Raw genomic sequence first — 72,089 nt, forward strand, 5'->3', positions numbered from 1 at the left:
ATGTCTGTACAAAGCATCATTGTGCTTACTTATAAGCATCAGCAGTGTAGGCTTGAAGTGTCTCTTCTAAGATGGCACAGATACACATATGGATCATTTTGAATACTTCTCATCAGCACACTATTTTTTCTTTCATATTTCATCCTTATCTTTTAGTGTCTGCTTTACTACACAAAATGACTTGCCACTTATGTTTGCTTGAGTGCCACAGAACTTTGGGATTGAACTGAGAGACTCTTGCATTGAGGCCAGAGACAGTTGCTTCTATTGCAGTGATGTTTCTCTCAAAACAAAGGATCCACCATGCTAGGCTAGGCTTTGCTTGAAAGCAGTTGCAACCTCGCAATTGCTAAAGGCAGAAATCAACATTTCATAATGGATTTCTGTCTCTTCTGTTCAGGAAATGTATTGCTTCTGCCTCTGAGTGGTTACCAGCAACATTAGAGCCAGGTATCATGTGGACAGGTGTCAAAAAGGTTTTGTTAATTAACCTCAGTCCTAAGATGTAGCTAACAGTAATCCATCAGCATCTGCTGTTTTGCCACAGCTCTTCAGATCTGAGCAGCAGTCCCCCCTAGGTCCGCTGTGAATTGTCAACATGGTGTTGTGAGCCCACAGCAACCTTTGCAATGTTGATCCTTGGCCTCCAACTAACCTGCTGATGCAACCTGCAAAATCCCCTCTACTCCTGCTGTTTCCCCCAGCTGTCACACAGCTCTAGCAGATCAGGCCTGACTTGATGGCTCTCCTGTTATCATAAAGATCTAACAGACATATGTCTCAAACTACTTGAATAAAATGAAAATACTGCTCATTTCACTACCACCAGTGAACTGCTCAGTTGGGTCTCATATTGAATCCCCTCTGGGTTTTCAACCTTAGCTGCTGAAATTACAATTCCCAAGGGATCTCTGGAGTAGCTAGTTGTTTTTATCATACCTAGAACTTGGTTTCTTAAAACATTCCATGTTCAAATCGTGGGGCATGCAGCTGTTGTGGACACTGGAGCTTTTTCCTGGCAAAGCAAGTCAGGGTGTTGTTTCCTCAATTGTCCTGAGTGGCCTACAAGACTGTGGAGATCATGTTTTGTTTTCTTTTTGACTATATCCTTGTACAAATGGCAACAAAACAAGAAATCATGGCCTTACAGTAAGGATGTTATCTGTAGGAGGGCTATTTATCATGAATTCACAGGTATATGATGCTTAGCATGGACATGTTTGACCAAACTCAGGTATTACCTAATCTCCTTGGCAAAAGGCAAATTCCTTTTATTTCATTCTCTATCAGATAGCAGCTACATTTCAATAAAAGACTGAAAAACTACCCCAACCTGGAGGTTACAATAGAGAAGATGCTGCTCAAACAAATTTTTACAAGCCAACATGGACCTCACAAAAGACAATAGATTTGTCTGCCCCATCACTAACAGTTCTTTATTCTGCTTCCACAGGGATAGATTCACACTTAAGCTGTTTGTTTATATAGAGATTTCATAGGGGAAGGTGCTGATTTTGAGTGCCACAAAAAAAAAAAAAAGCGAACGGGTCAGCCAAGTTTGCATTTCAGAAATATGAAGAGGGCCCCAGTTGTTTTTGAAGAATTTTTCATCTTGTAGATGTCACAGACAGATTTGGAAATTGCCTGCCCTTCTCAGGAGCATGCTGTCCTTCTGCAAAAAAAACCCTGACTTCATTGTACAGGAGTAATGCTGTATCTGGCTCCTGTATCATTAAATTAATGCAATTGAGAGTAGAATCGAGATGCTGGTTTTGAAGGTCTATACTCAAGGAATTAGAGATCAAACAAAAATTAATGACCATGTTATTGGAGCATGCAGTATTTCTATACAAGGTGTTAATGCTGTCAATGGCAAAGAAAAACTCCAGAGGCCCAAGAGGTTCTTCTGAAAAGACAGACTTTGATTACACACAAATTTCTACTGTTTAAGTGTAGTTTTTACTGGCAGGGGTTGGATGCCAGTAAACTGATAAATAAAAGACTATAAGATAAATATGGCTATTCTCATTTTAGCAAAATCCTAGTTTCACTGTGGATTTGGTCAAATGTAGCTTCATGCATGTACCTCCTAGTCTCTGTTGTATGAGTTGGGGCTGAGTATATAACAAAATTACCTTACTGCATAGCCATGTAGTGGGCTGCTAAAGGCATATTGTACTAGACAGTTTTCATGCTTTTTGCATATTGCATACACGTGTCACAGTGGGCAAATGACTTTGGAGGGGGACTGTAGAAGGGCATCAATATTGGGATGACAGCTATTGATTACTTTCACTAGTTTCTCATAGTTTACTCTTATCTACTCTTCATGCCACACCTTCCTCTACACTTCATGTGAACTGCAGAACTCATGCAGTGGTAGTTATAACTGTTGCCATCTCCGGAAGGTCAGTAGCAGTTAAACAGTAATGCTTGATACAGAAGGAGAAAGATTATATTTAAAAGTAATTGACTGACATCCAAGCCATTCTCCTCCTTGTATAAACCCCCTCTGCACTGTGAGCAAATTGCTACCATTACAATGCATGGGAATTTTGATCAGTTTTGATGGGGTCAAATTTCACTCCAATGAAGATTGAAATGGTTTAGGAAACACCATTGAAGGGATTCTGAATGTTCTTTAAAACTTCAGAACAGTAAGCAAATGAGACATTAACACAACTGGATGAACAAAGTCATAATGGAGGAAAATGTTTTGTTTTGCTGCTTTGTTCCTTTACTTATTTTCTGGGAATGGTTGGGTTATTTTAAATCTTCAAACTCAGGTTATTACACCAAGGAATCACTCAGTGATTTTTATCATATGGCCTATACTTGTATTGGTGGTAGACTATTGACTGATACAGTTATTGGCACCTACACCTGTAATATGTATTTAAAAAGTTAATTATTCACCTGATAAATCATGGAAGGAGATGTCTTTGTTAAGCAGGCAATTAAAATTTCCTAATTGTAAATATTCTAAAGATATTGAAGTGCTTAGTATCTAGTCTGTACTATATGTTATTAGAAAAGCCTTCTGGCTAAAGTCATTTTGTGAGATGGTAAACGGTGAATTTTTTTGTTATTGCTTCTGTGCAGTTTCTGGTATAAATGGCTTGACTCTGGAAAGGAAAACCTATAGCAGGTGAGAAAAATGTAACACAGTGAAAAAGGGGATAGACATACAATGGTAATTAAAAGGAGCTATTGGTTAGTATGTAAAGATAATACTGATCGTTAAAACGTGTTAGTGAAGTTATAAAAGTAATTCTTGTCATATAAGAGACTACAAAATAGCACAGCTTTTTCTTGTTAGTATTGGTTTGGGGTGGCTTTTTTTTTTTCCCCCGTGGCTCCATATAGAGAGAACAGTGTTTTGTTTTATTTTTTAAAGGACAAGTTTCTATATAAGCTAATGCTAAAGTAAAAAACTAATCATCATTTCAGGCTCTGTTACCTGCTTTGCAAACTAGAGCTTGGAAATGGTGCTTGTTCTGTTCTGCAGACTGTTTGTGTGGTTTGGTATAAAAAGGCAAATACTCCCTTGTGTCAAATAGGATTTTGACTCCTAAGAAATTAGCTCTGTCAAAGCAATGCTTGAGAGTCTAGTGCTTGTAGTTTGGGAACATGAGGATTAGATGACTAACACAACTAAAATAGTTAATGAATACAGAGAAATAGAAATGGGGAAGCTGGTCAGCACATGCAAAAAGTACTCAGGGACAAAACTTATGAGGGTTTTTTGACTGCATATAGAGACCTCCTGTTTCCTGACTCCAATGCAACAAAACTACCTTTTCTCCTGAATTAATGACACAAGACAATTCAAGGAAATGTAATTCCTTATTGCTATTAAGAAAGCTGGAAAGAATTGTGGCTGAATCATATAATACAAGGAAGTATACAATACAGTAAATATAATATATGCTGGAAAAGCATTGATTTTCATAAAGCTGATGAGATTTCTGAGTTTTGATGTATGTCTTTTGCACAAAGACATCTTATTCTATTGAATTTCATCCCTATGAAAGAAGTAAATCAAGGTCTTAGTTGATTTATCTCTTTTCATGGGCAGAAATTCAATGTGATATATGTGATATTTTAAAAGTGCACAGGGAAATAGACTACCAAATCTCATTCACTTTCTGTAGGAAACAGTTGCCTAATCATAACTTACACCTTTAAAGTATATCTTTGAGTGTGGAAAACATTTGGTGGTGCTCAGTGCCTGTGATGAGACTTCTTTGAAGCAAAGCAAGTGCTGTGAGAAATTGTGGAGGTAGGCATAAGAGATCTTCATAAGTTCTTCTCTTAATTGTACTGTAAATTTACCTCTGTGGTATTGCTCTCTACCCAGGAAGAGTTTCAGTAGTAAACAGTACAATCAAATTATTTTCTTTCCATATGTAAATGTACTAGAACCCTGCATGAGCTTCATTTAAAGACACTCTTCTTCAGCAGCTCTGATTGCCAACAAGCACGGCCAATTTACATTACTGAATACATTACAGTTGCCCACCTCATCAGGTGGTAATAGATACCAGGGTTCTCACTCATGCTGCTGTTCACCATCCTTCATAAAACAGATATTGTCAGGAATCGAGGTGGGTATCTTGGCAATCTTCCTTTTCCTCATACACCTCCTGGTGCTCCATGCTTGCCCTTGCTGTAACAGCATCCAAACTCATGTTCACTGTTGTTCTCACTCTCCAGTTGCTGCAGTGAGTGGCTTTATTTTCCACAGAAAGAGGCTTGCAAGGCACAAAACGTTAACTAGGGAAATGCTAAGCCTGTCTCATGTAAGAGAGATGTAACTTATACCCTAATCAATCTGCCATGGCTGATTAGACCTACAATAAGGTTGAGGTCCGACAAAAACAAGCTGACAGCTCCAACCCCCACATTAAATTTCCAATTTTAATTTTGGGTCTTTTCAGATTCTTTAAATCTCTCTTCTTGCTAGCATGAGCAAGCAAGTACTGTTGACTTTAAGCATCAAACAGAAACCTCTAGTTTGTACCTTTTTCTAAAAAGAAAGCCCAAGTAATAAATAGCATCAAAGACAGAGCTCAGAAAATCATAGGAAAGTGCTTGGAGTTCCTACTATTAAAGAGTCAAGAGCATAAATATGCCTGGTATTGGATAGACATGAACCCTATTAAAGACGAGGTTTTGATTCTCTTGCTCAGGATAGAGAGTGCTTTATTCTATGAATAATTTAATGGAAGTAAATGGCAGGTATGGTCAATGTAAGACTCAAAAAATAAGAAGAAAAAAAAAAAAGGAGCTACAGATATGTCTGTTTAAGATTCTTTTCTGTTCTGGGCTTGCTTTTTAGCATGCCCTATTCAAGAATGTGAACTATTAGCAGCCATATATAGTTTATCATTTAAATTTGTTCTATTATCTGAGGACTGGATATGTAACAAATATCATTTTTTAAAAAGTACTGTGGATCTGATCTAAATCTATGGTTTTTTGCCTTATGTACAGGTCATAACTGTTACTCTAGCAACACATATATGAATGAACATGATCTGTTAGGAAAGAATTGCTATATATTTTGTATATGGAGCACATATCTTACAGTTGTATATTTGAATTCTCAGAAGGGGTGAAAGATGTGGGTGATCTAGTCAACCACGACTTATGTGGGCTGAATAACGGTCAGATTTTACAGGTGAGAGAAGTTTCTAATGCCTTCCACTAGGATCTGTGCTGGGACCAGTGCTGCTCAACAAATTCATACAAACTCTGATACAGAATTTTTCACATTTTTTTTTTAAATAAAAAATTAAACATGGATTAGAAGAGCTACTGAAGAACAGACTGATATTAAATAAATGGGTGAGAAATCATCAGGCTAAGTTCAGTGTTGACATTTGCAAATGAAAATGTGAGTGAGGAGATTGAGGATGGAGGTAACTCCATCTATACAGCTGTACAAAATTAGGAAAGAAATATAAAAGCTATTGTAAAAAGTTTGATACAAAATATCTTAAGACCAGTTGAAAAGGCAACTAGAAAGATGGGAACGATTAGGAAGGGAATAGAGAACAAAACAGAATACATCATTATTCCATGATACATTCTATTATTCTGTTATTGTATAGCTCTCTTCCCACATTTTGAATACTGCATGACATTATTCAGGTTGGAAAAGGATGCTTTAGGTCACAAAAGAAATGACTGCAGTATAGGCCTACAAAATCATAAATGACAGGGAAAATATAAGAAATAATGAGTAAATATTCCATACTCACAGTTGAAGAAGCAGGGGAAACCAGACAAAATGACCAGGTAGAAGATTTAAAGCAAGAGTTTGCCGTGCTCTTCTGTGAGCACTGACCTGGAAGGTCATTAAATTTTAAGAAATGGAAACATACATCTCTCAGTACAGCAGTTTTACTTAAGACTGCTCTGCATTTCTTCTGTACAGAATTTGGACGCTAATTAGGGCAGACTTTTCCTTTGGACTAGGCACTCTATCATAACACTAAATTTTCCTTTGAACCTTTTGGAGGTTACCGTAGGACAAAGAAATAGTGGGAGATTACAACACGACTGATGGTGATATGTGCTGGGAATTGATATTCAGACACTTGCCATGTCCCAGAACTAAGTCTCATGGCATTTATTTCTCTGTCCACCCTTTATTTTTTCTTCTTTCTAGTTATAATGTGCTTACAGAACAATACCTTGAGGAAGGTATCTTGTAGCAATCCCCTGTGTGTTCTTCTTTGTCTCTTCTGTTATTTTTCTTTCCAGTGTGGTAAGTACTTCTATACTGTCAGGGAGCTGACCTCATCTAGAGATTCTTCAGTTTTTAGACAAAGAGACCAGACTCTTTATCTGAGGTGCAATAGACTTATATTCCCCATTAGGCCTGAATTCATCCAAATCTTGTGCCTAATAGAGGCAAAGAAAAGCTGTAGCTCATTTCCTTATTTATGGAGTTTTCTGTTTCAACACCTCTTTAGGAGCTGTTAGATGGGAAGGCAGTTTGGTGTCTTTCATCCTTGTCTCTGTGTCTGAGGCCAAAGGGAAAACCTATTCAGGCAGAACAGCCATCAGCAGAACAATGAGTTTAAGAGCACATTCCAAACCCCGAAAAGTTCAATGTAATTTTGTATTTCATTAGTACTTTTCATCAAAATGAGCTTAAGACTTTCTTTAGTTTGAAAGGAGCAGTACAGATTTACACCTACTGAGATTCTGCTCCTGTGGGTCTTATCTCTCCCCAAATATTCCCCCCTTTGTATGCTTAACTTGTCGGCAGGTAAGAATAGGCAGCATGGAAGAGATGCACACTGCAGCTATTCATATGGTAGCTCCTACAGATAATTAAAAGTCCCTACTTCTTTAATTTGGTACCTTTCAGCTACACTGGATTTACCTGAAGAAAGGTTTCAACTAGCAGGACTAAACAGATGAATTTGTGGTAGCTCACATACAATCTTGTTTGGCACCTGTGTCATAAGTACATTTATAGACCCCATAACTGTCAATGAACTGTTTTATTTCTCCTTTGTTCCTGTCCTATTTCTTGTTTCTTTGTTGCAAGTGCACAGAAGGCCCAAAGCAAAAAAACAACCTGACCAGTCTGAGCATGAACTACACTGTAAGGCCACAGTATAAGCTTGTAGAAATAGAAAAATCTTTTAGACTGTAAAGCGTTACTAGAATATCACAGGTCAAAAGATGATTCAGCTCAAGTCTTCTGCCATGTGGACCTCAATGCTAATAAACTCTTTCACCTTTTATGTGGCTGTTATACCTCTGTAACATCCAGTCTGCAGCAATACTGGAGCGAATAGTGTCCACACTTTCCCAGGTGAGCATGAACAAGTTTTCTTTGAGGGTCCTTGTACCATGAAGGCAATCTAATTCTCATTGTCAATAAGGTCTTGCAGCCTGGGAGCTGGGTTTTACCAGGGAGCTGTGAGAAGTGGAACCAATGACAGACTTCAGGGCTTAAAAGCTGAACTCTGCAATGAGTAACAATACATCTCCTGTAGGAGACCTAGTTGCTGTAGGAGAAGGGTTGAGTGAGATCTGGAAAGGCCGTTGCATAGAAGAAGGTCCTGGGTGGGGGCTAGTCAGCTCTGTTGAGGAGAGAGGTCCTCTTTCTCTCCCTGGCTACTCTGGAGGTAAGGCATTTCTGTCCATTTGAATGTCCTCAGTGTGAAAAGCCTGGAAAAGTTATTTCAGAGCATTAAATTCTCCCTGTCCTTCTTGAAAACACAAACACCAGACAAGGGGTCAGTGTCTACCTTTCTTATGTATTATCGCTCACTGATGAGGCTTTTTGCCTAGGAAGCAGGAGAGTCTGGCTCAATTTTTTGTTTGGCTTGAGATAGTTCTAACACACACTTCCTACATCCCCTTTGTCTGCTAACCACTATTCTTATTTTTCAGAGATTCACTCCACTCCTCCTTGCTCATTATGCTTCATTGACTATGACAATGCATGAAGCTTAGTAACTGTAGACTAGTGGGCAGTAGGCAAAGTTCGAGTTCTGGTCCAGTCCCCGCTCCCGTAACTGCTTAGTTATTTTATGCTGACTTTTTGTGAGATAAAATGTAGAAACTGTTCTGCACACAGGGCTCAGAACAGAGACAGTAATTGCAGCTGAATCATTTTCACAGATACTACTTTAAGAAAAGGAAAATGATCATCTGCCAAAGTTGCCATCATTAACCTTTTCTGCTTTTGGGGATCAAGAGGGGAAGAAAGAACAGCTGAATCACAGTGAAGATCAGTTTCTGAAGTGGTACTTCCACAGCCAAGTAAAATTACTTTTAGATATTGTTATGGGTTGGATTAAACCCCTCTGAAACTTATATGTTGCAATAAGTCACTGGACACCTTCATGAAACTGAAAATCAGAAGCAGTATTGCTGTACATAGCTAAGAAAAGCAGATTTACCTTGTGGTATATAATCTTAGGTAGCCATACTCAAAATACTGAAGAACTATATTACTGAGTTTCACATTTGCAAGTGGTGGCATGATGGAAACAAGCCATCGGTTACTATTTATCATCTACTGTGTGGTATTTTTCTCGAAACTGTGTGCTCCTGTCCCATGGTAGATGAAGTTTGATTTGGAAGTGTTTGTTGACCCCATGGAAGTTTACTAGAGATCACATTGAGGGATTTTTCAGTTACATTTGCAGGAAGAGTGCTAATCATGGATTGAGGTGAGGGGGTTATCTGCTCAAAGGTTGCTAAATTATGTTAATCTTTTCAGAACCTGATTTCCTCTCCACAAACAAATTCCTTTAGAAGTCTTGTCCAAAGCCTGAGCAGAAAGAAGGATTTTGTGTTTTATACCCAAAATTTTAAGTATCCAAAAATAGACACATTATGAAAATGAGTTCACTTTTGGCAAAAAGAAAAAAAAAAAAGTAAAGGTTCCAAACCTGCATTTCTTGTGACCATTGATTAAAATCTGTTACACGACCATGGGCCTGCCTGACTTTATGACTATATGTCTATATGATGTTTACAAGTTGTTCTACCTGGTAAATAGACTATCACTTTGTTCCCCTCAGCTCTTGCAGGTAAGAGTTCAAAAGCAACAGTTTTACTCCTGGTTTATATTGCAGGCCTTGGGTATTACTGAAATCTTTCTCTGCCTTCATTCTTTACTCTTGTGTTTGTATGTCCTAGTTTTTCTTCTTGGTGTGGCTATTTAGATTGCACCCTCTTGAAACAGCGATGCTGTCATTGTATGATTTTCATTGCCTGGAATAGTGTGATCAGCATAACTAGATCATTTAATTATTCATGGAATTAAATACTGTTGTACTCAGTTATATATAAAATATATTGTAAATATTGCTATGTATTTTTTTTACATAGGCATTAAAAGGTATGTAGGATAGGAGCCATATTTTGCAAGTTCTGGTTCCAACCAAAATACAGCTGATGGCTTAGTGATTGAATTTCCCTTCTGAACACATGTACTTATCCTCAGAAATCAGTTAGCATGAGAAAAGCTACACATGCATTTGACCTTAATTGTAAGAGGTAAGACTTCTCCATGTTGACATGTATAAGAACCTGAACCTGTCATTACTTTGAAACAAGAATTTTCTATTCTTTGAACTGTTCTTTTAACAAAAGCTCCAGCCCATTGTTCCTCATTAATATGAATTGCACATGAAAAAGGCAAGTCATAGCCCTAGTGACAGTATTTGCTTTCTAAGTCATCTGGCATGCCTTGCCAAATGTTATTTTTGGTAGAACTTTTTAACTACTTTGCTGTCACTGGTCTCTCACTTGTTCATCCAGGAGCTTACATTGCTGTGCTTAACATGTCATTACATAAAAAGCAGTCAACAAATCACTTGGGTTTTACATTAAATAGAGAAATGTCTCAGCTCTTTAGTTTTGTTTAGCTTGGTATTGACCTGTATAGCAATTTGCTACCTTAGCAAAGCATCCACAGCGTTCCTTAAGTGCAGTGCTGCCAGCTGAGGACTAAATGCAAGAAGAGCTCTTCTGTCATCACCTCTGCTGTACACACACTCCATCAGCCCCAGGGTCAGTACCTGGCAATCTAGGTCCCTGTTTTCCACATAACATTATATTTTAATTCTGTGCCTGAAACTTTTTGACATCTTGTTATTGCAGATTACAGTTTTTGTGGGTTACTGGTTTTACAGAGAAGATTTTCGTACATGTGATCATTACAAAAATGAGTTACATGTTCAGAACTCTAAATTCTGATTTTATTTTCATGCTAGATTGAAACCATGCCTACAGTTTCCATATTTAGTTCTCACTATAAATACCAGTTTTATCTTATACGCTGTAGTTGAGTGAAGAAAATGCATATTTTTGATATCTAGGGTTGAATGCAGAGAATGGGACACTGGGGTGGAACTTTGCATTTTGAGTTTATAGGGTAAAATTACCTCTCTTTCTGTTTAAATGTTTCTTCAGATCAGGAGCAGTGGGGACAGTTAAATGTTTTCTATAGGTTTCATTATGAGAAGACCGTTGTTAACAAATAGCTCCTAAAGGACTGAACTACTGTTACTCTCAGCCATGTGTCTGGTCAGGTTGATGGTACCATCCTAACTGCAGTTAGTTCAGGTTTTAGGGTTCTTGTCTTTAAATAAATAAACAAACAAATGCTGTTTGAATACTAAATGCTTTCTAATAAAATCTTAAATTATCAAAACATGATAACCAGGGGAAGGATTACTCACTGAATACAGTGTTTCCAGGATGCATGCTTACACTTCCAAGTCTATTTTTTTTTTCCACCTAGAGCCAGTGTAGCCATTATTACATAATAATTAGGTATCATTATTTCCACTTACAGAAGAGATTTTAAATAAGAGATTTAATTATTTAAGACAATTTGGCTTATCTTTTCAGAATGTCTGTGAACTGCAGGTATATTGGTAAAATCTAAACAAGGCTTTCAAAGAAAGAACTTACTGTATGAACATAAGTATGCAATTCATAAAGGAAATTATGCTTACCCTATAGCTAAACATTACAAATTATACCATCATAGTAATGTGAGTAGTTTGAGATCTATGGTTATAGGAAAAGTTGTTACTAGAGAGACAGAGAAGGTAATAAACATGATAATATAACATTATTGCAGAGACAGTCGTCTTGGTTTTTTAAATTAAACATTTTGGAGCCCAAGGACCTAAATGTCTGTGGTTCCTTCATTTTCTGTAATAACGTTGACGTTTTAATCTCTCTTTTTTTAATTGATGAGTGCTCTGAACACCAGGGTGTTTCTGTGTCTTTTGTATAGCCATAATGGGCACATGCAAAGATCTACTGCAGAGGATACTTGTAGTGGCAAGTGGTGCATTTCGGTTTAATTAGCATTTGGCTGTGTCTTTGAAACTACAGGCTCCTCTAGGCAAAGGCTTGTCAGTGGTCCGTAATGTACTACGTAAACACATGATAAAGTGTTACTTGAAGTCTGTATTTGAAGTAAGGACCTTGATGAGACGATTTGTGGGTGTGCTGGAGTACCTTGGTGAACGAGCCTGTGCCTCTGCTCCCATCCGTGGGGAAACAGAGCTGCAGCAAAACTCCCGTTGTGTCTCATTCTCAGGAAAAGCTGTTTCTGGGGAAGTATTAAATAGACCTCTGCAGCACTTGTTATGCTGATAATCAGTGAAGCGTTTCTGTAAATAAATATTCAAATTTGAGCATTTATATAGGGAAGAACTTTTTAAGGGGATTGACCTGGGTACAGTTCCCCTCCCATTGAAACCAGTTACAAAAATCATGCTTTCAATGAAAGTAAACACAAATCATTACTAAGGCTTTTGAAAATGTCACCTCACATTCTCCCTGTAATTTCCATAGGCATTATTGTCTGTTGTTTGTCTCAGAAGGTAAAATCATGCAACTGAGAGCTCTTCCTAAGGAGGGAGCGAGCTGATTGTTGTGTATGCATGCAGGACAAACCAGAGCTCCTTTCTCAGGCAAAGCTGTCACTGTGACCATAGTAAGAATTTTGGCTTGAGGAGTATGGATTTGTCTCAGATGATATGGTTGTGAGCTTTACTTTCCATTTTTTGCCCAGTCTGCAACTGAAACTTTCTCAGTTTGAAAAACAAGATGAGGAAATTAAAGCTGTCATTTAGATTTTTTAGGAAAAGAAACTGTGAAGTTGGCTAATGTAGGTTTCTGATATTACATGTCCTAAGGACAGGTCTTACTGTGAATTAAATCATTTAACCAGGAAACAGTAGGTGACAGCATTGGGGGGTGAAGAAAGTTTACTTCAGTTTCTAATCTTCTTCACCCTGCTGAGTGCCACTACTGTAATTTCACTGACTTCAGGAAATCTTCTAGGCTTATATCAATGTCATGATATGAGGAGAAGTAGATTCTTATGATATTGGATACTACCCATGAGAAATTTTACATGGCTGGAGTTTAACTGACTGTGATCTTAGAGACTGGGACTGTGAAGTCTGACAGAAGGATCCAGGCCACAGATCTGCAGCAGATATTCAAGTAGATGGACCACTGTGCAGAGGAAATGTCCTGGCAAACATGGAAATGCTGGAAATGCGGAATTGATTTGGGAGACCTGAACTATCTTTCTTTACTTCTGGAGCAAAAATGAAAAAAAGAAAATAAGAGCCATTATGATGGCAACAGGTTTCGTCCTGACCCCATGGGTATCAAGGGGAGTGCTACTGCTGGTTTTCTTTTTGAAGAAGCAAGTGGGTACTGAGGATTGTAACCATCCTAATTAAGGATATCTGTCCTCCATTGAGGTGTTGCCATACATTATTATTCACCAGCAAATCATGCAGCAGAAGGACCTAGGAAAGTCTTGCTTCAGCTCTTCTTTTTTTTTTTTTTGTTTTTAATGTAAACATTGCCATGGATCCCAACTTTGTTCTTGCAATCTCTGTGTGTCGCATTAATATTAGATTACTGTAGCATACTTGAAAAGAAGAGATGTCCTTCAGGTGTGTTGCAAAGACTGTATGTTTGCCTAGGCATTTGAAAGGCTGGGGAATGGGGAGGAGGGTGAGAGGTCACAATAATAGTTGTAGTACATCTTTCAAAATAATATTTTTTCAAAGCAATTTTCTTGACTTCAGAACACCCATCCTAATGTGCTTCACAACACAAGTGCCTCAATACCTCTGAAAACAGCATTGACTCAGATTAAGAAAAAGACTTAGGCTTCTAAGATCAGCAGTATGACCCAGAAAACTTCTGTTTAATGTCTAGCTCTCTGTAGGACTAAGGCTTCTAAGATGCAAAGTGCTCTGTTCTTTCGCATGTTCAGATCTGCATCTGTTTTGACAGAGATGGATCTTTCAGCACGTGTCTCCTGCTGAAGCCATTTGAGATCTTGAAACTTAAATGTTTTTCTGACTGTGTCCCTGAAGGGCCTGGTCTGCCATACCTCAAACACCCCACTGAACATTGCACAAATCACAGTAGTCACAATGGCTTTCACTTATTAAGCAAGGATATGAAGGTCAGAGCTGATGAAGAATATAGGATTTATAGCAAAAATGGGAATGTGGACAGGGACCGTGGAGATACAAAGATCTCTTGCGGGAGGAGAATCCTGAACTGTGGTCCACATCCCCATATTGTACTGAACAATGGCTAAAAATGCAAAAATAGTTCAGGGAACAAGGCTGTTACCCAGACAACTGTCTCCCAAATAAATACCATCCTCAGCGCAGTGCTCATGCTCTCTGTTGCTTTCTTCTAATCACACAGCTACAACAGAAGGGATGGAGAAAGTGTTGTCATAGGGTTCATTAGCAAGCAAATGCATTTAATGAACAGATTCTGACTCAAGTTGCTTCATTAATTCTGGGCTGTATGTTTACTGTTTTCTGGCTCTTTTAGCTCAGGAACCTCTGTGATGCGCTCTGGTCTGTTGCCTCTGACTGCTGCCCCACCACAAAGGTTTATGAATGTTCAGACAGAGCAGAATTGTCTTTACCTCTGACATTGTCAGAGTTTAGATCTCTACCCAACAGGCGCCCTCAAAAAGTTATCACTGTGAATTCACTGCTGGGTGAGTGATTTTCTGCATACTTGGTCTGCAGTATGTATGAACATCGCATCTTAGGAAGATGGGTAGATCCCTGCCCTAAGCAGGTCCCAGTTTGCAGAATGAGTGGCTGAATACACAAAATGTAAGAGATGGAAAGCCAGAAGGGACAGGAAAGGAGGCATGTCGGACAGAGGGCAATGGAAATGGGAGACTGTGGTAGGTACATGTTTGTGTTAAACTGATCTGTATGCTTCATTGATCCTGGATGGTATCAGAGATTGGGGGGGGGAGGGGGGGGGAGGATGATGAGCTCACAGGAGCTATGATAGCTAAATAATTAAAGAAAATAAGTTAATACTAAAAACTGAGTGAAGGTTCGACAGAGGGCAAGGAAATGGAGTTTACCTCATTTTCAGTTCATCAGTTTAGTCGCATGCTGGATAGTGATGGCTTTGTAGGCACTTCTGTAAATGAAATGGGCAGGTCTTTCTCACAGCTGGTTCCTAACTCTTTCTCCTCCCGGAGCACATTGGCACCTCTGCCCTCCTTCCCTGAGCAAGCTGCTGAATTATAATTTTCTGGTTAAAACAAGTGCTCAAGGAGTGCTGGGACCTTGCTTCTTCCTGAACAGTGCTGTCGCTCAGACACCTTTCACAATCAATTGAATCAGAAAACTTCAAGAAGGCAGACATGAGCTGAAACTTAAATGAATTTTTGCTTTAGGCCCAAAGGACCAAAACTGAAAGTCTTTTGGACATAACTCGTTGTTCTCTACGCATGGGATAAGGTTATTTCCCTGCAGATAAAGTCAAACCCTATGTACTCACTCTTCAAAGACAGTTGAAAGTTCGCTGTCACTTTAAAGGGGGTTGAATCCATCTTCTCCTTTGACAGAAGAAGTAATGTAGCAGACTCATTTTCATATCTCATTCAGAAAGCAGATGAGATGTGAATCAACTTGTTTGACAGATGAACACCCTAGAGATAATTTCAGTTTGTCACAGTATGTGTGGCTTCTTTACAATTACTGCTGAACTATAGGAGTGCAAAAGACTGGCCCATAAATGCCAGCCATTCTGTTTTCTTTAATTCCCAGAATATAAAACACTGTTTACTAATTTTAAACACAAAAAAAACAATTAGAAATTAAATCCTTTGCTGGGAAAATGGACCCTCTTTCTGATGTTGCTTTACGGTCACACAGGAAAAACAGGAAAAAGAAATCACAAAATGGAAGGGAGATGGGGACTGTGGATTTTGGGTGGGTTGTTTGTTTGTTTTTTGTTTTTCTTCATTTTTTTTCTTCAAACTCTGAATGGGATGAACTTGAAGGAGGGATCCCATATGCCTGCTGCCTCCCTGTTTCAAAAGGGTTCAGTGCACTGAGCAACTCTGTACCAACGCTCTCCTTAAACAACAGGCAGGGGGATGACTTGGGGTGTCAGGGGCACCAGACGTGTGAAATAGTGAAATGCAAGAAATGTGGCATGTGTGTCCCTGTCTTCCTGCTGCAGCTCTTGAAGCATTTGACACCTCTCTTAGTTTAACAGTGAATGCAGGTTTGGCAGTAAAAATGTTGGAGGGGAACCACCTGATTTCCTGGGCAATCAAAAAATTTTGCTGCAGTAATCACAACATTTCAACTCTTTCAGAAACCTACTGGACTGCATCTTAAAGTGTGATAGATTCTTACTCCTATTATTTTTACTGGAAGACTGTCCCAGATCATCACATCTCCATTGGTTACAAAACTTTTAAATTTCTTTTGAAATAAACCTATGGCTGGCTTATATTAATTTGTTCTTTTCATCACTATCCATCACTATCCAGCATGCGACTAAACTGATGAACTGAAAATGAGGTAAACTCCATTTCCTTGCCCTTTTTTAGTATTAACTTATTTTCTTTAATTATTTAGCTATCATAGCTCCTGTGAGCTCATCACCTCCCCGCCCCCCCCCCCGCCCCCCCCCAAATCTCTGATACCATCCAGGACCAACCAGTATGGTCTTTTAACTTTTAGTGTCCTTCTGTGTGTTTTCCATCAGCCTTTTTTTTTTTTTTTTTCTTCTTCTTCCCCTCAGAGCTCTAATAGGCTTACAAAACTAAACTGCTTGTTTTCTCTCAGTCCTTAAAACTGCTTGTTCTTTTCCTTCATTATAAAATACAGGAGGCAAAATAAATACTGGGCAGTTTTTATGTGGAAGTCAAGATAGCAAAAATGATGTGCCATGTCTTTACCAATTTATATCCTGAACGTTTTATCATCCCATTTCTTCTTTCTATACAACTAAAGATCCTCCCCACACATTCAGTAATTTTCATGCCCGATATTACCCTCCAAACAAAGTAGAGCTGGACCAAATTTCTTTTGCCTTCAACTTCCTCTTTTCCTCCTGTCACTGAGGAATCCTACAGGTTTTACCTAGAAATCTGACTTTGTCTAGCCCCTCAGTCTCTCCCAGCATGGTTTTGGTTTTCTGCTGCCTGTCCACCGCAGACCTGGCATCAATCCTTTCAGTGCTGCTCTGTGTCCCCTTTGTTGAAACTGCCGTGGTTGCTTTATAAAAGCAGTGCCCTTATTTTTTTCCTTTTTGAGGGTGTCCCCACTGACTACTTTCCAAGTTTTAAATTGCTGATTCTAGAGAAGTATACACTGCTGATGTCTATGTATAAATCTCCCCGCATTGTTTGTCCTGTTCCTGTAGGAGTTAGTACTAGCCTTTCCCTGGTGCCATAGGTCTAGTAGCTGCAAGGCTGGGGAGGGAGCAGTGTGTCAGTGGGGAGCAAACCATGGCCTCAACCTTTGGCATGATTTAGCCCTGATATACCTGAAGCAACTATTAGCTTACTCCAAACTGTGTCTCTGAGACAGTCTTCAGTGACTTGCCCACCATTGGAGAACTGGGATCTGCCCTGCCTCTTCCACCTTGCAAACATCTGCTGGACCCTCTGTTCACCCTGTTCTGGGAGATAAAGCAGTGGTGGTTCACACCACCAGATTTACAGCTACAACAGTACAGTTCCTCCTTAATGTGTAGTATTCTTGAGAATTCAACCTTAAATGCCAATGATTTTAAGTTGGATGTTTGCCTAAATATAATTTCATAGGTGTCTAGTGTTTGTAAAAGGATGCATCTTTCCCGTATTCCCCAAATGTTATCGTAACAGCTTAGGTCTCTTTTATTCTTGCCTGCCCTGAATAACTTGATAGATGTCATGCACAGCAAAACCTACTGTGGCTTTTTTTCTCCAACTCACCCTGCATATGTTCAGTTTGCTAAGATGACCTCCTGCACATCTGCAGGACCAGACCTTATGGGAAGGAGAGTTGCCCTTCTTTCTGTACGTAATGATGAGCTAAGAAAGATGATTTCAACACTGCCTCCAACTCTGAGGTCGTCTTTTGTGTTTTTTTCAAGATATTTATTAGATAGCATACACATACAGTCTCTACAGCACAGACAGGATCCCAGGACTCCCCTGGGAACTGGGTTAACTGGTAGTTCTATTCTGCCACTCTTTATTTCAGTGCACTCAATTTCCTAATGCAGAGTAGAATCATTTAATAGGAAGGGCTTAATGTCGCTACCAGATTAGCCCATAGTTGAGTGGTTAGGACATTGGCATACCCCTGTTGCTCTGGAGAAATTTCTAACACACGCAACATAGTTTAACAAGGGTATTCAATAAAGAGGAGTACTGCTCCCTTGTCTTGAGAAGATGCTTTAAAATAAAGCAGTGCTTTAAAAAAGTGTTGGGACCCATGCCCTGTTTCTGAAAGAGATTACTGGGGAACCTAGCTTGCTAAGTAAGGCTTCAAAGTTGAGTTTCTCATCAGCTTTAGAAACCTCCCCCTGCAATTAGGCAACTACCTCCCATGTTTTGCCAGGACTTCACTCACAACAGGGTTTCCATTGGCGTACTGACTCTTCTAAATCCCTTTCTGTGGAGCCTAATTTAGGATTTGGGACTACAATTTGGCAGGTGAATGGAAGGAAAGAAAGACATGTAGGAGTTAGTCACTATAATGCTAAGCACTAGGGCACCTAATTGTCCCTGTGGATGTATCCACTGCTGTATAGTTGGAAGAAGGTCACACATAGTGAAGACAGGGTTATAGCTGTATTAGCTAGTCCTAGTTTTAGAGGCTTAGCTAGGCATAGAGAAATAGATGCGTCTCATCATATGTATAAATTATTCCTGCTTTATCACTTCTTTTTGCAATACGTGTAGTAAATTCAGGCTGTTACTGTGGATGTTGGGTGAAACCCAAAATGGTAGTAGAGCCAAGGTAACAGGGAGGGAGGAGAAGAGGGGAAAAAAAAAAGACTGAGAAATATTTATACTTCCTCCTGCTAAATACTGTGTGCATGAAGTCTCTCCAGCTGACCTTGTGACTCCTCTGAAATTGCATTGCTTATTAATCTCATTACCTTTCATCTTTCATTGTCATTTACTAGCCTTCTGATCATCTGCTTTGTGCTACTCAATCCATCATGAAGGAGGTGAGCGCCATACTGGAGAGAAGCAGCCCGTGTTCTTTCCCTGTGTCCTCTCTTTAGTGACTCTACCAACTGTCCTTCCCACTTTCCTGAATGTCACTTACAAGCAGTCCTGACACAGTGCAGCTAGGGACCTCTTCTGTTGCAGAAGATGGCCATATTTGAGTATTAATTATGCTGACATTCAAACATATCTCCAGGCTCAGGTTATCTTGCAGCTTGTCCATCCCTATTCCGCCATACTACAGTCATTTCCAAACAAAGATAGGGTTAAACTATGAAGAAATAAATAAATACATTTTAAACAGTCTCAATGTTGAAGTGGCTGGCATTAAAACCAGTAATGATGTAAACACATAATTTCTGTCTTTTTAGCGCTCATTTCTCAGTGTATTCACATATCAGACAGACAAATACAAATGTTACTGATGCTCCAGATATTATTTTTAGAAAGCTTCTTTATAAAGAAAGACTGGTTAAGTGGAATACACGTAGGTATAGCAAAGAACCAGAAGAGGTAAACATTATTTTTTTTAATTGCCTTAATTCTAGCTTGAGCTGATAGAGGATACCTAGTGCTTTCTCAACTAAATCCATGTGTATTGTTGTTGTACATTTTGTTTATCGAAGCAAACCTGTGCAATGTTGAACATTTCTGCTCCTCAATGCAGAGGTGGCTGTCTGATAGTAGTGGTGAAATGTAAAAATTATTCTAGTGAAAGAGGAGAAACTCTCAGAGATCATTCTGGGTGACAACACCAGTTTTCATTATTTTGTTTAGTCTTCCAAGTAATTCTGTTGTGAATTATATTCTAGAAGGAACTTGCAGAGAATTGAAACTTTCCAATATCAAAGGAATTGAAAACAATTTTTCATTTTACTTTTACTTAGAAATGTTTTGCCTAGAAACAAAAAAAAAAAGTTATTTAGGAAACTTTATAGCTATTCTCTGTTCAATTAATGTTTAAAAGCTATTGTCAAATCTACTTGTTAGAAGTAAGAACGCAGACAACGTTAGGCTATTACTTGTGACAATTCCATATTTATTTAATGGGTGCCTTAGCCAAGCAATGAGTTATGCCACAGGATGTGAGTCAAGGCTGTACAGCTTTGTAACGAAGATTAATATGCAAAAGTTACAGGCTGGAAGTGTTTGAGTTTTGAACAGTAGATGCGTATTTAATTGTATGCCCTGAATGCAAAAACCTTCTTTTCCTTTATAAATCGCACCATAGTCTGTTAATTTTGAAATCCAAAGTGTTCTGCCAGTGGATTGATTTTCTTTCCAGTTTCATCTCGACGTATTGTTTTCCTTCTTAGCAGACATTTATGTCCTATTTTCCCATTCCAAGCTTCTTGAGTCCCTTTTCATATACGTCATTTTCAGCATTCTGTTTTCTCTGGGTTCACCTTGCTTTCATCTGAGCTTCTCCCAAAATAGCCCTGTACTACATATCTCACACGGTGGTTAGTTATGCCAAACCTTTTCCTTACCCAGTACCATTTCCTTAGTGAGGAAGGTTATTTCAAAACTTTTTAAAAGTTCACCTTTCTCACTACGGGCCACCCTAAAGGTTTCAAATATCCATTATGGGATTTTGTGTTTGGAGGTTATTTAGAATGGCTGGAACTGAATGACAAGATTTTTTTTTTAATCAAATTGCATATTAATTATCACAACCATTCTCTGCAAACGAATCCTTTCAAAGATTTCTCACTATTTAGTGAACTTATTGGACTGTCCATTGATCTGAAGAATGGGAAAACCTTTCTTCCAGTGTATTGTGGTTTCTGCATCATCAGTGTGAGAAAAACATCTGCCCTTCCCCTAAACGAATGGCTCAGAAAAACTGGAATAGCTACATATCTCCTTGAACGGATAATGCTCCCACGAGAAGATCCACATAGGAAAGGACTTGTAAAGATGGTAGAAATGCACTAAAATAAGGTGATTAATCAGATGTTAATGACCTAACTTTCCATTATCCTAACACAATGAAACTCCAGTGAACTCAGGGGAAGTGTATTTATTCGTGTTACCACCTGACTTACTACCTGCCAGCTGGGCAGCTGCAAGACCCTTGCAGAGACCACCTCGTTTTCAGGCACCTGCTAATTTTTTCCTCTTCTTTGCAGTTTATGAAAGAATGCTGTCTCACTTTTATTTTCATGTTTATGTTTTAAAGTCTTGTTATTTCATGTTTTAATATTTTGCTTGACTTAATGTTCCTCTAAATTGACTGCTGCACAGGCAGCATAAAAGTCAACTTTGTTATGAATAAAGTAAGGGAAGGTCAGACACTATCATAAAAGGGGCAGAATGACATCAGATATTGACTGTAACTGCAAGAAATTAATGACTGTTTCTTGACAGAAAGACATAAATTGTAACTAAAACCACTGCATAAAAGCTAAAGAGAAAACCGTTTTTACACAGAAATCTTCTCAATTCTAGTCTAAACAATCAAATTTGCTTAACAGTGTGCAGGTTACTTGCCAAAAATAAGAATGAGATTTATATATCAGACTCCGCAGCACAAAATGAAGTGTACAAGTGTTCCTTTGCACATGGCAGCGAGAAGGGGCTGGAAATAGGGCCCTTAACAGCCTCTGTAAATAGCTCCCCTACCCACAGATAGATCCTCTGGTACACATATGTGTGAAGACAAGTAATCAAAATAAGGTGTTGCTCTTTTCCTGTCTGCATCAATCATTTTTCTTAATTATCTTGTTGTTCAGGCCTCATGACTTGTGTAATTTACTGCTTATGACAGTTTGCTGCTGAACTGAGCAATGCTGTGCTGCTGAAGTGCCCTGTGGATGTAGTAGTACCAGACCGTCCACGGTCTCGCTCCGTGTCTGTGGGACCTGATTCCCCATGAGGCTGTCATTCCATGAAGCATCATCAGATCTCCTTGTGGCTGAAGAGCTTTAGTAAATCCTGGGCTTGTGGGGAGAAGAGCGTTGCCACATCCAAGAACAGCAAATAGCCTACAATATTGTCCCAATTCACAAAGAAGATTTATGTCAACATAGATTAATTCATGTCTTGGGCTATAACTATCATTGTTTTTGATGAAGGAAATGGCTTTATTTATTTGCTTGTCCTTGGCAGACTTTGAAGTGTGGGGTCCATTGCTGATGGGTTGGTTTCTTCTGTAGCATGCGGGCTGCAGATGGCTTTAAAGGGCAATCACTCATCTAAGTGCCCTGTGGAAGAGAGGAATGGGGGATGGCAGAGCTCAACTTCCATGATGACCTTTTGAATATTAAAGTCCATTAACGTCCTGTTCAACTTCTAAGACTATGATTCTTCTTTAAGAATTGCACATGAAGTCTACTCTTGATGCTGAGATCTAAACAGGACAACAGTTCTCATGAATGCTTCATAAATAACAGGAAAGCAAGAAGAGGGACACCCTGTGTGATTTGGTATCACAATGGTGTCCGCAGTGACTTCTGTGAAGTGGTACCAGCTATACTCCTCCAAGGAAAATCCCATTCCTCCTGCAGGTGGGGCACAGACAACTTGCTTCATCTGTCTCTCTGAGTATTGAAATGCTTTTGAGGTGAGAATGGCTCCTCAGATGGCAGAAGCGAAGGATGGTATCTAGGCAAACATTGTGACTTTTGAGAAGAAACAGAGAAATACTTATTTTCAGAATATCAGTCCTCATGGAGTACACTGTTTTTTCTCAAAACTTTCACCTAGCACTCATTCTAGTTAAATGTTTAAAGAAAACATGGATCTGTTGGTTAAAAATGCATTACAAATTCATGATTGTTTAATTACTGCAGCACTTCCTTGCTAGGGTTATCAAATCATATTTTATACACTATTCACTTTAATCTCTCAGCAGTCCCATGGCTCATGTACAAGAAATTTCAGCACATCTGATTTGCCATCGCACAAACTGAAGCAGAGTTTTGGTGATTCAGGTCAAATACCTAATTCTGGCTAGGGTCCTGCATCTTGAACAGATGGTTTTCGTCTGCTTATCCATTCATCTTTGCAATACGTAGATTTATTTTTCCTGCTGAGAAGCTTTTCATAATACACAGGCATATTCCAGAAAGTAGAAAAAAAATAACTTGCTCCCTGAGTAGTGTGAACGCCAAATCCTCATATATGGTAGTGCCACGTGTGGGAAAGGGTTGACTCAAGTGCCTGGAGAGGAGCAACTTCCAGTTAACGTCTTTCCTGTGATGGGGCATTTATAAAGTTTGCACTTAGTGAGTTAGCACTGCAGAACTTGCTCTCATCAAGGACAAAAATAACAGCTCCTCCTCCCAGCTGCTGTTTTTTGCAGCATTTGTAGTTTCTTTTTACTTCTAAGTCCTCTATCTGCCTGTTGGATTTAATTGACCAATCGGCTAAGTTATATGAGGGAGAATAGGGAGAGGGAAAAGGTAGGATGGAAGGATGAAGGTATTATCTGTAAAGCTTCTTTTCCCTAAGATATTTCTTTCCCCTTATCCTTAAGATATCTTTTTTCTTTTTATAATGCAGATTGCATGTTTCTTTCCTCTTTTGATTTTCTGCTCTACCAATATAGGACTTCTATAATTTGAGTAAATATCAGCAGAGGCACATGCGGTCACTCTATTGTATTGCCAGTTTTCTCTCTAAGGGATTGGGTTATTGTTTTTTTATTTTCCTCTGCTTTTTGAAACATCAAGCTGCATACTGCAAATCCCAGCCTTTTCAGGCTGGAAAGAATATAGCGCAGGGCAGAGCACCTCTGGCACTGCTTGTCACTTTATAGTGGAAAGTCAGTTTCTGGAGGCAGGGGTTTGGCTGCTCTTGGAAGTGTCTCAAATGGGTGATTTAGATCACTTAAAGAACCACTGTCAAAGGTATTAGGAAAAGTGGTTTTAATATGATGTTGTAAAAATGCAACTTAATGAAGTTTGATGGCAAGGTTCATTGTACTGCTGTATGGTACAATCATTTGAACAGTGATTCAAAACTACCAAGGCACAAATCAAAGCTACCAAGACAAAATCAAAGTTACCAAGGCACAAGTCAAAGTTACCATCTAACTGCAAGGTTAGGTGTGCTATGGGTTGCTTACCAAAGATCTGCCATTGGTAGAAGGTCTCTCTGCCTCAAGGAGCAACCTTGAGAGGTGTCCTGGCTCAAAGGGAGATCACTGCCATGCAGCCATGCTGCCTAGCAGGGAGAGCTCAAAGAAGGCTCACTTAGGCTGTCATATTTATGGAATAAACTGGTTGGCTTGCAGTCAAATTACATACAATGGGAAAAGTATGCATGAGACTCTTTGTACCCAAAACATTCTTCGTTCCTTGATTGATGAGTCTTGGAAAAGCCACCCACTATTCATTTGTTAATCACATGATTGGTGTTCCAAGCTCATATGCATGGATGCTCACTGTGTCACTCTGTTCCTTTGTGGGTTTTCAGAGAACAGATTGGAAGTAGAGGAGTTCTTGGCCCAGCTACAGCTCAGGCCTTTACCTCCTTCGGAGCCCGTACCAAGCTACAGCTAGTTTGGTTAAGGGGTCGAATGCATCCGTCACCCTCCACCCCGTGACTACAGTCAATCCATTTTATCAATTCATAGAGTGGTAGTACGGTTACCTCTTACTTCTATGTCATATATATGTAGCGTATTGCAGATCAATGGTAAAGAGTCCCAATTATTTGATAAGCTGTTTAGTTTGAGTGTCACATTTAATGCTAGTTATATACCATTTCACATAGAGAGTCAGTGGATTGTGCACGTTTTACCTGTTGGATCGAAGTAATTTGTTTCATCTTTTGCTAAACTTGATATACAGAAAGATTATAAGCAATAAGCATAATAAGGTCAAAACTACAATTGGATGCATCATTAAATTCAAAATTCCAGTTGCTGTTGGGTGACCATCCAAAAAGAGTTTCCCGCCAGTGATGTTCTCCATCGTTCTTCACTCTTTTTAGGACATGGTGTGTTTTCTCTGCATCATGATGGATGGTAATCAGGGTTCTTTGTCCGTTGCTCCCAATTCATTTTAGCAATTGACTCAGGTCATCCTGTTGCAACAGTTTTCTTACCAATGTGAGATTCATTCCAATAGGGGTAAGCAATAAATCTTGATACATTGTGTAGTTAGATTGTAGCAATTGGTGGGTTGTGACAGGAGCTGAATAGTTAAAAGCCACATCCCATAATTTTGGTAAAATTACAAATACAGATATTTGAGTGATTATCTGTCTCTACAGTGGTGTTGTCTATAAATATAGAATCACAAAGGGTTCTCATACAAACACATCCATTTCCAACATATACAAGTACAGTTTCAAGGGTTTCATCGGGATATATTTCAAAATGATAAACATTTTGTTCAGTGTCAAGACAAATGTCATGGGCCTTAATGGTATTACTTTCACAAATAAATCCTTGTTGTTCCCATACAATATATGCATCAACATCAATAGTTTGCCATTTGTTCCCATTTTGTTCGGCCCATACTCTATGTTCTAATGGATAGAGGACAGTTCCATGGTGATTTAATCCCAGCACAATGATTGGGTATATGGTGTATACCGAAGCATTGTGTATTGTCAGAACAAAAGCTGTGGCTTTACTGTCTGTGGGGTCATAAGTTAAGTTAACTAGATGCCACCAAGATTGGAAATCCTTTTTGAATTGAGTCGCATTATCCGAAATCACATTTCGAATCTCAGTGGGCAAGGTGCCCTTGTTGCCTTCCCTTATAATTGCTGTTACAGTAGATTGCACCCACAACTGAGAAACATGCATGGTGCAGAATGTACCATATTGATTAGCAGCAATAAAGGAAGTGAGGATCTCCACCCCGTACTTTGGGCTTGTTGATGTATAAGCCAAATTTAGTCTATGCTGACGATGATTGCTTCTGTGAGAAGGATAAGCAATCCTCCAATGGTTGACCCAATCTCCAGGGCAGGTGTGCTGGTATCTTTCCCGATATTGTTCCTGGAAAGGGAAAACAATACAAGTCTTGGCAGGGCTTTTCCAGACTGATTACCCCTTAGTGGTTCGACTTGTTTAACTGCTCGGACTAAAGACAGAAGTCCCTTTTCCCACTCAGAATATCTCTGTTCTGTCTCTTTAAAAGCAGTTGAGCTAAACATTAAACATCTCTCTGGCCTGCTCTGCCCGGTCTGGAATAGATTGCAGGAAGTACCATGTTCTGCAAACCCTCATTCGGCTATAATAGGGTTGTGGGGGTGTACTGGCCCCAGTGACTGATATGTCTTTAATTCCTGTATTAGAGTTTTGACTGCCTCTTCATGTTCTGGGTTCCATTTACATGGTTTTCATTTTCGTAAAAGTGAGTACAGTGGGCGAGCAATAATATAAAGTCCAGGTAAATGTTCCCACCAGCATCCTAAAGTACACATAACTTACTGTAACTCTTTCCTAGATTAGGGTATCTGCAATTGTTCCATTTTACTTAAGGTGTCCGGTGGAATTGCTGCGCTACCTGCAATCCACCTAGTACCTAAAAATGTTGCTTCCCTACTTGGTCCCTGGCATTTTTCGGGTGGAACTTCAAATTCTGCTTTATATAGAATATAGATTCGAATTAGAATATCATTTATATATTTGTACAGTTTCACATCTTGAGGGAGTGAGACTGTCTGTAAAAGTTCAGCAAGCGCAGCATAAGGTGAATGTTTATATCCCTGTGGGAGTCTGTTAAAAGTGTATTGTATACCTTCCCAAGCAAAAGAAAATTCCTCTTTATCCTCCTCCTGCAAGGGAACTGTAAAGAACGTGTCTCTGACATGTAGCACTGCCATCCATGGATGTGCAGCTTCTTATAACGTGGCTGTTAAAGTTGCAATATTAGGTACTGCAGCCGTTAGCGGAGCTGTGTTGACATTTAGGCACCGATAAGCAATTGTCAGACACTATCTCCATCCGGCTTTCGGACTGGCCAGATGGGTGAATTATATGGGGAGTGGGTTCTGGAAATAATGTGCTGTTTTTCCAAATCTGCTATTACTTCAGAAATTCCAGTTCATGTTGCAGCAGAAATCAGATACTGTGGGACATCGGTCAGGGAGTACAGGGGCTGTGCTTGAGTATGTGTACTGTAGCCTCCCAGTTTTTACTGGGGTTGGGGTCGATACTTGAACTGAAAGACCATGGTTTGCTATCTAACAGGCACCAATGTCATCTGATCAAGACATCAAAACCCAAAATATTTTCATTGTGCTTTTTAATCACAAAGCGAGTAGACGACATGTGCTTCTCACTCAGGAGCCATAAATTAACTTTTGCGGTTTGGCAAATAACTCTTGCTCCATTTACCCTGGTGACTTTAACTCTCTGCTGTCCAGGTCACATATCCAGCTTCTCGGCATCCTGTTGTGTTAGTACTGAAATTTGTGCTCCTGTATCTGTTAGAAATTTTACTAGTTGTCATCGAGGACCAACTGGAATCAGTATGTATTCTGCCTTAATGGTGGGTCTAGCCTCATATTCAGAGGAATCTGAGGGGAACAAGGGGTCTTCATTTACCTCATCGTAGTCGTCAGGATTGCCCCAAATATCACCATCCTTAGGGTGATACTCTGGGGACACTATTAATTTCCTAATTTGCATGGGGTTAGGTGGGTGTGGGGCCCGCATAAGCATCACCTCAATCTTTTCTTCCAGCTTTTGTTTTTTGTCCTTTTCTTCCTGTAACTGCTTCTGTAGCTGTTCAGTTTGCAGGGACAGTAATAATGCAGCTGCCTTCTATTTCCTCTCTCAGATCTTGTCTCTCTCTATTATGCTTTTTCCTATCCTGACTGGTGACTTCTAGGCAGGTGTCTAGCATCTTAAAAATAATTCCTTTTCCTTTACCATTCTTAAGATTTCCTCTTGCTAATTTTAATTGCTCCTCAATAGCACCCCAGTCATGCCAGTGGCCACAAGCATCAAGGTCAAGCCAGCTTGAACTTGCTCTTAATTCAGCTCAGGACTTTTTCAGTGGTGGTCACAGTCCTAAACAGCTATTTAAAGCTACCCAGATGCCTTGAGCCAAACATTCACACAATCTAATTTTACAAAGCTTTTGATCTCTCATCCTGGGCAGACTTGTCACTGTTAAAATGAATTAAAACTGAAATTGTCAGGCACTTGGCCTGATACCTTAGGTGGACTATTGTGCACTATATTGCTTGCATGGTACCAGCACATTTTGGAGAAGGGTGCTGTTTCCCCTCTTCCCCTCTCATGGAAAGACAAGTCCTGAATCCTCTCTCACAGAGAGGGGGTTTAATCCACCATGAATCTTCCCAGCTCCAGGTAAAGCCAGGCTTGGGGAAGGAAGGGGAAGGTGTGGATGTCACTTTTGTGCTCATCACTGATCTTTGTCAGGGTGCAGCTTAGACAGGCTCCCTCATGGAGGCATATGCTCTCAGGAGTGTCCTGGTGCCTTGTACCCTGGGCACGCACACCCTTTGGCAGAGGGCTCCCAGCTCTGTCATGGCTGGCGCTACGAGGTCCTGCGCTGCTAATGCCAGCACACATGGCATGGCAAGGGTCGCTGAGCCCTGCCGGCACCTCTCCCTTTGGGAACTCTGGAGAGAGGTTTGGATATATTTTTTCCAATTAAATTTGCAGTGGTAGAAGAAAGGGATATTAGTGACTTTCCCATGTGGAGTGGGCAGTCCTAGCCCCTCTGCGGCTCAGCCTGGGCTCTGTGCGCCAGCAGAGTTTCTGGGTGAGCAGCACCATGCAGTGCTGCGCTGGCTGCAAAAGAGACCCCGCTTTTCCATCCATGAAGACAAAGCAAACAAAGTAAGAAAAGCCACAGCCAACAGCCCGGAACACACTCTGGCATAAGTTATAAAGTCTGCCTGTGCCCTTTCTGTGGAATGCAGGCAACATTCAGTTAATTAAGACTTAAGCTGTGGTTGATTACAGCACATCTGTTCTTCAGGGGAGGGAAAAGGTGGGCTGAAGTCTTGCTGTGAATTTTTTTTTTTTGCTCTGACCTGAAGTTAGGCTGGCACTAACAGCAACCTTTCTGTTTAGCATTCTTAGTTACTTCTACATATAGAACAGGCACTTCATCTACTGCACAACGTTTGGCAATAGAGAAAGAGAGGACATATTTTTCTATCAATGTATTAGAGGTATATTGGGAATGACAACAGAAATTGAATATTAGGTCTAACAAAACATATTGTCTAAATCCTACTAAACTCTACATGTTCAGAAAATATCATGAAAACAGGCTTTAACTATGGCATTCTTTGCTTCTTAACCAATATGAGAAGAGGAGGAGTAAAATGTTTGGGGTTGGTGTTTTGTTTTTTGGGGGTTTTTTTGTTTGTTTGTTCGTTTGTTTTTCCTGAGAAGAAATACTTTTCAAATAAATTCTAGACCTTCCACATATAGAACATGTAAAAATAATTGTAATTCACTTTATAAAATCCACCAGAGCTGTTCAAGAGACAATTGCATATTGGTAAATTCCCTGTGAGATGTACCTTTCAAACATGATGTGCATCCCCTTGCAAACAGCTAGCATGGGGTCACTGATATTCGCTAAGCCATCAAGAATAGGCATAAGTAAGACAGAGTCAGTGTGCTGATTCTCTGCACAGAGGTGAATTGGATCTTTAGGGAATAGATGGCTATTCTTTTTATAACCCTGACTTGAGGTACAGCTACATCTCTCTACAGATATAGGTGGGCAGACCTGTGAACAAAATTCAGATTTCTTAGCCTCCTTATAATCATCTCCACAGGCAGAGGATATTCATTTGACCTAGCCTCCCCTATGCTTCCCCACCCAAGTATGTGTGCAGTTAATTTCACAAAATGAACAGGAGCAAGGAGAAGTCACTCACCACAGAGTGAACACCCACAAAGTTGTTTCACAGAACCTTCACTACCACAGTGTCTTTACTGGGATCTGTAGCTCACTTCTTAATAAAGGCAAGAAACCATATGGTGGAGACCATTAAACCTTTATTATGACTTTTTGCATGTTTTTTTAGGACTGTTTGAGACATTTAAGTAGGTATTCTCATGTTGGTTCATGCTCCCTAGACTAGTCTCTTCATGGGGCTTGAATAGTAGAATTGTATCAGTCCAGCTGTGTCTGGTGCTTTACCACAGTTTAAGGGTCCAAACTTTAGCCATTTTGAGCTTACTCTTTCTTATTTGACTGTACCTAGAAGCTGGAAGGGGAGAGAGCCTGCCTGCTCATCATATTTGATGCAGAGTTTCTCTATGGGGTATTTATCAGGGCATCATCCAGGGGAGCTCCAAATGACTACAATGATAAAGCAGAAGTTGTTTCCCTGGAGGAGACTGCATAGAGGGCACGACACATAGGCTGCATGCATACTCTGTGTGTATTTACCCTGTCAGGTTTTACACATATGCTGCACTGAAGCACAGCTGCTAGACAACTGAAGTGATAAGCAACAGCAGTTTTCATAGGGGGAGCGTGAGCTGAACAATGTCACCTTTCCTGCCTTTGATAAAGACCTTGTGTCCTTTCTTTAGGAAATTTTGACTTGCAGCAGCCTCCTGAATCTGACAACTTGACTCTGCAATCTGGACATCCAACCTTCAGATGAATATATCTTCCCTTTGGGACCATCTTCTCTAATATAAACACAAAATTCAAACTCAATCTTATATGCCTCCAAATTGCCTGCTTTTCTTTAAGATACCTTTGATCAATGGTTTTATGAAATAGTGCCATTAGTGCAGAAGTTGTGTGACATGGAAAGAGCTGGTCAAGAATAACACGGGGGATGATTCGCTAAAGGTTTTTAAAAATTGCATGTGTATTATACCTTTTTTCCTATAAAAATGAAGCCTTCTCAAATCTACTGCTGTCACAAATCTTTACTGAAACCTCAGTCAGACTCTAGAGAGCACAAAAAAGGTGGCAAGATTTACATATGTTCATAGCCTTGCATTGGTGATGTTACTCTTGATCAGGAACTCGGGCTGTACCTGGAGTTAATAACAGAAGGGATGAGTTTGAATCTTAATCATTATGTGGTTATTGGCCTTTTTGAAGTTTTTTCACCCCATTTGCTTGACAATGCCTAACAAAATGCTGTTTCTACAGGTTGTCTTTGACCTCAATTTCAGTTTAATTACTTCCTACCTAAGGAACTTCCCTCATTCATGCCCTGAACCTGGTTAATAAACACATGCACTTCTGCTTTTCTTAAATAATTTGCACAATTAGGTTTCTTTGCTGCCATCAGGGATAGCAGTTTGTGTGTCTGCAAAGGGAAGTACTCAATAGGAATCATGGCACAGCTGCCATGTATTTAGGATGAACTTCAGCACACTTGGGATCTTGACTTTGTTTTTAGTGCTACTTTGAGGTTTGATTTAGCCTTTTAGATATAGCACTGAACTAGAATTGGCAAGTCCACTGTTCAATGAAATTTATTTTGGCCAATTTAATTTTCACAGTTTTGCTTTTATACACCTTGTGACTTTATCCATCTTGCGAAAACAGTATTATGGTTGGAAACATACACCGAACTGATAACTTTCATATGAAAATCAGTGGAAGCAATACTTTTAAAGGAGGTCTATTTTTAATATGAAACTCTCTCTAGGAGAAAAATAAGGCTATTTTGAATTTTCAGTGAAATTTCAGGTTCAGGCAGCTTAAGTACACTTGAGAAGAGCCCAAGCCTCTGAAGTATTTTTACCCCTGATTGGTTTCTCCTCTCTGGGTGAATGTAAATAAAACTACTCTCTGAGGGACTCTACATGTTAAGTTCATTCCTACTTGCCTCAGAGCTTAGTCTTACTTGCATAGTTTTAAAAACGTAATCTGATGAAACCACTGATTTCACATCAGGGTTAAAAAAAGGTGAATGAGTTAAGGCTTAGGCTTGAATTTTAGATTAGGACTATCTCTCTCTCAGGCTGGAAAACAGAAGGAAAAAGATACCAACTCATTTTAAATAAATAACTTGGGGAGAGGTAGAGAGTGCAGCTGTTTCTTTTTCTGGAAAGCTTCTTACATCTCTAGCTGGGTTAGCTTTGTAGTTAACTGTCTCAGCCCTTGTACTGGACCTGAGGAAAGCTATACTCTGCATGAAGGTAGATAAATGAGATTCACAGCAAATGGGTTTGTTCCCTGAACTGCATCCTAGGAGTTCTGTCCTGCTGCATAAAAAGAACATACTTAACAGTGCATTTGCCTGTTTGGCTAAATTATTAAAATACACACCTCGAAGAGAAGGAAATTTATCAAAGAACAAAGTGTATGGCCAACTTTATGTGTTCAGTATGCAAAATCCACTGAGGAAGGTGCAGTACATTTCCGTGTGATTTGAAGGGCTTTGGCCCATGAAATGTCAATGGCTTGACAACTCAGATCAAATTTCCATGGACATTTGCATGCCTGATGATGCAGATGAGTGCTTAGTGGGCTCTTTTGCCTGGCCTTAGCAGGTTTGGTGTCTAGCTGTTACTGGCAGCAGTGGAAGTTAGACACCTAATTCATCATCTTTGCATGGGTGTCCCCTTTTTCCAGGAAGAAAGGTGTTCAGTTTTCTGTCAAATAATTTCACTCGTGGCCTGCCTCTGCAACACTCCAAATGTGATGTGGATTTATAAGGTTAAACACCTGCACCAACAACTGAAATTCTAAACATCAGTAACTGGATAGTCCAAGAATTCAGTGGAAGTCTCAGTTAGCCACGTAAAGCTGAGAGAGTTTCATGTTCTGTGACCATATTTTGTTCCAAGTCATGGTGTAGCTCTTACTGTGTGTTCTCTGGCTGATGTCTTTTTGGATGATGTCTGTGGCTCAGCCATGGTCCTTGTTTAAAGGAGCAGACCTTGTTCCTAGCCAGAGAGGTTACTTGAGAGTGACACAACTGCTTTTTGGTGTCTCCCTGGGCATTGCACTGTTATGCAGCCAGTGATGGGACCTGGTTCTGGAGCCACCACAGAGCCCCCATGCAAATGCTGGAGTGGGGAGGGGAGGGCTGTGCCCTGGATCCCAGCTCTGAGCGCTGCCTCTCTGCTGTTTAACGGCTGCCTCTATTTTTATTCTTCTGTGCTCTCTTTAAGCAATGGCATGTTTGATCAAAAGGAACGCACTGCCAAAATTGAAACATAGCTATTTTTACATATATAAATGCCCCTCTCTTCTGCCTGCATACATAAGAGAAAAGCACTTACACATATCACGTGAAAAGAGAAATAATTTGGTGTTTGATTGCACATCAGGCTTCCTAAAATGCATTCTCATCAGACATTCAGGAAACATTATGGTTTTATTACCAAGGGAAGGCTTTTGCTTTTATTTTTTTTTTTAGGGGAAATTGTTCTGGATTCTATAAAATGTGATCTTCTAACTAAAGAGACTGTTTCGAAACCTTTGGCATGAAAGAAATTAACACTTCAGTTTCACAGCATTTACAATTGCAGAGATTATCTCTAGTTAGCTGCTGTGAAGCAGGGAGTTCTTGTTATGCTTATTTGTTTAGAAACACCCACCTCAGGTTCAAGGCACTCATGTTAATACACTAGTACAGGATGATGGGAAAGCATTCAAAAATATTTCTGCACTTCACTGATGCTCCACAAATGGTTTGTCTTGCCTGGTGATGCTAAAACCATCAGCCCATATTTAAGATGCTGCCCAGAACAGAAAGGGAGAAGATGATCATAAATGCCTTCAGCCCCTTTTGGCTCCCTCGACAATTCCCTTTTGGAGTTCCCACATCTTATTTTCTTACCTTTATTTTCTCCTCTGCTTTAGACTCCCCTTTCTTCATTCAAATTCTCTGTTCTTATACACATGTAAGTCTCAAGACCCTTTGTGATGCTCCCGTTCATGATGCACTTTCCTGGTTCACCCATACACCTTTGGTCCCTGTTCTCTTTCCACGTTTGGTTAGTTTGGCTCTACCACTTTCCCTTTTATTTTTTTTTAGCGTCCATTCTGCCATGACAAACAAGTTCCCCACCTTTTCCCAGGAACCCCGGGAGACCTGACAGTGCCTCTGTTTCCCCCTTTTCCTCTACTGCAAACCAGGAATTAAACCCTTACGGTGGGTTGCAAAGCAGTTCTGCAGCATGGAAGAAGTAAACACATCAGGGCATTTGTACCCTTGCCTTCCTGCAGTGGCCTCTCCTCTTGTGCTGTTGTAGCATGAGAGCAGATGTGATATCTAGAGATGGGGATGCTTTGGGGTACATTCAGCCCTCATCTTCCTTCCTTTGTAAAGCAGGATGGTGTTAGCTTGACAGCATCTGTTTGCAGCAGGTGTAATTGCTTCTGTAGCCAGCTCCCAGGCAGGAAGAGCAACTTCCATTTAGGTTTAAGCAGTACAAAGTGTAGTGATAGAGATGTAGTATAAAGGTTAAGCACACTCTGTGTGAAGTGCTCTTAACTAGAGGCCTGATCCAGCATCTGTTAATTCAATGGGCAGTCCAGGAATGGCTGGAGTAGGCCCCCCATGGGGTCTTGGGTCATCAGCCATCCCACAGCTCTGCAGGCTCTCTGCTGCCAAGGAGACCACTCGGACCAAAATGGTGATCAAAGGGCCCAATTGTCTTCATCAGCACATTCTAGTTCATCTGTCCGACATCCCATCTACTTTATAAGCCCTGTAGACATGGAAGGCTCTGTTTTGAATGTAGTTGCAGTATTGTAGCCTTTGAAGGACCCCAAAGTCTCTGAGGCAGCTCTCTAGCTATCACAGACTTTGTGTGCATCTCTAGGTGTGAATGTACACATTGTATCATTTCACCTTTGCTTGCACTTATCAAGGTTTTTTTGCGTGACTAAATTTCATCCTATAATGCCCAGCTATACCTGCTGTGCTGGTATCCTCTACCTTTTAAATTTTCAGCTGCCTAATTCTTGTGGAAATAATTATTCTCTCCACAGTTTTTCATCCAGGTGTACAGTAACTGTCAATATGTTCTAAATATCCCATTTTGTGCCCAATTACAGAGACAATGATTTCCAGGTACAAGAAAAATGTGGAAAGATTTCAAGCTTCTGCTCTAGTGGTCTCATGTTCAATCCTATGTACAAAAAAAGGGGCAGTTGTCAAAAAGAAAGCACGAATTGCTCATTCTAGTTTGTACATTTATGTGCCTGGTTTCTTAGAGATTTCTGTACTTTCAGAATAATTTCCTTTTAACATCTAGAGTGTATTTATTTGCTCTGTAGTGCACCAACTTCCAAGCCTTATTCTGTGTATGCCTTATGCTTGTAACCACAAGGGCGTTTTCCATCTCTCCTATAATACAACTGTGATAAAGACATAGCAGTTGATCAGTAATCGAGTCCTTCTGAAAATTGTATTTTTCCTTTATTCTGATCTGAAACTGAGCTTGCATTGAACAACATTAGATAAAGGTGAAGTCTCTGGAGGTAGATCACATAGTAACACGACAGTCATCATCTGAGGAGGACCCAAGGAGCTGAAAAGAATAGCAGCACAAGAAACTCATTTAATTTGACATAGCTATGAATATAGAATCATTAAGGTTGGAAAAGACCCTTAAGATCATTAAGTCCAACTGTTAACCTATCACTGCCAAGTCCACCACCAAACCATGTCCTCGAGCACCATGTCTACCCTTCTTTTGAATACCTCCAGGGATGGAGACTCAACCGCTTCCCTGGGCAGACTGTTCCAATGCCTGACTACCCTTTTGGTGAAGAAGTTTTTCCTAATATCCAATCCAAACTTCCCCTGGTGCAGCTTGAGGCCATTCCCTCTTGTCCTATTGCTTGTTACTAGGGAGAAGAGACCAACCCCCAAATATTTTACATTTTATAAGAAAATACAGAAATGCATTCAGCTTTACTCACTCTGGTGCTTTAGGAAGTACAGACTGTCTTCCATGTGTTGTCTCTGTGAACATGAGCCTGAGAAGGCTGGGGAAGAGAAGCAGCAGCTCATGCAAAGATTGTCTAACCTGTATAGAGCAAGCCTACTGTAAAAATTGAATTCCCAAAGTTTTTACATTGGGTACTACAATATTGAGCTGGATCACACATGCCTTGCAATAGATGCTCAAGTTTTTAATACATGAGAAAAGTTTTTCTCCATGTATGCTTATTGCTTACATGCTCTGTCTTCTCCAGTATCTCTGAGCAGAATAGCAGCAGAGCTAAGACATGCTGAGAGGCCTTGGACACCCCAAGTCCCAGTGAAGAACCACAGGTCCCACTTCCCTTTGGAAGCTGAGAGCACAGACAACAGTAAAAACCTTCTCAAAATATTCTGTATTGGGGTTGTTCTTAAAACATTAACCTATCTTCATACCATGCTTGCGACAACCCAAAACTTCAGAAATTACTGTCCCCCCTGTTGCTCCTCATAACCAAGTAGTTCTTGCTGTGCCTCTTTCTGATCACAGCTTATATTTAGGTACTTTTTACTTAGGTCTTGCATTCACTGATGTTTTTAAGACAGATGCCATTTTCTCTTTGATTTCTCTTAACATTAAGAAGTAAGAAAGATGTGGAGTAAGTAAGAAGATATGGACGTATTTTCTCCTTCCTTCTTTTCCCCTGATGGACCCAAACAGGAATAGAGGCTGAGAGAGAAATTTGAATCACTTGTTATCCTGACAGTGCTATTCTGTGCAGCACCTCAATATTTCCTACTCCTCCTTTCTTTGGGTGTGCCCAGCTGGGATATGAATGAGAGCAGGAACCTCACTCTTGCACACCCTGCAGAGGTTACCAGGGTCTCTGGTGAGAGCCAGGAAGGAACTGTTGAGTTCTCCTTCTTACATGCACCCACTTTATTGGCGTGAGGCTCAGGAAGAGGCAGCAGGAAGCCCATCTTAACCCCGAGCTGGGGCCCAGCATAGCAGGCAGAGGTCATACACTGCCTTGAAGGGGGTGGCATTGTCTCTGAGACTGTCATACCCCTTTCCATTTCCGATTCCTTTCTGCATCAAACTTTCCCATACCCTTCAGGTTCCAAGTCAGACATCAAGTTCATGCTGCCTAGGTTGTGGGTTTTCTACATGGATTGTTGCTGGTTTTCTTCTTTTCCACCCAAGTCCCGTAAAATTTGTTTTCGGAAGACAAAAAACACTTTGTGTGTCATGCTGAAGCTTCTCTAAGAAAAATATCACTTTGTATTGTTTCTTTTGCCCCATGTACTGCAAACTCTGTTATACAATCTTTAACACCTTTCAGAGGTCTGGGATTCTTCCTATTGAGTGCCTGCCCCCATCCTTGGCAAGCCTAATAGCTTGCAGATAATTGTGACCACAGAAGCTTTCTACGTGCTTTGTAACTGGGCAGAGTGGTCCTTTCTTCCCACAATTTACAATGCAGATTATTGAGATTATTGATGGGTTTATTTGTTTGCCACTTTCACACTATAATATGGCATCTGTTAACAAATACTGACTTTATTTATGGTGATGGCTGTAGTTTTGATACAAAACAAGGATTTGACCAAAAGATTCTTGCCTCCCCCATGTACTTTTATTCATTTAGATGCAAAATTGTAACCATTCCTTTCCATGGCTGAGACATGCAAACTTGAAAGCATCAGGATGGTTCGTAAACAGCTTACGCAGCTGACCTTGTCCTAGATATGGGCCCTTGTCCATTGTATGCAGGAGTACATGTCTTCTCACGATTAGCATAAGACTGGCTTCACAACATTATCCCTAGTTGACAAATCCTGTCTAAGGGTTACCTGTCCCCAATCTCTCATGCTTTCCATCTCCTTAGAGGTTAAAAAACCTCAACCAACCTTCTCTCCCTCCAAACAGTTTTTCAAGTGACAATTAGAAAGTAAACCAAGATCTGTATCATATAACAGACCCATTTCACTGTATCCAGACAAATAGTTCAGCTGGTGCAAATGTGAGATTGGTAGGAGAGTCACTGCAGCAAGCCCCAGTCAGGGCAATGGAGAGCCTGACCTCCCTTACATTACTCCTGTTGCCTGTGGAATTGCAACAGAGGATCACAGCCTAACAGCATCCTCTTCAAACAGGGACCCCGGCTGCATGAAAAGTCCACGTATCCTCTTTCAATAGTGAAAAACGTTAGTATCCCTTACGCTATGAGGCAAGGGTCAAAATGTAAAATGAAGTCTCTTATCCACACTCCTCTTGTGCTATGTCTTCACTGCACTGACTGCACACAGAGCATCTGCTGCCCCCCTGGATTTCAGTGTGGCTGGGAGTGTTCTGCGCACAGAAAGAATCAAAGCCAGATGTTGCAAATCCACCAGGATGAGGTCCTGCTTCCTGATGGGCAGGCAGCAGAGTACTGCTGCCTCCAGGTGTACTGTGGAAGCTAATGCTGTACTTTCCATCAAATTACAAGAATTGGGAAAACATTGCCAAAACACTCTCTTTATTCTGATGAACACTGTGCTGAAACAGATGGCCATGAAACAAGAAGTTTGTTTGTTTGTTTGTTGAGTAAATAGATTGCACTGGTCTCAAATAGCACTCTTTAGCCCCCAGTGGAACAAATCCGCTTATCTGGGAGAAACTTCTGCTATTCCTCATTTTGAGTTTTCTGATCAGGAGATACCCAGCTATAATTAATAATTGTCACTTTGGGCTTTTGATAACATACCAGAATCTTCTGACTAACAAAACAAGGTGTGGACCTTTTTTCACAATTACAGCAATTAAAGATTGGACAGACTTATAAAGAGAGCAGGGAATGAATGCTCCATCACTTGAAATATTTAAATCAACAGACTGTCTTTATAAAGGATATTTTCTCTATCGGCCAATAGTATCTGTGGCAGGAACCACAGAGAGGAATTCTGTAACTGAGGTTATGCAGATGGCCATAATGATCCCTTCTGGTCTTAACCTATCAATCAAAGGGCATTGAATTTCACTCACTGAGCTGGACATGTGATTATGCAAAATAGAAGTACAAGGATTTCCCTGCTTGTAAAGCGAGAACATGGAAAGAATAATAACCCTGGGATAAAAATATTATGCTGACCTTCTTTCAGAGCATCTACAAAGTTACAGTGGATACTCTTAAGCTTAGCATAAGCATCCTGGTTATTCCAGCTGAGACGAATGCTTAGAATGGAGTAGATTATGAATGTGTGATTGGTTCTATGACCTGAAACAACTTTTTCCTGGTGTTTGAAAACACTTCTGCATTCAGCTACAAGATGGACAAAGAAAGATTGTTGAGGAGTTTTTGAACTATTTTAAAGAAGTTAATCTTCATATTTCTTATGCGATACTGGTCTATGCTTCTTATGACAGTGCATTGCAAAAGGGACCTTCTGTGCTGCCTTTGTCTCACCAATAGCCTCAAGAATCCTTTCTCTTCCATTGCACTGTGAAACAATGCCTGCTCTCTGTTGGATCTCTGTGCCTAGAAATTTGAAAATAAGATTTCCTCATTATTAGATGCAGGCAATAGAAAGAAAGCATATTCAGTTTGTCTGTTGGCTGGAGCTGCTTTTAAAAGCAGAGGGATGTGTGGGTGGAGGATGTGAGAAGGATATTTTGTACTGGCATATACATGTGTAAACAGCCATTCGATGATTTGTAAAGAGCTGAGCTGAACAGCACCCAAGAAATATACAATTTTTCCCCAAATCGCCAATGTTTGAAAACTGGTGGGTTCAACTCCTGGTAACTGTTTTCATCAGTAGGGCCACAGAACAAATGTTTTTTAACCTGTCCTTCAATCAGTGTAATTGATTGGCAGCCATTGATTAAACAGTCATGTGGACCAGTGCTGACTACTTCAGTTTAGAAGGGGGTGGGCAGGAAATGGGAATTGCCATTGCCTACATGTATATGCTAAATTGTATTGTCAATCTGATGGCCAAAGGCTTCAGTATGTTGTCTGCTAGACTTGGAAAGGAGAATGATGTTTGTGGCAGGTAAAGTTGTCCTGGAGGTTGCAAAAGCATCTCAATTTCTTTTTGCCTTGCTCTGCTATCCTACTTCAAACTTTTGTTCGGTTTGGGTCTTGTACCTGGCACTGTATGTCAAAGGAGAAACATCCCCATTACAAAATTTCTGTGCCTTTAGGGTGGTTCTGACTGTATAAGGGAACATGCATGAATGCGGTTGTAAGGCTTTAGGAGATCTCTTTGTATAGAAATTATGCACTCTGTTGGGGCACTGGAATTGTGCTGCATCACTGAAAGATTCAACTGCTCAGCAATGCAGCAGTTTTAAAGGTTCAGTGAGCACAGAGTTAGTCATCTGTAGTCACGGTCTCTCATGTATTTTCTAGATCTAAGTCAGGAACAGGACATTGGACCTTGACAGTTCTTTCCAGGGGAAAGATTTCTCCTGTGGCTCTTTGGGTGGCAATGGGATTTCCCTGGAGGTGGAAATGAGTGCAGATGTAGCTAAAGCAACCATGCTGGCCGACTATGAACTAAGGCAGGATTGGAGAGAGGGCAGGCCTGAGCGAAAGAGAGGAATGGAAATGGTAGATCTCTTCCTGCTAGAATGACCAAGAAAGAAAGAAAGGTTGCTTCACTGAGAAGCCACTTGCTTGGGAGAGAAGCAATATATATCAGACATGGTCAGTACAGAGAAGAAGCTATGGGGTGAACCACAGAGAACTCTGATTTAAGTCTAAAGGGCATCAAGGAAAGCTAGAAAGCACACTGGCCTAGCACAGTGGGAATCCACCACAACACAGCCTCATGAAAATCATTTTTGGGTGACTTTTTGCCAGGGCTGTATGATCTTTGATTTTTCCTTGGGAATCGGCACTGTCACAACTGTAGTTGGTGAAAGATTTTTGGAAGATTTTTGGAGTGCATTGACAGAGTTCATTGATTTCTGCCATTGCAAGCAATACGTTGCTTTCAAATCAGACTCTGAAACACTAGTCCCAGAGTCTATTATTAATTCCTGATGTCATTAAGAGATGTCTTCTCTGTCGCGATGCACTGACATTTATTTTATAAGGCACTGACAAGATTAGAGCTTCAATTTGATTTTCTAGCCAACATGCTTGGCCCAGGACTCCCAGAAGCTATGTTTAAAGTTAGCTTCCTAAATTCGTGTTTCAGTCATCTAGGAAATGAAATAATTTTTTAAGATTCTTAAATCTGCTTAAATTCTTAAAACTGCTGTTCAGCAGTTACCAGCTTCTCAGCTCTTTCTTTGACCAGGCCATTTATTTCAGTGCCCAGTAAGGTTACTGACTGTTGTAACTCTTGGCCTTTCTCCCAAGAAGAGCCCTTCGTCACAGTTCCATATAAATCCGAGGAAAGCTGGATATGCTGCAAAATAGGCAATTGCTCTATCCACAGTCCTTTCTCCTCTTTTTTACCACAGTGTAACTCCCTTATGTGTAACATCTACAGTCTTTACCTTAGGGGTATAGAGAGTCATGCGGGAACGCAGCAGGCATAGATCAAAGAAGCAAGACTGGTAACAGTAAGGGATCTGAAGTTTGTAGCAGAATCTTTTTCATGACCCCCTCCAAAAAAAGTATGTGTTGCTCTATGCAGTCATTCTCAAAAATAGCTTCAAAGTTTTCAGTTCAGTCTGATTTGACTTTCTAGAGGCCAAATTGGATACCTACATATTAGCTGAGTGACCTGGTTCTGCTACCTGCACTGGATGGCCTCTTGAAATGTATCTGATGTTTCCACCAGGAGTAAGGAGTAAATGAGGAGAGTAACTAGGCTGGATGTGGCTATAAAAATATATTTCTCACTCTCCAGACTGAAATACTACAGCTCTTTCTGAACTCATGCCCTCTTTTCACACTGGGATGTTTACAAAGCATCAGAACATTTTATTCTTTAGATCTAGGGTGCCTAAAAAGAGGTGTACTTTACACCAACTACAAAGGACCTCAGGATCAGACCTTACATGTTTAATCTGGATGTGCAGAGGCAGACTGTTCCCCTGCTCATGCTTCAGTGCATTAACTAATCTTTAAAGAACAGGGATTAAGGAGAAGCTTTGCCCATGAACAGGTTAGCTCTCGCTGTCTAGCCCTGGCTGCACAAATTCATTCAGATTCTTTGGAAGTGTGTAGTACTGATCACTCTCCAGAGGCAGGATACTGGACTAGATGGACCATAGGTGTGAGCCAGGGCCACAATTTCCAGGTAAATTCCCACTGCAAAATTATACTTCTTTCTTGTTTTTTTATTCCTTCCATGTGCATTATAAATTGTTCTGTCTGTTGGTGTATTGATACTAGTGTGTGGTAATTTGAATGAGTTGGGGTTTTGCCTAGTCTTATTTAGTCAGTGTTCATCTTTTCCCTGGCTCTGTCTAGGATCCTCTTCAACCAAGGGAGGCAAAAGAAAATGCATGTGTCTGTGTCTGGAGGGCTGGAGAGAGGAACCCGCCAGTAAATGGGAAAGGCTGATCAATCCTCCTGAGTTCTATTATCTTAATTGAGGTTTTATTTAGACCTTCCAATATCGTTCAGTACAAAGAGAGAACTACTTCTCATCACCAGCATTAGAAATAATATTATTTAACACAGAAAACATTTGTACATGCTCTTCTCTTTGACATTTAAGTTACTAAAATATAGCAAGGGAAAATTCTTCTAGTACTGAGCAGCATGAATGGTGCTGACAGTGTTATCGTATTTATCTATCTCTCCCTATATAGATATAGAAATATATGACTTCCACTATAACATTTCAGGCATTGGCACCACCTGAGAGCTCTTTGCAGCTGCAGCTCATGCATTTTGCAGTAAAATTTCTCTCCCCTTCCCTTTTCCCTCAGCTTCCCCCACCCCCAGAGAACTGACATGCTTTCCACTGACAAATGTTGAGTGTAGCTCCTGAGGATTTAGCATGTCAGGCTGTGTCTACACAGCTTAGGTTTCTATTATTACGCAATGGCTTAGAAGGCAGTGCTTTGCCACATAATTACAGAGCCAATCTGTATTAGGACCAGGAGTTTGGATGCCTCTTTCCATGCCAGCTATTCACCTCCCACCCACTCAAGCCTCCTCCCTAACACTCTTACTTGTTTAATAACTTCTTTTTGTACCCTTCTTTCCTCTGGTTTCTGATTTTCTTCCCTTTCCTGTGCTACATATTTGTTTCTTTCAGAAGTGAGGGGTCTGACTGAGTCGTGCCTGCAGGGATTCCTATGCAGCACAAAGCACTTGCTGTATGTTGCATCGTCAGAAGAGGTAAGAAGAAATTCCTGAAGCTGCCTGCTAGTTCTCTCGGGTTTTTCTCTCTCTCCCCCCCCCTTTTTTTTTTTTTTTGGTGTGTGCACATTGCTTGTCTTACAAGCTGTGCAGGCTCTGCCATCTAGAGCACTTTGTGAGATCACTCCAGTTTGCTGTTTTCCCTTTTTCCATCTCTGCGTGACTCTGTGTGTGTGTATCTCCCTGTCTCTCTTCTCCCCGCCACGATACAACTCGAGCCCCCTCCCCAACACACACGCACATACACAGAAGCTGGGCTTGCTAGTATGAACTTGAAGACTTGCTGTACCAAAATGCATGTGGTACCTTGGGATGCACTAGGATCAGAATGCTTGAAAAGCCTGCAGGCTGCTTAGTCCTCCAAGACTGGGTTTTTTAAACGAAACAAGAAAAGAACAAGTTATTCACTTTTTTTTCTTCTTTCTTTTTTTTTTGTTTTTTCCCCTTTCCCTTTTCTGTGCTTTGGATATTACTGAAAAAGGAGTCTCAGGGATTCACACACTTGGACTTTACTGAATCAGGCTGCATCTGACAAACAATCTAGTCTGCATTTTGGTTTGCCAGAGATCAACCAGGATTTTTCTGATTATATCTTCTTTTGAAAAAAGGATGCATGGCATAGAAAGAAGGTCTAAGTGCCTGTCTGAGACGATTTTACCAAACCTGGGATAAATGTTACTTCTCAAAGGTAAGTGCTAGGTTTTTCTTCATATGTATATATAAACTATATATCTATAATATACACTATATATAGATATGTAGACAAATCATTTATATACAGTTACCTCTGATGGCAAAAAAATCTGTTGTGCATTTTAAAAGCATCAGAGAAATGTATAACTTTATCTTCCTTTTCTTGCTAGCCTAGATAAGATTGTTCACATAGAGAAATGAATCTCGGTTTGGTTTCTGCTTCTCTCGGCATGAAAAGGCAGTTCAAAAAGGAATATTTCTTTTTTTAAGCATCAGTAGGGATTTTTTTTCATGGCAATTTTGAAACACTGATGGAAAGAGGTTTGAAAGAAAGGATAATCATTTGGTTTCTAATACAGGAAAAACTGAGCAATACAGTAAGGCTGTGAAAGTGATTTCAGCTTTCTGGAGGAATTAGTAAATCTTGCAAAGCTAAGGAAGAACTTTGCTGGACAGATCAACTCTGCTGTATACAAAAACACACAGTAAAAGAGTGGGGACCTTGGCAAATGTCATGTGAAGAAACGGAAGGCATAGGAACAGCTAGAGAAGGGAAGGGAGTGAAGGGTGTGGAGGGGCAGTGGGCACCCACTTCAGTGTCTGCTGTCACAGAGGTTGGTGTTCTTGGTAAGGTGATGCCACTGATGATGGACATCCAGAATTGGCAAGGTGGGCATGCGGGGAATGGGTACACAAGCATGTATATGCTATGTCATGTCTGTCTGACGTCATCAGACATATATGCTCTCTGCAAGACTAAGTGCACTGAGAATTTGGGTGAGGGGAAGCATCTAAATGGCAGCACAGGACAAGATGTAGCAAAATGGAAACTGAGTCTCTCCCTGACTTGCATGGACACATGCACACTTTTGTAAGACAAAACAAGTGCATGACAAATAAAAAAAGAAAGGAACTAAAGTGGAGAGCAGAAATCAGTGATCAAGTCAACAAGTCCCAGTATGATGGATTAGTAAAATGGAAACATAAAGTGGTCAGTTATGGTAATGTATGCAAGGAGAGGTTCTTAAACTGGGTAACTCCTTCCTACACAAAGGCGACAAATAGCATTGATTTAAAGCAAGAATCATTTTGCCAGAGCTGATCTAGTTTTTTTGGGGCAGTGCCATGGAGATATTAATAAGCGTAAGGTTTATTTTACCTACCCTGCCTTTGGGATTAATAGAACAGAATAACTCTTCTGACAAGAGACAGGCTTTGAAAGGCAAACAGTAAGCATCACTTAAGTTTATAAAGTCACATTTAATTAAATTGACACTTCTTAACTTTATTATACAATGCTCACTGGGGATAAGTCCAGCAGATGCCACACAGTTGTCACTGGTATTTTCTGTTCCTCGGGACAGAGGAAACACTGCCATGCAGGGTATCAATTTTCTATTGGACCTTGCTGTGTATAGAGGCTGTACTAAGGCAAATTTGAGCTTGTGGTGAGAACGAAGAGAGACAGATAATTACTTTTACTCTTTCCATGTTTCAGGCTTGTTACAGTTTCCTTGTTTACAGCTTGCCCTGTGTTGGTGGTTAGTTTGCATTGCCTACAGATCGCCACTTGAGCACAACAGAGTGCTTTTTGTGTGCGCTCTGCTCATAGCTGCCTTGTCGCAGCAGCGCAAAGCAGAGCTTCAGACCTTCCCTGAAACTGCTACTAATCCTCAGGGAGAGAGGGGATGCAATAAAAAATAAACAGCAATGCTAGGAGGCAGGAAGAAAAAAGTCATTATGCTCAACCAAGCCATTTTAACCTATGAATCCCAGCAAAGATCTGTATCTCCTCTCAGATCAGAGACAGTGTCTGTCCTGCTCTCCCCAGCGCAGCTCTGTTTTCTTTAGGGCAACTCTGGGCCCAGTGTCTCCCGGTATCTGGCGGTGCAGGGCACTGGCAGGCAGGCAAGCAGGCAGCCCTGGGTGCACTGTGCAGGGTGAGAAATGTGACCCATCCTCAGAGCTTCCATTTCTGCTGCCCTCTCTGCCCCACGCCGCTGTTGACAGCATTAGCACTTCTTGTTTAAATTTACATTTGGAACATAACTGATCATTTTTCCCAATGGGAAGTACAAATGGCACATGTAGCTTTGCCCCACAGCCTCTACTCTGCCTGCTGCTCAGGTGGACGCGAGCTGACAACTCCTTGGCAATCCCTGTCAAAATGCTCCTGCTCCCTCTCTTTGCAGAGGACTGTGGCCAATGACTGAACCTTGCAGTGTGATGTTGTTAGACCCAGCTGATCCCCTTTTTTTGTTTTTTTTTTGTCCTTGCGGGCAAAAAAAACAAAATGGGAAGCTGATTCAAAATTATCAAGGTCTAATAGGTAGTAGACTGGAATATACTTCAGGTGATTTAGAGTGAATCTTACTCTCCGGCAAGGGGTTGCAGACTGATAACCCTCGAAGCTGCATTTGCTATCCACCCACACAGAGGGGAGGGAGGGCGTAATGACAGTGTCTCTTCACCCCCAAACCCCTTTTTGCATTGATAATGCATTTCAGCCTTGACCTACAAAGATCACCTGTGGGAGAAAAAGGGTATTTTGTTCCAAGTGTGTACTCAGTTTTCTTTCTGGCCTGAACGCTCAGCCTTACTTTCTTTGGGCTTGTCATAGTGTGTTGTCATATGTTTGTTTTTGTGGAGAGAGTAACTGTCCTCTAGGTGCTGGACTGAAAAGCCGTAACACTACTTATGAAAGGCAGAAGGAAGACATCGGTGGCTCCTTCAAGCCAATCTTGATGACTGTGGAACCCATTGCCCAACACCAAATGGCCCATTGCTCTGTCCCTTATGTTTCTCTTTGCCTTAACCATGTAGGCTTTGATTATTGTGACTAAGGATCTCACCAAGGTGCTGAGATTTACTCTACCAGCGTCCAGGGACCACATGTGCTTGCAGGGTGTTGAACAGCTTCCAGTCATCGACTAAAAATTGTGACAAAAGACAAGGTTTCATCTGAGTGCGCTGGAATAATAACAAAATCCACAAATCACCCAGTGTGATGCACCACTTCAGTGAAGGGCCAGCTGTCACCCTCTGCCCAGCCCACCTCCACCCAGGATGCACAGGAGGGAGGAAAGCTCATAACTGGTACTTCTGCTTCTAGGAACTCAAATTACCTTCCATGTGGGTGACTGCCAAACCTTGGCATGAAATTAACAGATGTAAACATGTCTTTAAAAGGCCCACAGTGATATCGCATGGAAAACTGGGAAAAGGGCACATCGTTTAGAAGTATTTCTGCTTCCCAAGGAGCAGCGGTTGTCTCCATACTTCAGAATATTTGCATGACAGTGTTTCCAATTTTTCTCTCTTCCCATCATTTGCTCTGTCCTGTCCATGATCCGGGTCTCTGAGGACATCCTCATCTTCATGGGAAAACATTTGTGACAAATCCAGGATGCCAACTTCAGCATATGAAATGAGCAGCGGCAGCAAAAGTCAGAAAACATCTTTTCAGTAAAAAAATGCTGATTTGAAAACATGGGAGAAAAGGAAGAGATGTACTGTCAAGGTCTGGTCCTATGCAGAATCCCTATTGACCTACATAGAAGGCAGAGCTGAGTGGGATTTTTTTCAGTGATAAATGTTCTTGTTTTTCTCAGGAAAATACAGATTTATCAGAACGAAACATGATTGGGAAATGGTCAATTTTATGAATTTCCTGACTGAAAAAGCTGTAGGGAGAAAATTGCCAGAACACCCCATCTTACCTTTTTCTGGAAGATAAATTTTATTATTTCTTTCCAGTTTGTGTATTTCATATGGAAACTGAAAATAATTCATATGAAACTTGATCGTAAAAGGGGCAGTGCTCAAATCCCATTTTGCTAAATGACAAGAAAATCTGTCAGTCGAACTGGTACTAAACATTTCTAGTTCATTAGAAGGGTTGCATACTTTCTGTCTCAGTTCGGGCCAAGGCAATTGTCAGCATTTTCATTTCAATTCATGGGACCAGAAAACTTTTGTCTGCCAAGCCCTACCTGGAAGTCAATTTACTTGGCCATGTGGGATTATTCCAGGAGCATCTTGCCAACAAGTGCTGTGAGATATTAAGGCCTCTGAGTGTCTGCTCTTGAAATCATTCTTCCAGCTATGGAAAACTTATTTACTGACAGGATATGTCAGCTAAATAAGAGTAGACTTAGGGGATGGCTGCAGCCATAGTACCAGCAGTACGGTGGAGTGTTTAGGAGGCTTCTTCTAATCGCTGTTCAGGAAGGAACTGGTCTCTAGTCCTCTAGCAGATCTGCTGTCACTGTGGTGTTATGGAAAGAGGTGAGATAAGGAGAGGGCCCTGGAATAGCAGTAAATCCAGGGTCACAGACCCTGGTTGGTCAGAAGGTGAGAGGTAGGGCTGGTGCATCCCAGTGCATACCAACGTAGGTTCTGAGCAGAACAGAAAGCTGGATTACGGATAAAATCGACAGAAAGTACGTGATGGCTGAAAGCACCTTGTCTATTTTAATAGAGCTAATGTTGCACTGAAAATCCCTGGAAAACACGTGTGTGGCACTGGTGCAGAAAATTATCAGTGTGATCCTTTCCCTGAAGCCAGAGGAGGTAGGTCAGGGCTAAGCATAAATCTTTGTGTGCAGAACTGAGACAAATTGCTGCAACTGTCCTCTTAAGACTATACAGTTTGAGTTGACTTAGTTAGGAGAAAGACAGATTTTGGAAGACCTCAGTATGATCAAGCCACATGGATTGTGGGGATCAGACGTGTGATGTTGGAGGAAATACACACACTGGTGAGGAAGTAAGGAATTTTTCCTCTCCTGCCTTTAGAGTTGCAATTTGCTTTGGCAGGCTGAGGAGCAAGGGAGCTCAAAATGGCACCAGGTGCAAAGAGTCCTTAGCCGTTCTCTCGTCATGTCTAAGCTCCTCAGAAAAGCTTCAGTATACATGTCAGTCAGAATGAGTAATCCTTCTTTTGTTACAGCCTAAAGATAAAAATTAAGAACGCAAAAGGGAAAGAGGATGTCTTAAACATACCGCATCCTCTGTTGCAGTGGCAGGATGGGTGGGTTGTGATATCAGTGAAAGGGTAGCGCTTGTATGTGTGCTAGAAAGGAAAAACTAACTGCACCAGAATTTATATCAGATCCCTCTATTAACGGCCTTAAAAAATATATTTATCTGCCCTTTCAGTACAGAATGAAACAATGAGCAGTCAAATGGCAAAAGAAAAAGTCGAGAGGAAAAAAAATGCCTGTCATGGCTCACTCAGCAGTCCCTGTCTGGTTTGAAAGCAGCCAACAACAAATGTCTGTCTCCTCAGAGATGAAAATCAAAACCTTCCCAATCATTTCAGTAGTCATTTGATGTCTTTCCTTTTGTGAATATTCCTGTGACTAGGTAAATACATGTGATAATCAGAAAGTTCTGCATGGTTTGTATGTGAAACAAGTGTACTAAACTAAAAAAGAAAAAGGCCAAACTGTATTGACAGAACATAACTTATCTGGACCAAGACCATTTTGTTGGTTTTCTAAACTGATGGCTAGTTGGCATTTTGTATGAGTTATCTCCAGTGTAAGTGAATATTATCACTGCTGCTGGCAGATGTTTACTGTATATTGGTTTTTAAATAAGGGTACAACATTGATTCCTTGCTCTCCAAATTATTGACTGCACTTTCTCCCTGTAGTCAGGTCAGATAACTTATCTGCTCTGGAAATGTTCAGTAGAAAAATGTGTTAGGTCTCAGAAACTCGCATGGAGGAGAGGATCAAGGGGTTTTTTGCAGGGTGCCTATAATGAAAATATCTTGCAGTTATCGCTGAAAAATCTCAATTTGCTTGACAAATACCACTGTGAGGTATGTAAATATTTTCTAACCCCATTTCACATGACCAAGTAGCAGACCAAGCCATGAATGCTTCAGCTGACACCCACTTTGCAAGGACAGTGTGACCTTTCCCTATCACCACAGCTACATCTTCTGTTTACAGCTCCCCAGATGCATTTTGACAGTGATATCTTTTTGAGGTGAGGGGGGAGGTTATTGAGAGGCTTCACAATTACACGGTGTGTCCAGGAGCTTTCCCCTCCCCATGGTATTCCAGCACCCTACCCTGACTGGACCTGATGGTCCTCCAGCTGGTGGCAGGAGAAGTTTCAGGTGCCTCAGTAAATGACATTTTCTTTCAGATCCAGGGGTGGGTGACAGCAGTTTCATGTGAACTGGAGAGAACTAGCCTTTATGGCAGAGGGGTCAGAGCAGAGGAGCTGAAGAGCAGCCTGATGGATATTTATGACAGCAAATGCACTGAAGGCAAAGAGGGTCATGTTTGGAGAAAGACTGGAGAAATTTTGGTAGGATGAGGGGGAAGGGAGGAAGAAGAATCAGCAGTGGTACAAGCTAAAAAGATGTCTCTGTCCCTTCAGATATTTGTACAACACTTCTTGTTGCTGAGCCAGAGTGCCAGGCTAAGCTAAAGGAAGACTTACGATATGTGTCTTTAGTCACACTGTACATAGCTGATCCCTCCTTGAGCCACTGTGGAGTGCTTTGTTTGTTACATCTAACCTGTTTTAGCCTTTTGGTGAACATGAAATAATTATTCAAGTCCTTTGTGTATTTGTTTCTGTTTTCTCCATCTTTCTTTCACCTCCCTGAATCGGTGAGTGGAATGAGGATGCTATTTATTTATTTTTTCTTAGCACTGAACACAAAGAGTTTTTTATCATCAGTGAGCAGATGAGTCACTCATTAATAATTATAACCGCTCCCCTCAATTCTTAGTAGAACCTAGCAACAAGCTTTCAAATTAATGTGAGAGACCCTCTAAAATGTGACAGGTCCATCTTCATATGGTGCCTTTTCCAGACAGAGTGCAATTGATGGGCTGAGATCTGTCTCTTCTGTGCTGGATGTTCAAATGGTTGCATTTCATGCCCATCTTAGTGTTTTGTTTTCCTCTTTGACAAATTTTTCACCTGCCTAATTCTGTGACCAACATAACAAAGGTCTGTGATGACCCTGTGGGTTTGTGGCTCAGGAAACTTCCCTGCATTTGAGATTGTGCCAAGAAAAGGAAGAAATCCATCCTCCTGCAAGAAAGCTGAGATAGGACATGGTGAATTTCTGTGCATTGGTGACTTCTACCCTACATCAGTGTCCTACCACGGAATGGAAAAATCAAAGTTACGCTACATCCTATCTCAACTATAGGATTTACATTTAAAAATAACTAATACCCTCAGGCCAAGGAACAGCTGCTGCAGTTCTTTCCAGCATGGCTCATTGATCTCGTCCTCTCATTTGACACATCCTGCTACTCCCATGTTGTTGTAGTTAGTGTTAAATCACAGGCGGATCACATAGTGACCTCACTGAAACTGAGACCTAGTTGGGGTAGACTTTACACACACAGGCCATCAGATATACAGACCCTTACACCACCGCCTTGCCAGACACTGGAAAAAGACCTGAGATTAGGTCTTTGTTAGGCTCTGCTGTCTCTTTCTATTACTTACAGAGTTTTAAAAATTATTTTATGTTAGTCTAATCATGTTCATTTTAAGGAATTGCTTTCAACTCTTTTTTTGATAGCATGTGTTGTTTTATCATGGAACTATGATGAGTTTAATGCATACATTAAAAGTTTTCCATGAAAATTCCTATTATGGAAATCAAGCATCTTTTATGAAAACCTAAATAAAAAGCCTCCAAGTTTAGTGTGTGATGTAGTTGCATGCACACGCTCTCACAATCATTCCCTCTTTTTTCCTTATATTGAAAAGTACATAAAGAACAAAAATGAACTCTGCAGCCAGCTGTTCTTCCTAAATATGTCTTATCTTGATGGCTTAGGTAGAAGGCAAATTGCAGCTTGAGACTTCATTTGTGCAGCCAGTCTTAGTCCCCAGCAAATCAGGACTGTTTTCAGAAGCCTGTTTCTTCAGTCACAGTATTTCAAGATGGGAAGCCAGGCTGTTTTCATGCCCCAAGTTGATTATGCCATGTTTGCAGACTCTTTAGTCATAGGTGGCAAAGACATTTAAGAACAAAAGAACAGAGTTTTGAACCTTTGTTTCCCTTCCTTCCATTCCTGATTGAATTTTCAGAGCCTTTCTGACATTTAAACAAAGCATTATCTGAGAGCTGTTTGGAAAGAATTAATATGGGATCTCAGATTGTCATTCTCAGAATAATTTCTACTTTGCTTCAAAACAATCACTCCTGTAGCTATAAATTTATTTTATAACATATGTTGGGGTCCTTGTATTGTTGAGTTCTTTTTAAATTTTTTTTTTTTATTATTATTTCTGTAGTCTTACCAGGAACAAGATAAAACCATTTACCTTGCCAACACAGAGTCCTTTTGTGATCGTCTTGTAATAGAGTAACAAATATTGCTGAATTCTTATAGGGCATCAGGTGTTAAATCATGCTGATCTCAGATAAGAAAAGGACATGTGAGCTTACCAGTCAGCATTTGGAAATTGATATCCAGGAGGAAAATGGCTCCTTATAGTTCTGTTGATAGATGATAAGCTTTGGGTGACATTAAGTGATATTGGTCACTTGGATTCTAGTGACTCCCATTAATTTTACTGAGATTTGTTTGACTAGTGTGATTTTCAGATGTTCACGCTTTCAAGAGTTTTAGTCATTCAGAGAAGCAGCAACACCTGTATCACACGTGATTAGGATGACCAACAATCTGAACATAACACGAACAGTGATTAAGCAGATCATGAATATTAGTAGCTGGCAAATCAAATATCGCTACAATATGAGGCATTTGTTTGCCAAATATATATGAAACAATTGGGATGAAATAAAAAATAAAGTAAGAATTAAATTGTAACAAATACTTTTTGAAATCAATACCCCTAACCACCATTAAAAATTAATAAAAATAAAATGTAGACTGTATAGCAGTAAGTGCATTTTAATATTGATATCCAGTAAATCCTGGCATCTCACGAGGGAAAGGAATGGCAGTACCAGCCCCTGTGACATCTATATGCATAAATATGTATTCCTTTTATTGCAGGACAAAACCAGAAAAAAATTCAGGGAGGAAGCATAACATTGTAATGAATGCTTTGGTCTTAAAGTCAAGTAGACCTGCAAGAAACAGTCTATGCAGGACGTAGTAAAACTTGCCAAAAACACACAATTGATTGCAAACAAAAAGGGAGGACAACTTTCATGATTACAATTTGCTTAATTTTGGAAATGTTTCCCTCTTTCGTATATTATACATTTGGTAACTTCTGAAATGGAACTGGTAATTTGAAATGAAATGCTCTGATAATTCACAATTACGTTTCCACTTCAGAATCAATAAATATTTTTTGAAAGGTTAAATGAGTCCAACTTAAACAAAGTATCTTCCTCCTGTTTGAATAAAACATTGGAAGTCAGCTCAAAAAACATTTTCAATTCCTTCCTATGCCATTTAATTCTTTTTTTCCAAGTCATTAAACATATACGTTTATATGCATATGCTGCGTATGTGTGTGCATATGGTTGGATCCATTCTTGGCCATAGGCATAAACCTTGCTTTTCACTTCTGCTTTTGTAATAGGAGATAATACTAACATATGTCAGAGCCCTGTCTTAAGCCTAAGTGTACTGAAGTTCAGTGAAGATGAAGGATACACTCAGGAAGGTAACTCTGTTTTGGCAAAAGGAGAGACACAGCTTAATGAGAACTGATGAAGAATTTCCAATCAACTTTTTTGATTAGGGAATAGATTGCATCCAAATTAGTTTACTGGATATGTTGGGGAGAAGGAGATTATTCAGCAACATATTCCTTTGGGGTCTTTTGTGTTTTGTGGTTTGTTGTTTTTTTTTTTTTTTTTAATATTTCAGCTGGAATGCTTGTGGGTTTTGTTTTAAAATAAAATTTAACTTTCTATCATGTAAAAAGCTTTTACGTGGCATTTTGCCCTATTTTTACAGAAAATAAGCTTTTGCATTTTCTAGAAAGCAGACACTCTCCAAATTTTAATCAGTCAGTCTAAATAAATCAAACTTGTCTCTCAATTTCTGATAAAGTCAGGCTTTCTTAAAATTTTTAGGACTGCTGGTAGCCATACAGAGGTGGTACTACTTCTCATTGTAGATTTTTCCTTTCTCATTTTTTGTTTTCTTGCCCTAGTAGGTCTGTTCTTTGTGGATGGTTATGCATAAAGTGAACAGATAGTTCAACTACTTCGTTAAATAAAATAGGCTGTAAAAATGCTGAATTTGCTTTAAGGTTCACAGGACAGGTAATATGAAGGTAAAATGGTAATGAACACATGGTATTGGAGTGGGAGGCTTGGGCTGTGATAAAGCAGGCCATCACAGTTCCTAATCTCTGGAGAGAATTAACCTCTGAATTTTAGCTGTACAGGAAGCAATGGGGGGTGAGAGGACACACAGCTGATCAACAAGGAATTAAAAAGGATAAGCACAAGGCTTCACCCTCAATGCCTCTGTGAGAACCGAAAAGTAGAAGCTCCTGAAAAAAGTGAGAGAGAGAAAGTTTCCAGTGGCAGAGCAACCGCGTGCTGCAGTTCGGTGCTCTTCGTACTGGAAATGCTGTTGGCTGGTACATGGTTCATATTATCTTATGCTTAAAAATGAAACCGACAACGACTCCACTTTTACATGTGTTAGGGATTATCCTCAACAGGTGATTCATCTCTTCAGTCATGGGAGAGGGGAATGAGGAGCTCCTAATGATTTAAGTCAAAATCTTCCTAGAGTGCAGAGCTTTTGGGGACTGTGTATTAATATGGTGACACTGCAGTAACAGCTCAGTATGCTTTTCGTGCATCTTCCACTCAGGACTCTGAGCGAATATGAATAAATTGACACTTGGCGCTTTCCATGTAAATTGGGTTACTATTCTGTAAGTGAGAAAAATGGGGTATGGATTTTGGCTTAAACTAGTGTATGATCACAGGCAGTGTCTACAGCAGAGCTGTTGATCAGATCATCCATTAAACTGGGTGTCTATGTGATGAGGTTTAGGCAATGGTGAGGTAGTGCTAAACTGGTGGAATAGAAACCAGATCAAATCCCAGAGCTGTGCAGAAGCAGCAACAGAATCAGCTATGCATACACAAGTAAGCCCACTGGAGAGCTTCGTTTAGGCTTTTCATTTCAGCAAGACTATTATGAAAACAGTACTCAAATAGCAAGCATTAGCTAAAGTAGAAGCCACCGAACCCTTTTGTACAATTGTTTACATGCTTTAACAGAGTTGAAGAAAATAGTCATCACACACATTATCTTCTTGTTTATTTTTGCTGGGTTTATTTAATAGTCATTTGGGAGGGATATGGATATATCGGCACCTGGAGTTATCAAAAAAATGCAGAAATGGCTATACGTAACTTCCTATCTTGCTTGGGATACTACAAATCTTCCAACTATATGTCCAGGCAAACCCAATCTTCTTCACATATTTTCTGCTTATTATTGTGAATTGTTATACTGAATTACTGATGAAATTCATACTAGGAGAAATTCTACTAATATAATTATTTTACTCCAGTAAAACTGCTCATAAATGGTTCATATGGGAAAAACAAATAGAATTCATCCTCTACAAGATTTGTAATTACTCGCATAAACCCAGCAAAACAATTCTTAATTTTCTTGATCGCATTTTTTTCCTTAACGCTTTTCCAGGACTGCCTTTCAGTCTGCACTGACAAATAAATAAAAAAATGCCATCAAACCCAAGAAGGTTCTACACTGCAGCTGTCAACCACCCATTTCACATTCACTGTCATCTGGCTGAATTGCAACTAAGTCCCTCATTCTATAGGGGACTAATACAGTCTCTGCTGTCCAAACCTCAGTTACCTAAAAGAGGGTGATGGTCCTCCATGTCTGTTAGTTGCACTGATAATTCCTGTAACTACTCAGACACACTCTTATCTTCCATGACATTCAGTTAAACAAAGATGCGCTGCCTCTGAGAAACCGTTACTTTTAAGGTCGCACTCTAACTCCCCTCATCATGCAGTCAGCAGCAGCATGTTAACTTGTTTTTCTTGATGAGAAAGCTTCTAATATGTGACTACAGCAGAGATGAAAAGTGACAATAAATCTTTGAACACAAACACTGTGATTAGCACACGTAGTCCATAAGAGAAGCAAGAACAGCAGTAGTCATTAAATATAGATGGTTTACTCGCTGTGTCATCAATAAGCTTGGATTTGTGAATTCCTGAGATTTTTCAGGTGGTGATTCATTCATGACTTTATTTACTTTTCTGTATATTGAAATAGAATGGCAGAAGGAAGAGATTTTGGCTGATGCCACAAACACCTCCTTATTTGACAAAATATCTTCCTGAACTTCCTAGCTCAGGAAATAAAAATTTACGGGTCTAGTCCCTGTAAAACTACTGGACATCCCTGGAAAGTGCTGGGTGAGCTTTTCTGGTTGGTACAAAGCGGTACTGCTTTGTAGGTACAGTAGATTATTATCCAGTGACAGCAAATTGGTCATTGCCTTTAGTGCTAGTACCCAGGACAATTTCCTGTTTGTCTGCAGTCAGCCCATTTAGGTCCAGCTTGAGCTGCTAAGTGACTTCAGTGCTCTTACCAATGATGTTACACAGTTCTGATCCTGGAAGAGAAAGTGGAAAAAATGCAGAGAAAGGCAGCCTGGATGTATGTATGGAGGATTGTTTTGCACAAAGAATGATTAAATAGCCTTTTTACTCCACAACTTGGAAGGAATTTACTCTGGCTTGGTATGATAAAGATATCTAAGACTATGAAAGATACTTTTGTTCCTTGTCTCTTCTAATACAAGTCTTAGAGGACAACAGATTAAACTGGCAAGTGACAGGTCCAGAACAAACAAAATAAAGCATTTCTTCACTTGGGATTGTGAAAAGCTGTGAAACCCTTTCCTGAAGGATACAGGGGTTGCTAAGTGTTTGCATTGATTTATAGACCACTTGGAGCACTACACAAAAGAAAGACACAGTTTATTTATGTGCAAAGACAGTATCTTCAGCTAACAATGTTAGCTGTACCACAAGCAGCTAAGAGGCTGAGAAAGAGAGAATTCTGGGAAACTATCACTGTAGGCTTCCATTGCTTTTAAGTTTTTTTGATTGGTTTCCCTTGTTGACTACTAGCAGAGACAAGATACTGGGCTGGATATACCATAGGCATGACACGGTTCAGATTTCTTCAGACTGATTTGACTCAGGATACTCTGATTCCTACACTCCTCATAGCACAGCCTGATGCAGTGTTTTGCTGAGCCCACAGCTGTATTTCAGCAGGGTGCAAAGAGGTGCTAATTACTCAGTGCTTACAAGTGTGGGCAGAAACAGTGATCTTCTACCAAGATATTGAGACGGAACTTCACTGCTGCATTTACTAAGTTATTAGCACTCCTGATTCAGAAACGATGCTGATAATCACAGTCTCTGGCTTGAGTAATTCAGATAGCTTTTATAGTGTTTCACTCATTGTTAGGTGAAAATTGTTCTACCTGCACATTGGGCTTCTCCACAGTTGTAGTGGTTGGCTGTGTCGGTGGGAGTACCAGGAGGTTTGCTGCTGAGCTCTGGTGGCTGGAGCAGGTAGGCCTTCACCTACTTCTTGGGAAGAAAAGGTCAAGTTGTATTACAGGTCTCTTCAAGCTGAAAAGAGGGAAACTGTTGATCTGAAAGTCTAATAATGATAACTTCTGGATGTATACAAGAGAGGCCTCCTGGAAGGCTGTGGTTCTTCATGATGCAGGAGTCTGAGCTCCTGCATACAGTGCTCAATCCCTGTAACAAGTTAAAAGGTATGGCAGATAGGGGAAACTCATTCAAGCAGGCATCTGACCGATGAACAGATATAGTTTCTATAGCCTGTGCTGCTTTAATTTGGGATTTTGGGTGTGCGTTTAGTCTCTGACTGACCTGAGTTTTATGTGGGCTGAATAATTCCCTGGCACATGCCTTGCATCTCCAGGGGAGTTTTTGCCAATGCTGGTGAAGAATCTTTCTAGGGAGAGACTTTTCAGGCAGAAAAGAACAGAGGGAAGGCTCTAAACCAAGAGAAAAAAGGATAGGTGAGACTAAAGGACTGGCAAAGAAATAACTGTTGTCAGGACTTGGACCTCACTTTCTTGAGGCTGACATGTCTTGTTTTGTTAAATTTCCTTAGTTATGAGCTGTAAACAGACTTCTCAAGACACAGCACATGAGAACATCAGAAGAATGGCATATGTATGTAAAAGAAATATACTAAATGTAGCAGAAGTAATATACTAAAATATGTCTTTATTTCCAGTAATTTCATGGAGTAATTTTCCTTAGGCTGAGTTTATAGCACCTTTTTTCAGGTGTTGTTGAGCTACTCTGAAAACCTAAGGAAATCCTGAGTTATTATGGGTCCCAGGAGGGAATTCTTTAGGCAGAGTTCTTCAGCCTTTTCTGTGTGTTTTGAATACTGGTTAAATAAATGAATTTAGGTTGAGAGACTGTCTGCTTGCATAGACATTTACCACTGTGTTTTGACCTGGAATATAAGAAAGACTGACTGCATTGCCTTTCTTCCTGGGATCACCACATTCATTCCTACCCTATTGATGTCTCTCTTTTTTTATGACCAGAATCTTTAGATTTGTGTAAAGTGGTAGGATAAAGTGAAACCTGTCCTCCAGAGAAAATTGCTCTGATTCTTTTTCTAATGCAGCCATTTACAGAAGTGCTAATGTGTCCTAGGAAACATGAAGGCTCAGTTTTGTTTTTAGAAATTGTTCTATAGAGTTATCAGATACGATTTTTTTTTTTCCCCTCTTGTTTTTTGCCTGCTCAATTTTTCAAGAACTAGCTTTAGGCTGAACATAAGGAAAAGATTTCCTGACAGCAAGATTCATTAGGCTGTGGAATAGTCTCCTAAGGGAGCTGATAGCAACTTTGTCACTTGGGATTTTAAAAGTAGCTTTGGGGGTGAAAAAAAAAAAAAAAAAAACTAATCCAAAAACCAAACCTTTAAAATGTACAACATGAGGAAAAAATGTGTTAGTAGAGAGAGGATGGACTAACTGGCTTGATAAGGCTATCTTTTTATGTCTGGTTTCTATAGATATTTGCACAGAAACATGAGCATTGCTAATTAACTGCTCATCTGCTTCATGTGCTTATGGCTTACCAGCTATAGTCAAATCCCATCTGTCACTTGAGGACAATTAAGTGGGCTGAGAAGCATCATTTTATAACTGCACCTGGCCAGGAGGAGGTATTCCAGATGGACAGCATGGGAAGCAGGAGACACCTAGAAGAGGAAGGGAGGAGAGTGTCTTTAATAGGCAATTGTAAGTTGTTGTAAATGTATTCATATAAAGCAAAAAAATTGTTCCGGGATGGTACAGGTAGAAGAATATAAAACTCATAATGTGCTTCCACTATCAGTACAAGAACTGTGTAATTTTCTTCAGACTGCTAAGGTTTTTGTCTCCAATTTTGTATGAGTTTTGTCACTGTCACTGGAGACGGGTAAAGATGTTCAGAAATTGCAAGAGCTGACCAAAAGCAAATAAATGGCATGAAGGATGTTGGAGACAAGGAAGAGATAATATGCATCCATATTATCGAGTGAGGCCCAAAGCTAGGAATTAGGTAGTGGCACTGCAGCGTAGGTGTATGGATACTGTGTTTTGAGTCTGTTTGGGATGCAGTTCTGGGGGCTGCCAAACTGCATTATAAAATAATTGGGCCCACTTTTCCATAGTGCTGTCATAGCTCTCATTTTGTGCATTCTCATTCAGGCTGCTTTTGCTGTCTGTTGCTTACAATGCAAAGGCCCTTTCACTTGAGTTGGAAAATATGTAATGAATAATTAAATTTGTCTCTAAACATGATGTTTTCTCAAAACTCTTCAAGCAGTGTCAGTGACTCTTTAGAGGCCATTTTCAAAGCTTACAGCAGTATCCGCTGGTAATGAGGTAATGATATTGCCTCAATTATGTGCTGCAAGGGAAGATGAAGACTTAAACTGCCATTCAGCTTTAGAATTACTGCCGTAATTTTAAAGGTATCTGCCCTCACTTTCTCTTTAAGAAAAATCATCCCTCCCCATTTGTCGAGATAATGCCATCCGTGGCCAAGAAGGGCCTCTCCTTGCAATGATAGCTTCCTTCAGAGGGAAGACAGTAACATCCTTGTTTTGTAAGACCTGAATCCAGAGAGTTTAATTAATCTGAATTCTATTTTTTGGCTGTTAATCATCATATCTGTCCATTATGCATGACCAGGAGACTGAAAGAAGAGCCATCAACCTTTGTGCTGATAATTCCCAGCAAAGACTTTATATATATATATATATATATATATATATATATATACACACACACACACACATACACACACACACACACACACTCTCTCTCTCTCACACACACACACATGCTTTTTATCTAGAAATAGGTGTATGTGGAAGAGAGACTTGCTTCTTAGTAGGCCAAAGAAAAAGACTGCAACTTTTCCTGGAAACAGATATTACAAATCCTGGCATGGTGAGAAGTTGCTGTGGGGTCTGGGGTGCCTCCCTGAAGGGCTGCAGTCTGCAACCCCTGGCCGGTGCTCAGGGCAGAACATCAGTATTGCTCTGCGGTGTATGTAGCCTGCTTCTGCTTTATTTGTGGGAGAACAGACAAACATCTGGCTTTTCTGCTCCTCCTTTCACAGGCTCATATGGGGAAAGGTTTTAAATAAATCCACCTCTGTTTTGTACAGCAGGGGGGCTGTAAGATCGTTGTGAAGAAACAATAGGAAATACTAAGTCTTTCTAACCATAAGCATTCAGAAATCATCACTCAAACCTCTGAACATTAAACAAATAAGCTTAATGTGGCATAATCTACCTTTTGTAGAGCTGTATATTTTAGGCTCCCTTCTCCAGCTTGTGAACTATTGTGGACCATCTTTTTAAAAAATAAAAAAAAGTCTTCCCTAATGACATGACTCCAGGAGCTGACAAAGTAAAACCAAACCCCCTTCCTCTGAATCTTGCAGCAAACATAGAAGTTAGCAACCCTGAGTCCTTAGGGTCCGTGTTCCCCGTGCAGCTGTATTCGGGGCCATTTGATATTATTTTCTTTTTGTGCATTTCAAACTAAAACAAGACAGTCTCTTAACATAGTGCTACACAGGATTTTGTAAGTTTTCTTGTTTGTTGTTTTTAACCTTTTTTAAAAACAGATTACATAATATAATAGCAGCAGAGGTGGTTGGTTTTGTTGTGTTTTTTTTTCCTCCATAGTGTTTCGAGTATATTTTTTTAATTATTACTGTTTAAATATTCTGAGAGCCACAAACTTGCACATCAGCGTACCTGTTGGTTCAGAAAAAACAGGAAATGAAATGGATTCTTGTAGAGAGAGAAATTGATTTGCGTAACCCTGCTGACCAAGACAAGAAAGATGAAATAAACCAGCAACATAACAGGTAGAAGAACTTAAAATACTTTCATTCTTTCTTTTGCAAAAGGATTAGTGTAAGGAACATAGGAGAAAATTTTACGTAGAGGTTTATTTAATTTGGGCTCTTCCCAATTTAAAAGACCTACATGAACAGATTTTCTCAACCACAGAAGTTGGATGTAAAATAAATACATAGACATTTAGGCATGCTCCTTCTAACCTGTACATCACTTCTCTCTCAGAATTAATATCAATACTAGCTTTTGGATTTTGTAAAAGTTCAAAACCTGTAAAAGCTCCTGAGAGTTGTTATTAAAAGGCTTAGTTATTTTAACTCTTATCACTTCTCATAGGTTGCTGATGCCTCATGAAGTATTTGGTTGCTGTAGAGAAGCCAGGTTTTCAAATTAAAACATTCATTTTTTTTTTTCTTCTTCCCTCCTTCCCCCCAAATTTGAATCAAGCTCTAAGGTCTTTCATAGCCCTGAATGGGGAATGATGAGTCATATGTATGTTAAATATATATATATATATAATATAAAAATTCTCTTCTCTCTCTAATACAGAGATTCTATCAAGACAAAAATCACACTGGTGCCTGTATCTGGCACAAGCACAGCCAACAGCCTGAGATAAAGTAGTGAATAACAGGGAAGAATATTCAGGCGTATTTTGGCAAACTAGATACCCAGTTTCAAATGACTGTGATTACACTTTTCTTCCCCCTTCCTTTTCTTGCTAACATGACAGCAAGCACATTTCCTTCAAAAAACACATTTCAAGCCTGTCAGAGATAATCATTTAAGGTCAGATTTTTCAAATGTGCTCAGCATAATGAATGCAGATGGGGTGCTAAGCACTTCTGGGTTTTTGTGTGTTGTTTTTTGGTTTGGTTTTGGTTGGTTGGTTTGTGTTTTTTTTTTTTCCTTAAATGATCCTACAATAGGACTTCTGGGTACAGAATAACTTTGAAAATTCAGCTTCTATGTAAATGCCTCAGGTCTGTGATAGTTGGTTCTTAATAACCTTCTCTTATTTTGGAAAAGGCACCTTGGCTGTGGGATTTTCAGGCATTCTCCCAGTTAGCCACATTCTGCTCTCATTGAAATTGGTGAAAATACTTGGACGTTTGGTGTTGCTTGCCATCTTTAGCGTTTATCCATAGGTATTTGCTCAGGAATAAACTTCATACGAGCTCACAGAGGACCAAACCTGTGCCTCAGCACAGGTCTAAGCTCTTTGCTCCTGTACTGTAAGTGGGCCAAGCACATGTGGTACCAAGTGACTTACATCTTAGCCTGCCAACAGATGTACTAATTGTGGCTTTTCCCTAAACCTACAGCAGACATTTGGGGTTTAGATGCCTGTATAGAGGTGTTCCACATGCAACCCTTTAGGATGGGTGAGGAGAGATACACTTTCTTGGTGCAGTTCTGTTCAGCTATAGTAGATGAAGCACTTACTAAAGTAGATATCTATAGTAAGCTTGATGAATCATGTCCTAGAACCGCCTAGGTCTTTTGATTCATCCACAAAGGTCACCAGATGACTAGCTAATATATGAATGTCTGTATTACAAGCATCAAAGCTGAGATCAAAGCCACTGCTGGACATGGTTGTCATTGTGGATGGAAAACATAGCGATCATTCAGTGCGCAAAAGCTCTTCCTCTCTATCTTAACTTTGCATCCTTACCTTATTTTTGCCCCATTGGTTTCACGTGGGGAAAGCAATTCAATGTTAATTGTTTCTGAAATCTTTACCTATAGCTCAGACGTTGTGTAGCTGTACGTTCCACTATGGCCATTTCCCTTTAAAATTACTTGCTTTTTTCATTGTGAGACAATTTGTCCCTGGGACTGTTTTAGTACCACAGAGACAGAAATGGAGCAGTGACTAACTAATTCACTCTCTAAGACATCATGTATTTCATATTGTATCCATCTGTGGTATGATGATACCCTTCTTTATTTGAGTATGTTCCTTGAACTCTCTAGATGCTAATTTAAGAAATCATTTGCTTAGCTTTTTTTGTAAGTTTTTGTGGTGTTGGTATTACTATTATTCGTAGATACAATGAGCAGAAGGAGATATTTGGTCTGTTTACTTGTCTCTCTTCCTCTATTTATGAAAAGATTTTTATTTGTAACGGATGAACCTAAGAGAAAAAAGATCAGACCCTAACACATTGGTGTTTTCTGGTTCTGTTACTGTAAGTGGAATACATTTTTCCTTGACTTATCACAAGCCAATGTAAATCCGTGTGGTTTTTTTTCCCCACCTCTTCTACCTCCTATTTTCTTAAAGCATATGCTGAGGATGCCATCCATAGCAGAGGACCAGTGTAAAGCATCTGTTGTAAATTATCCAACTGAGATTGATTGATTGATTTTTCATTTTATGCATTAAACTCTCTCTTGTTTTGAATTTCAACTTAGACCTCAAATGAATTTCAATAATGAAACATGCCAGGACTTACCTGCTATAGAGTTCCAGAGATTCAATAAATCCAACCTTTGTAATTAATTGATATTTAGTCACTGGTTGACCTTACACATTCCTAATAAACCTCCAGGAAGATAATAGGTTAACACATAAAGAACCCTTCTGAAATGTCCCTTGTGGATTAGGCTTCCAGTGGTGGCTGGCACTGAAGCTTTCAGCCTTCCTGCACTTGAAGGTGGAACTCCTTGTGCTTCTGAGGTTTGCAGCAATCCTTCTAGGATTGTTTAAATAGGATTTACAGCCAAGCAGTAAACCAAACTAGCAGTAAAACTTCTCAAATTATCGTGCTAGGCAATCTTCTAAGCTGTACTGCAAATGTAATCGCTTTCACTTATGAGTCCTGATTTATTGTTTCTGAAAGAAGCCATGTACTCTGGTGGTATTTTAGTCAACTTATTTTGTTGTGGCAATAACTGTGATGTACCTAGTTTTCTTCCTCTATATCTCTCAGTATTTACTGCTATTAGAAGTTAATGTCATTCAGTTCAACAAAGTTAGCAAGATAGAAGAGAGTAGGAAATCCACCTGCGACCGTACAATTTGGAGGAAGGGAAAAAGGTTCTTTGTAAGCCAAGAAAGTGAAATGGATGGAGTTTTCCTCAGCCCAGTTGGAACATGGAATACTTGACCAGCAAGATATTTTTTGAGAATTCAAAATCTGCCTCTGTTCCCATTGGAAATGTGAAAAAGTAATTTCCCACCACTTCTGTGAAGTGTTTGTAGATGGACCAGAAAGGGAAACGCTGATGGGGGTAGCAGGAGGGTCTTCTCTAGCCATACAAGGCAATCTCACAAAGTAAAAGGTATCAGAACTCTCATGGTTTTTTTGCTTGTTATTTTTTTCTATGTGGAATGAAAAGTAAAGAACGTGAAACTTTTTTTCTCAGCCTTTTGACTCTGTGTCTGATTTTTGTCTCTTTCCAAAAGGGACAAGGTGACCTGAGTCTAGTGTGTTTAATACTGTGTTATGATACTCCAAAGCCTGATGAATAGGCAGCTGCAGTTTGCTTACAGTCTTCCAGAGAAAGTCACTAGGACTTTGAAATTCAGCTGAGACCCATAAACTGAATAGCAGATCTGTGCAAGTATCTGTAGCATTGCTGCAAACTATAGAGTAAGGAACCAAGAGTCACATTTTCCTGAGATTATGGGTACTTTTTATATTTCTGGCTGTCTGTTAAACAAGAAACCTGCAGTTAGAAGTTAATTCATAGTGAAAAGAAAGCTTGTTCCTTGTGGGACAGTTGAATTTAGGGAAAGTATGCAGGTTCATACAATGTACCAGGCAAATACGCAATCTCAGTTACCTGCTGCGGAGTCAGGGTGGCAGGGGCTCTCCCAAAGCACAAAGTCAGCAAAATAAAAGCGCTCTCACTGCAGGAAGTCTTGGTCTCCACCACCACAGGAGAGAAGTCAAGCGAGGTAGGCACGCAGCCAGGCTTTCTCTTACTCTGCTCCTCAGCAGGAACATGAACACAGATGGCCATCATCACCACTGACTCACAGGGAAGGAAAGGCCTGGGGAGATGCAGTCACTAATGCAATATGCTGTTGCCTTTTGCTTCCGACCTGCCTAGCAATGGGTTCCTTGCTCTTTTTCTGGTCTTCAGTTTGTTGGTAGCTGAGCCTTCCTTGCTGCATTGCATTCCAGTGGGTGCTTTTGTTTTCTAACTGATGTCCTCTCTTATGTTGTCTTATGCTGCCCTGCTTATACCAAGGTAAAGAAAAAGTAAATCCATTACAAGTGACTACATGACAAGTGTAAGACCGACAGAAGACATGTTGCCCCTTCTATTCTTGTGACTGAGATGGAATTTGAGTTCTGTACAATGTAACATAGAAGACTTCATACAGTGTTTGGAGTTTCATTATTTGTAGCCAAAAATGACTGTGACAGAGACAGTCAAATTCTGACTCTGCTTTTGTCACCTGGATTCATGTTTTGTGACAAGGACCAGGAAAAAAGCCAGTCTTGTTTCATAGTGCTATATGTCATCTTTTTACAATACTTACATATAAACAAAGACCTTCATTTGAATTGGGGAATGGTGGCAAAATGGCAAGGAAGAGATTTGCACCGAAGTGCATTTATGATTTTTTTCTTTGAGAAGTGAAGGAGTGCAATGAAGGTGTTTTATGTTAGAATTATTGTCTATATCTAAAGCCTTTAATCAGTAATAATTTTTTTTATAAAACTGCTTAATGTGAAGAGAGAGACATAGTTCACAGCCATGACCATTTAAAATAATCAGCACTCTCTAGGATAGAATGGCCCTTCTCAATGTGTTACACTGTTTCCCCTTAGCAGCAGTATTGAAAAGGTGTTACTATAAGTACATCAAACCTTTACTTAACATGCACGTAGCACTGTTCCAGGAGGTTTAACATTGGAGATCTAGAATATAAATTGTTCTACCAGTTTCTGCTTTGAGGAAGGTAATTCATTCTCTCTTAATTTGCTAATGATACTTTGCTGTTTTAGTTTGGTAAGTCATGCAACAGATTGTTTCACAAATGAACAGGAAAAGGAGTACGGGCTTAGAGGACAGATAAAATGTCCTGACTCTCCTCTTAAACCTCATTTGAGTAAACCTAAGCCTTCAATTATGGCTCAACAATGGCTGAATAACTATTGCCTTTCCCGGGGTCTCAGCAGGTGTCCTACTTGCTGACAGCAATTCCTGAATCTCACTAGAGCAGATAATTTGAGCTAAAGCTTACATTGTCCCCTCATCAGAAGGCGAGGAAGTGATAAGTGTTTTCTGAGGTGTTTCTGATATATGGGTTTCCCGGAGGTAGTGAACATTGATTACAGAAGTGAGTCAGAGTCCAGGGAAAAGGACATTTCTGCTAGATAAACGTCTACAGTGTGATTTCACTGCAGGTCAAAGATTACCTTCTGTCAGAAAGAAGAAACCATATTAACTTTCAAGGAGGCCCTTGAATTTAAGGGCCAGGGCAAAAGGCAGCAGTTTTAGTACAGGGCTAGAAACAGTTTTACCCTGCAGAGAAAGCTTTGTGGTTTTAGATATCTTCCTGTTACTTCCACACAGAAAGGTGGGATAACCAGACTTGGGTGTTCATTTAGGATGTGACAGCCCACGTTCAAGTCCCTGTTCCTCTCAATGTAGCCCAGGAACATGGGATCCTGTTTTCTACTTTCCAGCTAGATGCTATAAGCTCCTGGCTGCTCTGAAGTTTGCTCTTGGTTGCTTCTGCTGCATATGAACCATTAAAAATAGGCAGGTGTCCAGGACAGTGATAGCAAGCGAGTGAGCATGACTGGCAATGTGGGCATTGAGGATGCAAGAGGTGCTTTTCTAGTACTACCTCTGAGTCAGGAAGAGAAGAGACCAGGTCTCTTGCCTTGGGTAAATGACAGTTTCAACTAGCAGGTAACCAAAGGTGTACATTTTTCTGCCCTCTCTGTGGTTTTGAGCAGAATGAGTGTAGATATCTGCTGCTCTGTTTTATGACCAGCATCTCTCAAAAGAAACAACCAGCCTTTCCAGCTGGTCTCTTGTCAGGTCCAGCATTGAGAGGAAATCTAGCTCACATGGATGGTATAGGCAGCTGAAAGCTGCCTATGTCCCTGTGAGATGTTAGAGAAAGCAATTTCAATACCTGCTGTTTGAAGTGGCACCTGCCACTTTAAAAAAATGACATGTTTGCAAAGACATTTAAATGAACCCAGAAATTATGAAAAAAAAAAAAAATCACATCAGGCTTAATGAAATATTCAAGGCTACCTCCTCCATCTTCTTTTTCTTTTTTTCCTTTTTTATCCTTTTTGTTGGAATCCTTCCACCCCAAAAACTTTCAGCTTGATAATCTCATTCCAAACCAGAAATACTTAGAGGGAAAAATAACTAACAAAGGAGGAATTAAAATATCAAACCCAGGAACCTATTGTTTATGCAGCTGTAGCTATGCAGTCACACTGTAGATGTTTGATTGTCATTTCTGTGCCCCTATAGCAAGAATCAATCTTTTCTTCTTTCCATAAGTTAAAATGAAACTAATGCTATCAGAAGTTCCAGATTTGACAAACCTGGAGTCTAAAGTTCTCTTGCAGAAGAGCACTGTAGATAAGATGTGAAATGATATGTCCTTACATAAGAGAAATGTTTATCCTGGGAGTCATAACCATATCAGTTTGGCTTCCTGCTGCGGTGCAGTACTACTTGGAACAAACAAGAATTTTTGTGGCATAAACTTTTGTTCACGGTGAACAGTAAGAATTTATTTTGAAACCTTATTCTTGGGTCCTGTTTCTTTAATATCTAAAATATTTTCCAGGCTTCTCTGGGTTTGTTTATCCCACTAATAGACATTATGGAATCCTTGGGTCTCCTCTCCTGACTGATGAGCAGAGGTAAATGGATTGGAATTTTTTTTTTTTCCAAGTGCTACAAAGCACACAGTTTATCCTAATTAGCTGAAGATGTTTGTTTGAAGAAATGAAGGTGTCGTATTGGGGGTAATTAATTTTGGCTGCATAGAGCCTCTTGGGGGGGTGGGGGGAAGGAAAAGGGAAAAAGACCCCATGACTTCAAAAAAAATGAATGTATCTTGCTCTGCTCTTGTCTTGGAAAACCATTCTGCTATTAACTAAAGCAAATGCTGCACAAACTTTCAGTGACTGGGGCTTTTATTGTTATTTTACAGATGGATGTGCTTGTTTTTAATGGTCCTGTTTTGCCTTGATTATCTGCATCGTGTCATTTCTGGCTGAGCACAATGAAGCTAGTGAATATGTTGGTACATTTCAATGTGGACTACCTGTCGGTAGGAATGTGCTTATGAACAATAATGTTACGGTTGGACTAGTATATCTTTTTTTTTTATGGGTTGACTGAAGCATAGCATTGCTTTCTGGGCCCTGTGAACTTACTAGTTTCTACAGTCAGCATCTTAGCAAGACAGGAGTTCCTTGCTCCTAGTGTCCTCCTAGGGATAAGCAGTGTGAGGCCTTACAATGGTTGAGTGCCAATCTCCTGTCGTTAATGGGTCCCTCGTACTTGTCACTGCCACCTGCTTAGCGAGAAGCTAGGATTTTTGCAAAGAACTGAGACCAGCCTCAAGCTTCTGGACGTAGTTCCTTTGTTAGGTTCCTTTGGCACCTGTTTATGCCTATGTGCTATATTTTGTGCTGTGGGTTTTTCTGTGTTAGCCAGCAAAATTCTCAGGGCTGGCTTTAGGCACAGGCAAAGTGAGCACTTGCCAGCAAAGCAAAAAAACCTGGAAGACAGCAAAGCAGCTTGTAATTCTTCATCTTGTTTTGCCTGTGTTGAGACTGGAAAGCTGAGCCTAAGAGAGGGCTTATGGAAAAGAGGCAGTAGCTGCTGCTGCAGAAGCACCACCACTATCCTTCTCCCCGGCAAACAGCAAATTCAACCCTCTAGATCTCTCCTCTATTTCTGTCTCTTATCTTTATCTTGTTACTTTCCATAGCTGGAGTTATGTATCCCTCTTAGAGGCTTAACTTCATCCTTGGGAAAGTGAAGTCCTCCCTGCACTCCTCAAAAGCCTTGAGGTGGCCTCATCCATTACTGTGTATCTGGATTCTTCTACCTTACTTACACAGCTGTGCAATTTCTGAGAATTGTGGGTGCACTGGAGCAAATAATTTGCTTTTCCACACCCACTCAGAGAAGACCGAGTGCTTTATTTTTCCCTCATGCAGCACCGAGCCCCTGTGAAAGCATTCATATTTCTATGTTCCCGTAGCATCCAGGGACTCACAGTACCTTTACCCTGATCTACCTCACCTTTCTCTCTGTGCCCTCTCTGAATGGCAGCACAGAAAAAACTCTGCAGCATATGGGGAAGATGTGGGTTTTGCACGTACTTCACAAACACTGCCCGTTGCACACACAGTGGAGCTTTTCCATCCAAAGAGAACAAGGGAGGACTCAACACTCTGTTAAATGTGAGTGTGGAAACAGGCACAGGTGACTCCGTAATACAATTCCCCCTCTGCAGGGGCACGGCATGCCTGAGCAGCATGAAGGGAGCAATGACAGCAGGCAGGACCCAAAGCACTGCACAGATGGATTTTGGAGTGGTGTGGGAGCCCCTCCAGCCTGGAGCAGAGCAGCTGTTTCACAGTGTCCAAGCAGCACTGGACCGATCAGAGGAAAGGTCAGTCTCACAGAAAACTCAGGAAAAGTTTGGCCAGCTTTCAGCATTTAACACTGTGGCGCTCAGCAGACAACTGTAAATGACACATGTGATCATGTTGTTGGTTCTCTGTCTGCTGCCAAAGAAGGTGGTGTGGATCCTCAGCAGCCCCTTTCATCGCATTAGCGTGCAGGCAACGCCTGGCCGCAGCTGCTGAGCTAACCGGCTCTCGGGCCAGCCTGGCTGCCTGCCATGCATGTGCAGGCTGAGCCCTGGGTGCTGGGGCTGTGTTTCAGTGAGTGGTTTTCCTTCTCATCTGGGGGCATGTTAACGTTGCATCTTGCCATATTTCTGACTGGTAGCTCTGCTGTGGTGTTTTTGTGGGGAATCTCCTCAAAACACCTCTATGTGGATGTGTCTGGGCAAATAGTCTTTCGCTTTCAAGTGCCGTTAGCGTATCTGAAATGAGCTGTACAGTGCATGATCATTGCCATTTGTTAAAGGAGTGGGCTGTGCTGAGTCCGAAATGAGCAGGTGTCTACATTGTGCAGTCCTTCACCACACCTGACTGGCATTTCTCCAGACAGCTCAACATGAGGGTCAGAGATCAAATGGCTCTCCTTAGGCAGTCTCTGAAGCTAACTCTGTGGCATCCAACATTAATTTAGTCTCTTTATGGTATTCCTTTGATGAGAATTCCAGCGCCCAACCTTCATTTATTTGTTTTATCATCTTTTTTTTTTTTTTTAAAGCTCCTGTGATTGGTGTTGGTGGACTATTATTTCTTTTTCCATTGCTGGCAAGAAAAACTGAGTAAATTGCAGAGAATCAAGTCCCAAGAGCACAATAGCATGCCTCACTTTCACAGTTACTGCTGTTGTGTGTGTACATACATAGATGTACAGGCAGCCGCTCTAATATAGCGATGATCACAAACATTACTGGAGTTAGTTTTCCTATGGGGGTGTAAGTGGACTGGGGCAATAAATTTACTAGCTCAGATTTCATTCCTGAGTTCAAGTCAGTAGCTCACGTACAGTACCGTAGATTTAGTTACAAGGGCCTTATTTATGATTGTACAGTTTTTCTTTGCATAAAACCATGAAAACTCATGAATGCTCCCATCCTGAGAAGTACTGTACCAGGCAGCAGCTGCTAGAACCCTTCTGACTTTAAGAACATATGAAAATAGAAAGGGGCAGAGAACAAGATCTCATATCTCTGTCTAGTATGATCTCAATGTGAGTCATGCTTCTAATTGTTTATCAATTAAACACCAAGCTGATAGTGTCCACTTCTGGCTACCTCTACAACAATGCCAGGCTATTTTCACTGATGCCTAGGGACAGGACAAGAGGCAATGGGCACAAACTGAAACACAGGTGGCTCCATCTGAACATCAGGAAACACTTTTTCACTGTTAGGGTGACCAAGCTCTTGGAACAGTTTTCCCAGAGAGGTTGCATCGTCTCCATCCTTGGAGATGTTCAAAAGCCCTCTGGACATGGTCATGGGCAGCTGGTTCTGGGTGGCCATGCTTGAGCAGGGAGGTTGGACAGGATGACCTCCAGAGGTCCCTTCCAATCTCAACCATTCTATGATTCTGTGATCTCAGCTCTTATCACTCTTCCCCTTTACATATTGATAGATTTCTTTTTATTTATTTCTTCCAGGGCAGGGAAAATGATGGGAGGGAAAGAGAAATAAAAAAGAATGGTAAAGGAAGCATTTAGGAACCTTGGCATGGGATACGGAGACATGATGGAGCCCTGAAATGTTAGGGAACAAGAGGTTGTCACAAAAGAAACCTGGAAATGCAGAGCAGAAGAATGCCAAGGAGTGGCCACAGACGCAGCAAGTTCAGGCCAGAGAAGTGAATAAGCATAAAGTACTCTGTGAAAATTATTTACATGCATGAAGACCTAGGACTGGAAGGAACCTCTTCAATGTTGAGTCCTATTCCATTTTATGACACACAGCTGTTGTATGGAGCAGTACTGTAACGCTTATAACCAAGTACCCTAGGCTCCCTGGCAGTTCTTGCCATTGAAGGGACTTCTTTTTTTTCCAGGTCCAGGAATGGGTCATTTGGCAGTGTGGTGGCTTGCTGTTCCAGGGAGCCTATACTGTCATGATCCTGGGGGCTGCACAGAGAGTATCAGCCTCCTACATTGTCAGTC

Source organism: Platalea leucorodia (genome assembly GCF_965183815.1).
Source record: "Platalea leucorodia genome assembly, chromosome: 3".
Lineage (NCBI taxonomy): Eukaryota > Metazoa > Chordata > Aves > Pelecaniformes > Threskiornithidae > Platalea > Platalea leucorodia.